Source organism: Mytilus galloprovincialis, chromosome 12 (assembly GCF_965363235.1).
Source record: "Mytilus galloprovincialis chromosome 12, xbMytGall1.hap1.1, whole genome shotgun sequence".
In the NCBI taxonomy this organism is placed as follows: Eukaryota; Metazoa; Mollusca; class Bivalvia; order Mytilida; family Mytilidae; genus Mytilus; species Mytilus galloprovincialis.
The window spans coordinates 16,296,610-16,368,698 of NC_134849.1; the positions used below are offsets into that span (position 1 = coordinate 16,296,610).

The window sequence follows — 72,089 nt, forward strand, 5'->3', positions numbered from 1 at the left end:
ACAAAACAGTACATACATTTGGGGGTCATTTTTAAGAGTATTTAAGATTGCACTTTTCATTTACAAACAGGTCTGTAATAGCTAGCTAAGAGGTTTTCAAAATAACTCTTGAAAACAAAATTCGCACTGTTATTGAAAAACGCCAATACATGTTAGAGTTTCACTAAATTTCAGATTGTACACAAAAAAAAACAGCTAAAAACAAATTAACGTATTTTAGCTTTAAAATGTTATAAATATAAAACTCCGTATTTATTCTCGGGCACCCCAATATTTTCGGTGTATACTGAACCTTGACCGTGTATGTGACGTTTTCGCTTTGTGACTTCATTTGCCTACGTCACTGTAGAATCATCTAACGTTTGAAATGGGAAGCTTAGTCAACTTGCTTGATGAAACGTTTTTTGGATACTCAGGTTCCATCATCGGCACATATGAAATATAAAAAGACATGTCATTGACACCTGCCTTTACGAGTCTTGTTTAGTGAAAAGGTCAAATCCTGATCGAAAAAGACCAGATATGCTGTTAGTTTCACACTTGTTCATTATGATCCATCGAGCCATGTGTCACCTCATGGTAATCAGAACTTTGATGGAGTGAGTAAGTTTTCTACCAAAGTTAAGGTAATGCAAACAGAGACGAGTGTATTGCTTCAAATCAAAACCAAACTATTCGTGTGGAGTTGGACTCTGTGACATAAGCCATTCCAGGACAGGCGCCATTGTTATATTAGAAGTCGAGGCCAGATTCACATTGTACACAATTTCATTTATGTCACCACAGGGATTCATAGTAGAGCAGTTGATAGCATTCCAAGAATAAATAATCGAGAGGAGATGGTCCTGCCAATTCAGCAAAAATCATGGTATGACATAATGTATACACAACTAGGGAACCAAATCCCTTACCCTTTTTAAAGTTAGAGGTCCGAGTTGCAAAATTTAGTTTGGAACTTGGCTAGTGGGGAAACTTCCTGTTATTCAAGTCTCAGATTAAAGTATTCCTTGTATATTTTATCCATATTTGTGCTTATATTTCGGCAATAATTAAAAACACAATTTGACGGAGTTGAATGCTTCTTTTTGTAAATTTGTTGGGTTGTGCACATACTAAAAGCGTTGACCGAAGTACATTTTGTATGAAGTGCGTAAGTGCTTCATTTTAATAATGTACACAAGATCAACACTCTTACAATCCTGTAAAATTACAAAGAAGTATTCATTACTTATAATTACATTTTTTTGAAACATGGCAGATCTATTAGAAAAATGGCCGTCAAAATCCAAAGTATATTAAATATATGCAATGCATTCGATTGGCGGATTTAGAGGTACTACGTATAGGCCGTGTATGAAATAAACAGTACAGATTCAAACAATGTGCTATCAAACATAATCCTTGAAAGAGGGATGAAAAATACCAAAGGGACATTCAAACTATAAATAAATCGAAAATAAACTGACAATGCCATTGCTTACAAAAAGACAAATAGACAAAACACAACAAAGAAAACTAACGACTCAGAAAGACGAACCTCACCAACAAAAATGGGGGTGATCCCAGGTGATCGCTAATTCTCAAAATGTAACGGGGCCAATTCTCAAGATCTACAGTTGTATATTAAAAAAAAATCAAAAATTGCGTCTTGACAACTATTGTGATGTAGAAAAATATGTGTTGTATTACATGGAAAAAAAAGTTTCCTGCGAATAGATTCAGGGTTTCGGTTTGTCCTAAACTTATGAAAGCTCGTCCAGGTTATCTCTTTAATACTCGTTAAAACTCTTAACATGTTATAAAGAACACAGAGACTACTAGGAAGAAGTAGAATACAGAAGAATGTTTTCTACATTTCGCCGCTCCCCCTTGCTTGCTCTTATACTTAAAAAGACCATAGGGGAAGTTAAATTCTAAATCTTTCATACCCCACTGATAATTCTGTCAATGATTTCATTGATCGAGAATTTTGTTCCCTGTGTGATAAGTGTATTGACGACATGGTCGAGATGATAAAAACATCAGGAAATGAGATTGTAATTGCAAAAGCAGACGCAGTGGCGGGTCCAGAGGGGTGGGGTCTGAGAGTTGCTACAAACCCTTTTTTTGGACGATCGATGCATTTGAAAGGGGACATATATTTGACCCCGCCCCCTTTATCTTGCGTTATTTTTTTTATATTTATACTAGTCATTGGGGGCCCTTTGATTGCTCTGTGTTGTATGTCGTACTGTTGCCTATTATGGTTTACTTTTACAAATTTTGATTTGGATGGAGAGTTTATCGTTGCCACTCATTCCATATCTTCGTATATCTATTAACCCAGCCATATTCTGTATGTGCCTGTCCCAAGTCATGATCCTGTAATTTAGTTGTTATCGTTTGTTCATGTTTCTTCTCATATTATATATTTTCTAAATTGTTTTGTTATGTATATCTACGACCTTAGTTTTGTCGTTTGAATTATTGCACACTTTTCATGCATGTCTGGCCTTCTATAGACAACTATATACAGTATTGGGGTTTCTGATTATTGAAGGCCGTACGCTTGCCTATAATTGCTTACAACCACCTTATATTTGAACTTCCGTGGAGCCTCATTAGCAATCATACCATATCTATTGTTTTATAGTATAAACCAGAATTTTAAACTCGTGTTTTCCAGAACTTACATGAAATATTTGTCACTGGGCGTTTAAAGTTAGCAATCAAACAATCAATCATTTTAAACTTGTATAAAATAAGAGGAAAACCATTTGATTTTGTTTTGTTGGGGTGTGAAGCTTTTAATTTTGTTGCCTGTTAAGAGCTGAAAAATAGGCATGATCAGCGACAGATTAAAATGGATAATAAATCCGCAAAAGTCGTCCTGTCCCCTTCCCTTCCCCGATAAAAACTGACCGCCACAAAAAAGCACAATGGTGTTAAAAGTGGTGTAAAACACCAATTAATACCATCTTTTAATTAGAATATCAAATATTCATACATAACTATCGAAAGCCACAGTGAACTAATAAATCTTTAGAATATCAATGAACCCCTCGGTTATTATTATTATTTTGCCTTTAGAAATACATAAATACAAATACATCTTCAGCTTTTGAATTTTCACGACCCTGCCGATTATTATCAATTATCAAATCTTCAGCTTTTGAAAATGAAGACGCCGCGCCGATTATTCAGTCCTATACTGTAATATCTGCGGCTGTCGTTCCGAGCTGATTTTATATATGATAGTGACGTCATAATAAACACAGGAACACATGATAAAGTGAATTTAATGCAAAAGTATTTTAGAATTTACATGAATGATTGTCGAAGATCATTTTTACGATATAGATATTTTAGGATTTTGTTTACATCGTCAATTGTCTTAACCTTGGGTAGATAATGTTATAACAAACGTACACAACATAGACCATCAATAATCTGTGATTTGTTTTCGGGTAAACCTCAATGTAAGTGACTGCTATTATCCGTGCAGTTTTCATATTTATTTAGCTTATCGTCCTACAGGTATGTCCTTTAATAATGCTGCTACACCATAAACAACGTTTATCACACAGCCCACATTCTATTATATATATGCATTCATAAATTTATAAATGTCATTTAGACTAAACGACGCCATGTCCGTTATGCGCCTCTGACGTCTAAACTACCTATCTATTGAAAAGGAAGAGGCAGAAGAGAGCAGGAAGATCATCCTAATGCAAAAAAACAGAAATGGACCTCTTCTGACTCACTACCGAAGAATGTAAAAAAACACGCCCCAGAAGAACAACTTCTTTCCAATATTACAAAGGTTTGCGTTTTGTATCGTCTAGCCAGACCTTTTTTACTGGTTTTTTTTTCTGCGGCCGATTCCCTTCGATAAGCATTTCTTGAGTTTATTAAATCTTTAATTAATACTGTATACAGGGACCTCCTTTTTTCTTATTTATTTTATGGTATGAAATCTACAAAAGCACACATTCTTCATGTGATAACAATGTTTAATGAAAGCAAGTGTTTAATTAGTTAAAAATCAAGCTTAATTCAAGTCTAATTTGATGCATAACTCACAACAAAACAATTCCTGTGTTCACCAATTCATACCCGTTCATCAATTATTAGATGACAAAAAGATATGTTAATGACTTGGGAATTAAAATTCAATGAATAAAAAATTTCAATAGAAGTGAACATAATTCAGTTATGTTGTTACACCTAGATAATGCAGCTTGGTCAATTAATTCCTAAACAAAAGATTTGTATGTTTTTTCGAGTACTAGAAAAAACAAGGCTTCACTTATTCATGTTTTGTTGTTCCTAGAATACTTTTGAGTATTTACAAATTCAACTGATGCAGTTATAACGTAAAACGTGCCCTTTTGTAAATTTCATGCCATAAATTGAAAAATAAAAACACATTTAAACTGGTCTTGTTTACACCAGAAATCAGGGAATTCATGTATCCAACATTTTCTGACTTGTGCCCAACATGTTTGAAGTGACAAAATAGATTGATTTCAAAGCACGATTCAAACCATTTTTACTCAAAGATTTTATCCCTTAAACAGGAACAGAGGTAAAAGACAAAGCCAATCAAGGTGCACTCAGTGGATCGAAAGATTCTTCAGATTTTTTATTTTCAAATATCACCCTTGCACACAACACAAATCGTGTGATGTTTGTTTTCCTTGATTCCGTATCATATAGACGCTTCAATGCAAAAATGCCTTGATTTAATACAGCATCAGAAAGGTATGACAAAAAACCAACGCACGTTTACTACAGCATTGGAAAAATATCAAATATTGTGCATCTATATTGAATTTCACAAAAAGGAATGTGCATCTATATTGAATTTCACAAAAAGGAATGTGCATCTATATTGAATTTCACAAAAAGGAATGTGCATCTATATTGAATTTCACAAAAAGGAATGTACATCTATATTGAATTTCACAAGAATAAATGTGTAAGCTGAAAGAATGCAAGACATTAAACATATATAGAGTGAATGAAAGAATGCAAGTCATTAAACTTAAATGGAATGAAAAACTAACACAACTTCCTTAATATTCTTTTATTTTTGTCTTTTAAATAAACCAAAATAGTACCAAATGCTGACTGGCTAAATATCACTAGGTTTTCAGGCTAATATTCAGAACGAGGCTTTCTAATTAGCCATTATTACCAGAAAATGATAATGAATTGATAAATAAAAATGTTTGTTAGTTAAATATAACATGGTACAAGTTGGTTAGATGTATATACTGTGGATTCATTTATTTTCATGGGTATCAATTTTCCTGGATTCAGTAAACATTGCATTTTCGTGGATATTTAATTTCGTGGTTTTGCCAAAGTCTGCATACAAACCTATAGAACAGTTGTATTTTGATGAATATTTGCATTCGTGATTCACCTTTACCAATGAAATCCACAAAAATCGATATCCCACGAAAAAAAATGATCCAAAATATGTTCTATGAATAACACAGATGTAGTTTCATTATTTCTGGAAAATCCTTGTTTTGTAATAAAATATTGGAGTCTGAAAACCTAGCTATAATGTTTAATTACAAACTTATTTAGTGATTATATGACATGAAGATAAAAATATAATAGTTACAACGGTTATTTACAATTATGAAAATCTATCTAGGTTTTCTTGAAATTAAAAAACATTTTTGAACATGATGGGTAGCTGCCATCGAATGAAAACTCTCTAAAGTTGACTATCCTAAATAAAATACATACTTCTAAGTAAGGACCTATAAACATCAATATGGTTTAACATTTTTTGGAGGAAAATTGTTGGAAAATGATTTCCCCAATTGTTTCACTGTACATTTATTTGAATTTTATTGTATCATAATGAAATATTTGTTCTTTTCATCCACAGAGAATATTCTCTTTAGTTATAAAATTAGGAGAAATGCACCTCTTTTGATGGTACAGTATGGGCACCTCTATTTGTGGAGCAGCATACTGTAAATGCAGAAATAATTGCGTTCATTTATTATTGCATTTTGTCATCTTAGACTAAAACACGATTATGTAATTTTGGACTAAAACATTATTTTAATTTTTGTGATAGTGAGAAAAATCCTGTTAAATCATATGGAAAATTTCAAAATGCAAGTTTAAACTATTGTGATTATAACCCTGTCCAATTTTTCGCAATAATAAAAACATCACAATAATTTCTGAATTTACAGTAAATACTCATAATTGTTCATGAAATATTTTTCACTGCACAAGCTTCAAGTACATTATTATTCACTTTTTTTTGGTGCAAGTGGAATTTTGTTATAAAAGAACACAGACATCTGTACTCCAACAAAATACATTCAAAATTGACATAATGGTTCAATTTTTACATATAATTTTTTACATATAAATAACATTTCCTTGCATTGGTAAAAAATCAAAAAAAATCTTAATTCATGAAATAACAATAATTGAAATTAATAATAATAACATAACTTTTAAAGAATCTTTCCTAGCATCTCAAGTAATTATAATATAGCTAAATTAAACATAAATAGAGAGTGTGCCATTAGCCACAAGTCTGATGCCCAAGACAAGTGAAATTTTATTCGAAATTAGTAAGTTTAGGCAAAACTTTGCTCATTAATATAAGAAAAATATTGGAATATTTGACTTGGAACAGTTAGCAGGAAAGATTTTGGTGCACAGACTTGAAATTCATGGCATTTTGATATTACATAAGCATCATTATACATGTTATATACGATCCAGATACAAAATGTAATGAATTAGAATTAATATAACTCTATAGTATGTTTTATAAGGCCAAATAAAATAGTATGCATGGTTCCAGTTATTTCTAAAAAAAAAAAAAAAAAAGAAGAAGATTTACTGGTAAGTTTGTTAAAATTATTTAAGGTAAGAATTTTCTTTATTTTCTTGAAGGCTTGAGATGGTGTATGGTTCATGTCATTATGAATTAACCTGCCCCACACCAACTCAATTTCTATCTACATCCCAAACTTTTGGCCTGGAAAATGGTGTGGGAGGGGCCAAAATGGTGCCGAAATTTTTTACAGGTGTGGACTTTGTCATTTTTTATACCCCGCCACACGTAGGGGCGAGGTTTAATGTGATGCCCTCCGAAAAATTTGTAGGTGTAAAGGGGAAATATTATATACCTACATGATAGTGATTAATTTTTTAGCTCATCTATGTGGGCTATTGCTATTCACTATATGTCTGTCGTCGTCGTAAACTTTTCAGAGGATGAACACGGATGTGGCCACTTTCATTTTTGACAAAAACCATCTGAAAAGTGACATTTTTCTGCATATTTGAGCTTCAATCGGATCATTTTTAATGACTAAATCAGTTAAAATCTTTCACGTAAACACATTGAATCAAATGAAATAGACATTAAAGTGTTTAAAAAGTGGTCGAAATCTTTTGTCAGATGAACCTGAAATTTGAGGCCAAAATCAGTCCTTACCGGACCTACTCCTTTCTAATTTTTTTTATACTGAGTTTTTTTTTAAATTATATGTTGGTACAGAAATTTGTGTTATAGGATCGCCAATTTCGTGTTGACAGTATACATAAATCAAAGTGGTGTACTAGGTTAAATACCTCAAGTTTGAATAATTAACATTCTCTTCCTTTAAATAGGTGAACACATCTAGCTTATGCATAACCCATCTCTAGCTAAGGGGTTAATTCAAAGTTACAGATTCAATGAAGTTGAAATATTCACTTGCAAGGGAATAAATCATCAGCGATGTTTATTAGCTTATTTTGACAAAAATAAAGCATATGAGATGCTTAAGGTGAATTAATTCATAACTTCACTTTCATAAATTAAATGATTGAACAAACAAAAAATTATAAAATATTTAAAATTTTATCTCGTAACTAATGCCTATTTGACAAAATAAAATAACTGTCAGAAGTTCAATTATCTGACCTCATGTAATACATATATTACAAAAATAATTCCATAATCTGTCAGATTCTGAAATGGACAAATCAGTATTTAACTTATAAAATATACCAAGTCAATCTTTGAGATAAAACAACAATTTTCGTGAAAATATATAAACTATTATGGCATACAATTTTATCCTAAATACTGGTTATAAAAGTTCATCCAAATTGTTCATCTTGACTCCTTTAACATTTTTGATACATTACACAATCATGGTTAACTGATGGTCTAAAATTTTATAACAATAATATTAACATCACAGAAATCAACCTCTTTAACATATTAAATGAAAATGAAAGACGATTTTCTCTTTAAAAAAAAACAAGCATTATTCAAATAACCTTGAATAGCAAAAGGCTTGAAAAAAAAAGAAATTCTGTGAAATCTTTAATATAAAAAAGATGTGGTATGATTGCCAATAATGATACAACTCTCCACAAGAGACCAAAATGACACAGAAATTAACAACTATAGGTCACTGTACGGCCTTCAACAATGAGCAAAGCCCATACCACATAATAATGACATTGTAAAACAATTCAAACGAGAAAACTAACCTACTTGTAATTTTGAAAGGACATGCCAAAATTCTGTGTTACTTGTTTTCAACTACATTCTTGCACAAATAAAAGTAATGATCTGACTCATCTATTGTCTATGACCTCTGCAATACAAAACTTTCACATGTTTATGACAGTAGAAAAACTCTTATTTTCCATCAATATATAACTTTTAATTGCTTTTCAACAAATGGTTAAATATCTAACAAAAAAAATGTCAACAAAGAAATGGAACCTACATATAGGAAGAACAAAATAATAAAACAAATACATTACACTAAACATCATATCTAGAACATTATCAACCTTCAGTAAGTTCCTGGAGGTAATTATAATGTCTATTGAACTGGTCAATTATATTTTTTGCAAACTAAGCTCACATTCCAATTATGTACTGATGGTTCTAAGCAAAGAAAAACACAATCAAGTCATCGTTTATTCTTTGAGGAATTCCAATTACAAAATTTTACTGTAAGAACCAACCACTAATTAAATGATGAATGTAAATAGTCTCTACAAACAAAACAATGAGTACTGTAACTTCAGAAGTAAATTAAGAAGAAAGATGTTATATAATATGTGATGGTCAAAAACCTAATTTACAATGTAACTGACACTTAACTGACAACATTTATATGTTGATTAAAAATATCATAGTGAAGCTGGGATTTGAGAAAAAAAAGGGTGGTGGGGGATAGCAAAGCTCCAATGTACAATGATACCAATTACATATAAAAGTCAGGAAAAAAAGAGATGGGAGGTCCATATACAATGCATGTGATCAACTACCACATTATTAGGCCATTCATTAGGAGGGGTTACTCTTTATACCCTACTATGGTATTGACAAATACTGTCTAAATGTAGGAATTAAGGTATTTGTGAAATAAATTGAAAAGTACCACCTACAAACGGGGAAAGAACCAGTCAAGATTAGCATATTTTTGTAAGGGGCATAACATCATTTAGAACAAAAATTACTGCAAATGTTTCATGACATCAATCACAGGAATGGAAATTTATGTCATGTATGACTTAGTCAGACATTTTCACCTTACAATTATTTCCATACACAAAATATAGTGGACCCCTTGCTTATGGGGACAATTTTACAAGATTAAATCTAAGTTCCATATTCTAAAAGGATTAATAATATGAATCTAACTTTAAAATCGAATATATCAGTGTTTGTTTGTTTTCAAGGGGAATCTGTTTGAACACCTCAAACCCCCTAAGTCTACGAGTGTGTTGCAGTATATTACTTTCTTTTCATCACTGTTTAAACAAGAATGTGTCCATAGTACACCGATATCATGCCCTATCATTTTCTATGTTAAGTGGACCGTGAAATTGGGGTCTAACTTCACATTAAAATTAGAAATATCAAATCATAGGGAATATTTGGTCTTAGTTTCAAATTGATTGGACTTCAACTTCATCATAAACTACCGTGACCAAAAATTTTAACCTGAAGGGGGACACATGGCTGAATGGACACACAGACCAGAAAACATAATGCCCCTCTTCTATTGTAGGTGGGGCAAAATAAAAAGTAATTAACAAATTTCCATTATGTTATACACAGTATATATAAAGGGATTGAATGGTTATTTCACAATGTGTTAACAAAGGGAAGTAATAATTGAATCACCACCAGAGGATGATGAAGTTAACTGCAATTCTTCAGTTTAGATATAAAGATATAAAAGTACATATAATTAATCTGAATCGCCACCGGAGGATGATGAAGTGCTGGACTTTGACTTCGAGTTCAAAGCTTTAAACTTGCTTTTCTTTGGTGAAGCCTGAAACAAAAAATTACATACTTATATTGTAGAAATTTAAAAATACAGTGTAACATGTGTTATCAGACACACTGGGGGTTCCAATTTTTTTTTTATTAAGCAGAGTGTCAGAATACTCTGGTTTATCCTGCAAGAATAGGCATATTTTGGAACCATGTGTTGGTTAAAGCAGAACGTTGGAATACTAAGATGTTGTATTTGGCAGGTTACACTGTTTTATCAATTAGGTATGTCAATTGAAATATATTATATATAAATGCAAATAAATATTTTCATCTGAAAGATTATTATTAGGTTTATAAATCTTTGTAATCATTGTATGTACAAATGTATTATCAATATGTAAATGATAAATGAAAGCATTCAAAGCTGGGACATACAAACTCATAAGGTGAAATAAACTGACAATATAAGAAAAAGACCAAAAGACAAACAGCAGTACACAACACACAACATACAAAACTAAAGACACGAATCCCACCAAACACTGTGGTGATCTCAGGTGCTCTAGATCTAGAAGGGTAAGCAGATCCTGCTCCACATGTGGAACTGTGCAAGAAAATATGTTTAAGGTATGATTATGTTTTTATAATAAATATGAGAATCAATAATTTTGATTGGCTGACAACAAATGTGAGGAACTCCATTATCATATTTTTTTCTGTATAGAACACAACAGCTATGAATAAAATTGAGAATGGGACAAAAATCCGACCAAATAGAAGAAGGCCACCAATGAGTCTTCAATACAGCAAGGCAATCACGCATGTGGAGGCATGCTTCAGCTGGCCCCTAAACAGAAGTGTGTACTTGTTGAGTGATAATGGATGTCAGCTATGAATGCACCAGCTACCTGAGATAAGGTAAAACCAAAGCATAGTAAAAGCACCCCCTTTTCAGGATCCACCTATGGATGTAACACACACACACATCATGTTGTAAACTATGTGTAGATTACCTTTTCTGTTTTCTCCGTTTCACTTCCAGAATCAGAATCTGAATCACTATCTACCATCCCCTTGGTAAATGGGTTGGCCCTCAAGATAACCTACAACACACGAAATTATCCTTCAGTCAAATGCTGTAAAATCAGATTTTATTGTGATGTTTTATCATTGCGACAAATGCGACCGGGTTATAATCGTAATAAATTAAACTAGCATTTAGAAATTTGTTATATGAATTTTAAAAGGATTTTCTAAATATTGCAATAATTTAAATTGTAATTTAGTCGAAAATGACTAAATTGCATGCAATAATTTCTGAATTTACGATATATATGCAAAGGCCAAAACAAAAATAGTATGATTATTATTAAATGCTGAAGAAAATAGGGTAGGTAGCTATAGGGAGGAACTTTTTTTCATGTTTTAATATATTTTTTTAAATTGAGTGTATAGGAGCAACATTGCGACTTGAACAGTGCTTAATAAAAAAAACTAGAGGCTCTAAAGAGCCTGTGTCGCTCACCTTGGTCTATGTGAATATTAAAGGAAGCAGATGGATTCATGACAAAATTGGGTTTTGGTGATGGTGATGTGTTTGTACATCTTACTTTACTGAACATTCTTGCTGCTTAAAATTATCTCTATCTATAATGAACTTGGTCCATTAGTTTCAGTGGAAAATGTTAGTAAAAATTTAAAAATTTTATGAAAATTGTTAAAAATTGACTATAAAGAACAATAACTCCTAAGGGGGTCAATAGACCATTTCGGTCATGCTGACTTATTTGTAAATCTTACTTTGCTGAACATTATTGTTGTTTACAGTTTATCTCTATCAATAATAATATTCAAGATAATGACCAAAAACAGCAAAATTTCCTTAAAACTAACAATTCAGGGTCAGCAACCCAACAACGGGTTGTCCGATTCATCTAAAAATTTCAGAGCAGATAAATGTTGACCTGATAAACAATTTTACCCCCATGTCAGATTTGCTCTAAATGCTTTGGGTTTTGAGTTATAAGCCAAAAACTGCATTTTACCCCATGTTCTATTTTTAGCCATGGCGGCCATCTTGGTTTAATGGCCGGGTCACCGGACACATTTTTCAAACTACTAACCCAAAAGATGATTGTGGCCAAGTTTGGATTAATTTGGCCCAGTAGTAGTTTCAGAGGAGAAGATTTTTGTAAAATATTACTAATAGGCGAGTGACATTTTCAGAAAAGACGCTTAGTTAGTGACTTTAATGCACCCACCTAACACACAGCTGATTTTTTTATATGTTATAGTATGATATCTGCACTTCCTTTTTTGGTCGGTCGTAAAAAATTCGTACGGTGCAATTTTTGTAAAAATTGAATTAAAATCGAGAAATAATTCCAAATTGAAAAATGACCAACAGTATTGAAGAGTGAAAAATTAACATGTAGATTTATTTTCTGTTGTCACAATGCAAAAATAATGTACGTTTAAAATGTCAATGTATAAAATAATACTTTTCAAAAATAAAAGAAGTAATTTTTGCGAAAAAAAGAAGCTTTTTGTAACAATTTTTGATTTTTTTATAAAAATGGTTCCAATTTTCATATTTTTTTTTTCATTTCTTAGATATTTTCGTCTTGAAACCCAAATATATGATGTTCGTATTATTCAAAAGTTCATTACTTGTTTAATACATATCGTTATCACTGTATTATTCTGAATTTATACATTTTTACACACTCCCCCTTTTCAATCAAATTTCCGAAATCGCTTTCTCTGTTAATTTCCCTCAAGGTAACGGACCTAAACGCTTCGGAAAAGAGTATGAATAACCATGAAGGCATTTTTTTGGTACAATATTATGCACAGTATATAAAAAAAAATTAAAAGGACCATAGAAGCTGAGATTTCAACATTTTTTCTTGGTAGAAAACCAATATCTTATTGTTCTTAGTCAATATGCACTTACAAAAAGCAGAGATTATGAATAACTATTGAAAAATACTTCTTTCTCAATTGGATCAATGCACATTTTAGTTTTGCAACTTATAAAAAGTACGCAAAAATGTGTCAAATCTGATATGTTCCCCATGAACTTGAATGTGAAATATGTCCACCTTTTAAATTTCCTACCGTTTTAACCATCGCATACGGTAGACTTATTAATGGTGCAAATTTGATCAATATTTTAGAGGAAGCATAGCGTATGTGCTAGGGCCACGCCAAGAGCCTGTATGTTGACATACTATAAATACTTTAATATATGGGGAATGCCTGTACCAAGTCAGGAATATGACAGTTCTTGTCCATTCGTTTTTGATGCGTTTTGTTATTTGATTTTGCCATGTGATTATGGACTTTCCGAATTGATTTTCCTCTGAGTTCAGTATTTTTGTGATTTTACTTTTCATTCGGTTGACAATTTTGAATTCTTCGTATAGATATTTGAAATACAATAAATGTTCTACCTCAGGGGGTATGTATTACCTAAGCCGTATTTTAAATAGGATTACGTGTTTTTAAATATTCTTCGAAGTTTTACTTGGTTCGAGCGTCACCAATGAGTCTTATGTCGGCGAAACGCGGGTCTAACGTAAACAATCGACCATATGCCTGATATCTTTCAAATGGATTTGTTATTCATTATGATTGTCGTTAGTTGCTTTTTATGATTTTTGCTTTTGTTTGTAGTTTTGAGCACGAATCAAGCTTTTAAAATTGGGTATCTAATTAAAATTGTTTAAGAACCTTTGTAGCTTATTATACAGTGTTGGCTATTGCTTCTTGTTTTAGGTCATACGATAAGCTTAAGTTGTTTACCTCAAACCATTTAGTCTCTGGTATACAGAGATCATAGTGTCTTTTTAATCATACTTATCAAAGGTACCGAGATTATAATATAATATCATCAGGCTTCTTATTTTAAGTACGGATTAACAATTTAAGAGGAGTAATGTCAGAGGATCAACGATGTCCTGACACTTCGTTGTATTCTAGACATGGAACAACTGTGTGTTGTTTACGAGTTCCATAACCAGTGGGAATTATGGTTGGCGATGCACCATGTTTATTATGCATGTATAGTTTCTTTTATTAAATATATGTACCTTTACCAGCAGTTCATGCTCTTACAGATTCTATAGCTCATCATCTATCTTTGTTCCTAAGAAAACTCTCTTTTAACGCTATCGAAATCATCAATAGATGGCGGGTTTATCACAAATTAAATAAAATTCATATTGACACGTAGATCGGTGCTGCAAGAAAACTCTAAAGTGTCCGAAACCAAAAATAAGTTTGTTTAAGTGTAAGCAAGACAATTTGAGCAAGCTACATAATATCAGACTTCCAACCAAAAAGATTGCCATCGTGTCACGCCTACCACCAAGTACATCATCATTCAAACTACATGTTCCGAAAGCTGGCAAACAAATACATGGCGTCGTAACAAACAAATACGGCAGTAGGTTTACGTAAGTATGAATACGGATGACAAAGGTGGTCTAAATACGTCATACTTTCTTCAGGATTTGATAAATTTGTTCTTGTGAAGAAAAAATATATGCATTAGTGAAATTGTACATGTACTAAAATCATTGTAAGCATCTGTTACACAAATTTTTTGTCAGTAACAGCGAAGTATCAGGAATCGTTCCAGTTAAGCAAAAGCTTCACAGGCGCAGTTTTAAAATGTAAATTTCGACTGTCTTCTATTGTTAAAAATCACAAAACAGAAAATTGCATTATTTGTTATCAATTAGATTTATTTCGTTTCTTTTAAAGAAATAGATTATTCACAGAAACTCCTCCAAAATGACAAAAAACAACTTTATATAGGTTAAGCCGAACTATATCCCGCAAATTCATATTAGTTGATATATATCTATATATATCTAAGTTTTGAATACTGGTAAGACATTAATGCTTGTTAGTCCTAATAAAAAAACACGTTATGAAATTAAAGTGTTTGTAAAGTATACAATCCCAAATGTCAAAATAAAGGTCACCGTGGGACATAACTTTAGTTAATAAATCACCGCATTCTAGTTTTGCATCTGGGGTCAGTTTCACAACAAATCTTTCGACTAAAGGTGGTCGTAAGTCATGAACAGTTCAGTTTACTTACGATCAATCTTGTCTTAAGTTTTTTTGTGAAACTGACTTCTGTATCTGAAGTTTGGTAAACCTTAGTTTTGCAGCTATATATGTCGCGGACAGGATTCCATTATGATTGGATCCATATCATAGTGTCCTGATTTTAGTTGATGGCCATCCCCTATTATATGATGTGTATGCATACTTAGTTTGGAAAACCCAGATTCAACGGTTCAAAAGATATGGACCAGACACAAACCAGACAAGGACGATTCAAACAATGTTTGAAAACTTGACGGCTCAAATGTCAATGCCAATGTCAAAATGAACTGATTTAATTTATAAAGTACCACGTGCCATCCCATAATACATCTCTAAACTAAGTGTGTTTAACATCAGTTTTAAAGTTCAAGGCAATGCATTTTATATTTGAAATCATTGGTTTTTGGGTGAACTGTATACATGTATAAGTTCCCTGATTTAATTCGACACGGGCCGCAAACTAGTGGGGACTGACGGACGGACAGACTTAAAATGTGATTCATATATCCTCTTTAACTTTGCTTGTGGTTGTATTAAACACGTAAGATAGTGATTTCCGATCTTGACATGGTTTGTAGGCTGTTAACAAACAGGAGACTATTGTCACTGTTGATGTGACAAAGACGTCTACATTTTACTCTCTTTATTGCGTTGTTTTCTCTCCCTTTTACTCGTCCAACTTACAAATATTTCATCATATTTTTTTATTTCGCATGGCACACCATCAAATATAGTAAATATTAACACATTTAATGTAAAATATTTGTTATTATACGTCGTTTTTGTAGAAAGTACCGTTTTACCTATAGCAGAGTGAAAACGTCAAAATGACGTCAATTATCGCCAAACCATGAACGATAGGCAACTAAGAATCATAGAGATGTTATCATAGTATCGTGTAAAGTAGAATTTGAATTAGCTTTATTACTAGCTGCTTCAAATAAGACAATAATACTACAAAAGTGTTATTCTTTCAATTTTTTATGAATGACCTTTGACCCCAATTTTAAAAAAAATGCACCATATTTCACTTTTACGACCGGGAAAAATGGAATCTACACATTTTTCCCTTTCGATTGATATATAATATAGCTGTGTGTTAGATAGGTGCATTAAAAATATTTTTTAGGTCTGAATGTCACTCGCCTATAAGATTTACGAAAAAAGGTTAAAAATTGACTATAAAGGGCAATAACTCCTAAAGGTGTCAACTGACCATTTCAGTCATGTTGACTTATTTGTAAATCTTACTTTGCTAAACATTAATTCTGGTTACTGTTTATTTCTATCTATAATAATATTCAAGATAATAACCAAAAACAGCAAAATTTCCTTAAAATTACTAATTCAGGGGCAGCAAACCAACAACGGGTTATCCGATTCATCTGAAAATTTCAGGGCAGATAGATCTTCACCTGTTTAACAATTCTACCACATGTCAGATTTGCTCTAAATGCTTTGGTTTTTGAGTTATAAGCCAAAAACTGCATTTTACCCCTATGTTCTATTTTTAGCCATGGCGGCCATCTTGGATGGTTGGCCGGGTCACCGGACACATTTTTTAAACTAGATACCCCAATGATGATTGTGTCCAAGTTTGGTTTAATTTGGCCCAGTAGTTTCAGAGGAGAAGATTTTTGTAAAAGTTAACGACGACGACCGGAAGCCGGACGCCAAGTGATGAGAAAAGCTCACTTGGCCTTTTAGGCCAGGTGAGCTAAAAATGGTAAAAGAATTTTAAATTTTAAATTTTAAAAGAAAAAATTTAATTACACCTTCCTTAACTTTATGATGATTCAGTATTATGTATTTAAGGAATGACTTATATTTTTTATGTCTATGAAGAAATAACATAGCTGGTTATTTTAAAGTGTGCACCACATTTTTTATGTTATTTCAAATAGACAGATAAAATATTATAGTTATTTCTTATAATTTACATCCAAAATTAAATTATTATTGTATAACAGGGTACAATTTCTCACATAGTTAAGTGAGTATGCATTATTCTTTTGATTGATTGATTGTCTGTGCCACTTTCAGCACTATAGGCTTATTTCATGTATTTGTGGCTCGGGTTTCTATCTCATTGATCAACACTATTCGATCTTTGTCCTTTTATCATTGAATTCAAAAAACATGAGTACCATTTTCATTGTGTTTTAAAACTTTTTTTGAAACATGCACATTTACAGTAAAATACATTTTCTTCATTTCATTCATGAAGATTTATCCTGCAATTAGGTGTCCTACTATACAGATACAGCCCTACAGATATCACTTTAAAGCTCCGCCCACTGCCGGACTGAGTATTGTCTGTGTGACCTCAGAATGTGTATTCCCATTGCATTCCAATGACGATGACAATTGTCGATTTCAAAACTTGAATGTGTATGATTGTGTTACAAAATCAACCATGTCAATTTCAGCATGCATGTTTAGTGAATGTCAAGTCTGAAGCGTAGGACAACTCGTACACTTCTGTTTCAAATTTGACAATGTTTTGTTATTTGTTTTTACTGTTGAAATTAGTTGTTATGCTAAAATAGATAATTATTCACCTTGAGCGATATATTATTGTTGACCATTCAAGATTCTTTTTTTGCAAACCCGGCTTCAGCGTAATGTGTGATTTTGATATTACTACGTGGGCCTCAAGGGATTACGATTGGAAAATAAATGCTTAATATGTTAGTTTTTGTGTCTTTCAAAACACTAACAATATACAGAATTAATTGCAGGATAAAGACAATAACTGTTTAGTGTCTTTAAATATCAGCTGTATTTGTACTTGGCTCGAAACAGGTGTAGTAGCTCGCTAAAAACTCGCATACTCCTTGTTTCCTAGCCTGGGACAAATACAGCTGATATTTAAAGACACTAAACAGTTATTGTCTATATCAGGGAAAGTAGCGTTAATTAAAGTCATAAGAAACCTCAAATCAAAAAAAATTAATGCATATGATTTTTATAACTCAATGGATAGTTTTCATTATAAAACTTATGTACATATACTTTTTTCTGAAGAAAATTCTTTAATTTATTCATATTTAGAAGAAGTTTACTTTATTTGAATAGCTTCCTTCCAGCAAGCTATTCCCCCGACATATTTCCGTATGCAAGGTGACCTCAGTGTGACCCATCTCGTAAAAATCCGGTGACCACAATACGCATGGATGTCCTTAAAATAAACTATTATCTGAATTTACATGTTAAACACGTGCTCAATTTCCATGCTTTTTTGTTTATTTTTCGTCAATTGTTGACAAACAGGTGACAATCGTTAAACTTCGGCTTCAAAACACGAACTTTAATTACCTGCCATATTTTCACAACAACACTGACCGATTGAGAAAAAAAATTGACAATTATACGAAATTTACACGAAAAAATGATAAATTCGAGCACAGAAGACGAAGTTTAGGATGTTTGTATGCATTAGTTCAAGAATTGGAAGAACATTATTTTTCACCGGTCACTCGTTTCTTATGACTTTAAGACTAGTAAAGTTTACAATTTTACTTGCGAGGGAAAAAAGTGGTCACAGCAAAAATTTCCACAACCCTGTTTTAATTCCCTAAAAATTTCTCTTCATCTCACCTTCTTAGATTTTTGTTGCATTGAAGATGATGGAGTCACTGTAGTATTAGGATTCTTTTTTACTCTGCTTTTAGTGTCTTTTTCTTCATCTGAGTCCGAGTCTGATGATGAGGAAGATGAAGATGAATTAGATTTTTTTTGTTCAACTTTTCCAGTTTTTTTAGCCGGTGTTGCCTTTTTAGGGCTTGCCTTCTTGGGACTTGCCTTCTTAGGACTGGACTTTTTCACCGTGGTATTAGCTGTACTTTCCATTTCAGATGAGCTGGATGAATCAGAATCTTTCTCAGTGACTGTGACTTTTTTAACACTTGATTTATTTTGTTTACTTATTGCTTTCCCTGAATCTGACTGTGAGGAACTACTAGATTCCTTGGCTTTCTTGTCCTGTTTTGTCATTTTCTTACTCAGCTTTTTCACTTCTGCTACGGGTTTGATTAATTTATTGGATGTATCTTCTGAGTCGGAATCCGATGAACTACTTGAGTCTTCTAATTTTTTCTCTATTTTTTTAGATTTTTTATCGGACTGTTTGACTGTTGCCGATGGTGACTTCTTTGTTTTGGTAGTTGCCTCTTCTGAGTCAGACTCGGATGATGAAGAATCTGTACTATCTTTTTTAACTTTTTTCACCGGTGATGGAGCAACTTTTTTCTTTTTAGATTGTGGTGTATTTTTTCCATGTTCTTCACTACTTTCTAATGGCCTTTTCAATTTTTTCTTGGGTGTGATAATCTTTAAACTTTCAATAGTGGATTTGACCTTCAATAGAAACATAATTACAATTTAATAAACTCAATATTCCAAAAGTTTTAAAATCTAATAATATCCAACAAATGACTGAAAAATATTAATTCACATAGGCATACATTAGCTGTTGTGAATGGTTCCTGTCTATATACTTTGGATTCAGTTACTTTCGTGGGTACCAATTTTCGTGGATTAAGATAAACTTTGCATTTTCGTGGATATTGTGATTTCATAGTTTTCTGAAAGTCTGCATTTAATCATACAGCAAATTTGCAATACGTTGAACATTTAAATTTGTGGTTTCCCTGTTCACACAAAATCCAGGAAAATTGGTATCCAAGGAATAATAATGAATCCACAGTATATATTATTTGGTTTGTCATAAGTCCGACTAAATGTTTTGTTCCAATAATTTCACATAGTCATACCAGGGCTTTATGTAGTTCCATATAAAGTAAAAGTTCTGCTCATTATAGAAGGCCTTGAATTTCTGCTCTTCAACTTTGTATTTTATTTGTACTTTTCAATCTTTTTGTGTCACTGATGAGTTTTATTCCAGAACAAGAATGTGTCCAAAGTATATGGATGCCCCACTTGCATTTTTGTTTGTCATTTGAAGACATAACCAAATATTCTTATAAATTATTTGATTCAAGACAGTTTTCAGAATATATATAGTAGCTTATACCTTTTCTTTTAACTTGCTTGCTGGCTGCAGTTTATCTGATAGTTTTGAGCTATGAATTGGTGTACTGGTACTAAGAAATTCATACTTGTCTGAGAGCTCCTCATCATCGTCCTCATCTTCACCTGGGTCGGATTTTACATCTCTGAGCTTATTCTAAAAATAAATCAACAAAAACATATAAAACCTTGCCTACTGAATCATAAGATAGATGTTAAGGGATTGAAGTTAAGATTTTGGTAATGGTATATAAGTTAGAGTGAAAAAGTTAAATCTAATGTTTAAAGTACTTTCTTTACAAATTCAGATTTTTTTTTAAATCAAAAAGCAGCTTTTTCAAATATTTTACATAAGAATTACAAGAAATTTGATCAAAGCTTATGTATAAATGTGTTTGTCAGAAAATAACGGAAAAAATATTATAATGTACATGTGTGTTCAGTAATTAACAGGGCATCACATCTTGCAAATATTAATGTTAGGAATTTCTTGTTGTTGCATGGTTTTAAATGCTGTGGATTCATTTATTATTATTATTATAAGTAAATTGTGAGGAAATTTGCTTTTTGTTGAACACTTAATTTTGTGGTTCTCCTATACCCAGGAATTCGACAAACATAGGAATCTGGTTAGCAATAATGAATCCTCATTTATTAACCCTCTCAATGCTACACAAAAAAATAGAAAAATGGCTGCTGCTGCTGCATTTTTTTGTGTTCATTCATTAGAACAGTACATTCCTTTTCAGACTGTTGTATCTTTTTTATTATAAGAGATACAGAGTAAGTTATTGCATGAAAAATGCTCAAGATGTTAGATAGTTATTTCAGTAAAATTTTTATCAGGTTACCTGCATTTTCAGGTAATTAACAGGTAAAAGGTGTAATTTATTACATTTGTGTTGAATTTTGAATAAAAACTACTTTAAGTCTTCATCTATTTTGTTGTTTTATCTGCCATATAATAAAAAAGACACCAAATGCTCGATTCCGTAGCGTATGATGTAATCGTGGCACAAATCAGTGGCGCCATCCTCAAAATTTTCAGTCAACCTCCGTTTTCCCCCTTTTTCTACATCTCGTAATGATCTATCAAATCATATTTCCCACACGAATTGAATGTTATAAACACATTCAGATAACAAGAAACCGTTTAACTAATCCTCGTCGTCAGTTTCACCATAGAAATGCTGAAAAATTTCCATATTTACAGCTTCTTTTCCGATTTCCGCCATTTGCATTTGTCAAAATATTTGTTTTTATTTTCCTTCTACTGCATGATTTTACAATAAAAATTGCCGGGATTTTAAGCGCAAATGAGACCTTGCATATCCTGGATTCATACAAGGAAAAATTAGAGAGGACCCAAATGAAAACCAAACGGTTTAAGAGTCCTTATGAAAAATCTGTTGTCATCGCGGCATATGCCGTGTATAGCGTTGAAAGGGTTAAGTTTTGCATTCTGCAGATTTCTATAAAAAAATATATCGTCTCTGTTCCATCAACCTATGTGTACTATATTTTGGATCTTTTATTTAACAATTTACCTTTGATTTTACTGGACCACTGCTTGCTCCGGATACATTCCTAAACATAGAAAAAAATTATCATAAATAACAACCAAAAACAAGAATGTGTCCTCAGTACACGAATGCCCCTCTCGCACTATCATTTTTCATGTTCAGTGGACCGTGAAATTGGGGTAAAAACTCTAATTTGGCATTAAAATTAGAAAGATCATATCATAGGGAACACGTGTACAAAGTTTGAAGTCGATTGGACTTCAACTTCATCAAAAACTACCTTGACCAAAAACTTAAACCTGGAGCGGGACAGACGGACGGACGAACGGACGCACAGACCAGAAAACATAATGCCCCTCTACTATCGTAGGTGGGGCATAAAAAAAGATTTTTTATACTCCTTATTGCTATTTGTCTGCCAATACTGGACTTCACAAAAAAGGTTCACGTAAAATTTTGATGTCATAATACAAAATATCTGACTTCACAATGGAAAAGTGATTGTTGTATGACGTCAATAGTTCAAGTGGGGCAGATTCTCTGGTCACCTAGGACAGGCTTTTAAATAGCATTAGGTGTATTGTCAAACATTGAAATTTCAAGTTAAGCAATTATAACAAATATTTAAAAGCTTACGGCATGACCAAAAAGAATGTAAAACTGAATGTGGAGTTATAAATTATGTTAGGAAAGGTACATTTTTTCGAGGTACATAGCATAGATGGCAATGCCATTATTGCCCTTCATCATATTTCATAATTATATATAGGAAGGTAGTAATGCTCTTTACCGTCAGGCGTCAAATGGCAATTTTCAGCTATCGTTAGCATCAAATTGATTAAAATTTTACCGTGATTCGTCAAAATATCCTCATCGTGATTGGTCAGAGGTCTCAAATAATTATTGATACCGTTATTATTTGAAAAAAATTAATGTGATTCGTCAAAACCATTTGATTTTTTAATCGTTTAAAAGTAAGTGCATATTATATCGTCATGCACAAACAATAACTGTTAATGTCATTTGGCAAGAATTTTTACTGTATTCGTCATGAAAGTACCCCAATTACCACCCTCATATACAGCATAGTCTGGACAAGAAAAAAATAGAGGGCAATAACTCTTATAAGTTGTCATCCAACAATTTTGCCTAGGTTTGACCTATTTGTAGATCCTGGTTTGCTGACATTTTTTGATTTTCTGGTATTTATTTAGTTTTCAAGGTTATAGGCAATAATGAGGGAAAGAATGTCATTTTAAAGCAATTTCTCTGGATAAAATTTCAAGTGACAGTTAGACAGTAGGTAGATCTCACCATTTACAACGTAATTGCCATTTCTGATTTTTTCCTATCTATATTGTTTTTCATGACAATAGATAAATATGAAGTCATTCTGTTCAGTCATAATGGAGAAATGTATAACAAAACAATTTGAGCTTGTTCCTCGTATTGCAAGTATTTATAAATAGGAAGTCTATGTCTGACAAATCAGAAAAGTGCTCGCACCAATCACCAAGAGGGATAATGCCTGAATTGTGCATGTGTTGTTATTTATAGGAAAAGAATGTAAACATTGAAAGTGAAATAAAAGTAAATCATTTGATTAACATATTTGATCCACAAAAAATTGTTCTTATCATATATGGTAATAAAATGACTTGCTGAGTACAGCCTTATATCAGTGTTCTCCCCAGGCCGTTTTAGCGTCGCGGTACCGCGACGCTATATTTCTTCCCGTGACGCTATAATAATTACTGCGACGCTATAATTATTACCTCAACGCTATAATTATTTCAGTCAGGATGTTATTTTTCTCGTTCCTAAATTTTGAACTTTCATCTAATTACCACTTATGATCATAAAAAATATATCACTTTTAATTGTAATCCCTTCAAGTCGGACAATAGAGGCAATTTAGAGTGGTTAAATAGGTGTTAATTGCCCTTTGGGAGATAACTGTTTGGATACGAAGACCCCAAGCTGTCACTTTGACATGATTAATACCACGTGGTTTGCAATCGGCAAATTTCGACCAGGGGAAAACGTAATCAGAAAATCATAAAAAAATCGAAATATATGTTTGCTATAAAATGAAAATTCAAAGAAACAAACAATTTTTCTCTTTTAAAATGAGGTTGAGTCTTATCTTTTCACGACTTTTAATATATTAGTATTACTTTCTTTCTCTTCCTATTACTTTTTGTAAATCGAGAGTGAAAATTTTGATTTTGGGCTAAATAAGTTTTGTACTTTCTTTAGAAAGTGATCAAAATTGGCTTGTGTATATGTTTCATTTATTTAATGCATTAAAAACGCCATATGCATTCCCAATCTCTTGTCAAACATTGGTTATTTTCGTATTTTTCATTGCTTCCGGCGGCCATTTAATATTTAAGTGTAAATTACTGATCGGAACCGGACCAGATATGACAAAAATCAGCATTTTACAATAATATTACATATGCACAAATGGCACAGTAGACAGAAAACAATGATACATAAAGAGAAAACTAAGCATTAACAGACTACTTGTAGATAACTTTGTTAAAAACATATCATTTTGTAAAAAGAAACAACTGGGACCATGAACCAATATGTTTCAAAGACATGATAAAGAATTTTTCTATTCAATTTTTTTATTAAGAACTCATGTTTTTTCCTACATATTTAGTGCAATTGTATCTATGCTAGTTGCACTATAATAAACCATTCATTCATTTAGCTGGGTATAGGTAGGGTAACTGGAACCACACATATATTTTTATTTAGACTAAGATGAAAAAAACAATTCTGGAACTATAAATGAATATAGAAAACATAAACTGAAAATACTGTTATCATGGTTATAGTTTAATTGTATTCTCAGTTATGAATTCAACAAGATAAAAACAAAGAATAGGGTGGAATAGAATATTTTATTTACCAAATAAGGGCCTATAGCATACTAAAAATATAATACATTTTGTAATAAACAATAATGTATATAACATTAAGGAAATAAAGCGTTGCCACGACACGATAAATTACATTGAAAAAAGATACAATTTATTTTTTACGCCAAATGTGATGCTATCCAAAATTTCTGGGGAGAACACTGCTTATATGTGATATTACTGCTTGTTTAGGGTAATTACCTCCATACTCAATCCAATATGATATGGAACCATGTGGTATAATTTCAATGAGATTTAAAGTTATTCATTTAATGTCTGGCAACCAAATGTGTCTTCAACGTTGACAGTGCACACCTAAATAACCAGCAAAGCGAGTTATTTAAAAGTGTGCACAATACTTGAGGGAAATTCAAACAGACAGTACATGAATGTGTCCCCAGTACATGTATGCCCCATCCAAACTATCATTTTATATGTTCAGTGGAACGTGAAAATGGGGTAAAAACTCTAATTTGGCATTAAAATTTATCATAAGGAATATGTGTACTAAGTTTCAAGTTGTTTGACTTGAACTACATCAAAATCTTAACCAAAAACTTTAACCTGAAGCGTGCCAAACAGACGAACGAACGGACGCATAGCCCAGAAAACATAATGCCTTCAAATGGGGCATAAAAATATTACAGTCATTCCTAATAATTTAATTCTGAAATCTGTTTTTCAGGAGTAATTCATGATGGCTTGAGTCACATGACAAAATTATGTCTATGAGTTGATAGACACAAGCAGGCTTTTAGCCAATCAGAAGACGTCTTTCATCAATGCCCGTCCAAAACTAAATAACAAGTTAGTGACTAACACTTACAGATACTGTTTGATCTCAGACTGCTTTTTTATCGCCACTTTTTTCCTCTGCGCTATTTTCTGTAAAATAAATTATGTGAAATCAAAACACAAATGCATAGACAATGAAAGATTTTTAAGATATAATTTATGGAAGCCATAGATTTGTTGGAAATTAACACATGGCCTAGGCCGTGATATTCGAATTTTATCCTGAGCGTTAGCGAGGGATAAAATTAACGAATATCACGGCCCAGGCCATGTGTAAATTTACAACAAATCTATGGCTTCCATGAATTATTTCAATTCTAATACGACAAATACGATCATTAAAAAACTGAAGCGATGATGGGTATACCGTGTGTGTGGCTGTTCTATTTTACCCACTGTTCGATAAATGTAAAACAAATCTAATAAACCTGCATGAATGATTTCTTAACCAACCGCTAGAAAAAAAAATGTGATTACTTTTTTTACTTCTCAGTAAACCCAACATTTGCAATTTTAGATTTGCATTTTTTATCGTAAGCTACCGTTAAATTCACTGTTGACATGTTGTAACCAAGGAGCCGCCATGTTGACTTGCTGAAATCAGTAAATGTGCGTATATTGCAATAGAACAGAAAACAAGCAACACCTACCTCGATACTTTATTTTAATGCAATTGTATCCGAGTTTAGAAGGTAAACGCAATAGAAAAACCTTCAGCTTTGACGTTTTCATTCGTATGACGTCATGTTTTGAAATGATTTTAATGCGCAAAAATCATTTCTGGAATTTCGCGGAATTTTAATTTGTTTTGTTTTTGTCCATTTTTCCGTTCTCTTATGTGTACATTCTTTTTGTTATGCATCAGAATCAGAATAAATGTTCTGTAGGGTTTTATTCAATTGTAATTGTTAATAGCGAAATCCACAACCGTTTACACATAGGTTACGATACATGTGGATTTACGTGGGAGGCATATTTAAACAGCCATTTGTGTACATCTTGGAGTCTGCGCTAAGTATAGATATATCGAGAATTTTATCACAGTGTTGTTTACAAAGCGAAAGAAGCACGTCATATTAGAATGGCTAATATATTGTGAATCACCATGCAAATGGTCATTTTCACAGTCAGTAACAACTTTTTATTACATTAATATTTAATATGAAGATCTCTCACTTTTCTTGCAATAGCCAGAGCAGCTATGTGTCAGGGTAGCTTCTGCAGGCTAGCTATTGGTTAAAGGGTATTTGTATGTATCATATACAGTGTAACCTGCCTAATCTGGCACCTTAGTATTCCAACATTCTGCTTTAACCGATACATTTTCATGGTTCCAAAATATGCCTATCCTCACAGAAAACCTGATTATTCTGACACCCTGCAGAATTTGACATTTTTTTTCTGGTCCCCTAGTGTGTAGGATAACATAGGTTACACTCTCACCATGATCAGACAGACTGGTAAATTGTTAACTGTGAAACCACTGTGAAACCAAACAACAAAATTTTAAACATTGTTGAAACCGCTGAAATAACAAAACTAAGTTTTGCTGATAACGGACTATTTCTTTTTAAAGTGCTTAAAAATAGGAAAAAATAACCCTACTATATAAAAGAGGGACGAAAGATACCAAAGGGACAGTCAAACTCATAAATATAAAACAAACTGACAACGCCATGGCTAAAAATGAAAAGGACAAACAAACAACAGCACACACAACACAACATAGAAAACAAAAGAATAAACATGAACTCCACCAAAAAACTAGTGGTGATCTCAGGTGCTCTGGAAGGGTAAGCAGATCCTGCTCCACATGTGGCACCCGTCGTGTTGCTTATGGGATAACAAATCGGATAAATAGTCTAAATTCGGTAGGTCACATTCATGAAAGGGAAGGGGATTGTAGTTACGACGTAAGGAACATATCCGATATCATTTGTGAAACGGTTATTCCATAACGGTCAACCAACTCGTGATGGCGTCCGTAAAATTTACGAAGGGATGATTTCAACTTCACCATTTGGAACTCTTGGTTTAATAGCTTCCTTGTGAGCAGCAACCCTCTATCAAGAAAATCATGATACGAAATGCAAGCACGGGAATATCGTATCAATTGGGAGATATATACCCTGTATGCAGGTGCTGCTGGAATGTTGCTACTTAGAAATGGAAAGTTCACAATTGGAAAGCTGAAATCATCTCTTTTGTCGTAAAGTTTTGTTTTCAACCGACCCTCATTGTCAATTTCTAGATGTAAGTCAAGATATGAGGCCGACTTAACTGTATCTGTATAAATTGTCCAAAGTACTCATCTTGTCTTATCTCAGTGGCAAAAATTACTGACCCTTTTAACTTTTTACTGTTGTTTATAGTTTCTTTCTCTACTATCATAGTTTTCATAATCATTTAAACCCAACTTATTTTTACTGATACCTAATTTCTACACTTAACTCTATCTTGCCAACGTTGTAGTGATTTCTGGAAGCATTGAAGATTCAGGTTTACATATAACAATTTATTTTCTCATTTTTAAAAATTTGTCTGGTAAATTTATTCCTAATTGGTGTGTAGTTCAGAAATCAACATACCTCTTTTCTTTCATTCTCCTGTTTAATTACGTTCATTTCATATATCTCCCTTTCATCTTCTGGTAAACTCTGTAAAAATCTTTCATATTCCTCTAATTTCTGTTTTGTGATCTAAAAAGTTATTTAATAAAAGCAATGATCAATCTCTACTATTTTTTCACATTATCAGTGTTCTTCAGAGGGCTTTAAAACACTATGGTACCCTTGTGCTATATTTTCTACCATGATGCTATCTTAGATGATTTTATATTAAAATGTATAGGGACTGTTATGTTATATTTTTGGGAAATCCAGTGTTATGTTAATATCCATGGTGCTTTTTGAAAATTCTGAGGAGAACACTGCATTATTAAAATGATTAAGGAACCAATTGAAATTTAAAATAGCAAAATTAATGTATTTCAATGCACCAGTATGACAAGCCCATAAATATAAGAAAATGGAAACTTAAGTCAACTGTGGTTGTCATTGTTGATGGGGTTCATAAGGTTTCGTTTTTCTCAGTTCTTATATAAATTAGACTGTTGGTTTTCCCGTTTGAACTGTTATACACATGTCATTTTGGGGCCCTTTATAGCTTGCTGCTCAGTGTAGGGCCATGGATAACTGCTGAAGACCATACTTTGACCTATAATGGTTTACTTTTACAAATTGGTATTTGGAAGGAGAGTTGTCTCATTGGCAATCATACCACATCTTTCTATCTCTACTGTGGATTCATCTATTTTGTTGGGTACCAATTTTTGAGGATTAAGGAAAACTTTATGTTCTTGGATATTTAATTTTGAGGTTTTACTGAAATCTCCATACAAGCTTATAGAAATTTTTTAATTTGTTGAACATTTAATTACGTGGTTCATTTGTACCCAGGAAATCAGTAAAAAATTGGTATCCCACAAATAATAAGAAATCCACAGTAATTACCTTTAGAGCTTCATCAGTGTATTTTTCTTTCTCCTGCTCACTTAGATTATATCTAATTACCTTTAGAGCTTCATCAGTGTATTTTTCATTCTCCTGCTCACTTAGATTATATCTTATTACCTTTAGAGCTTCATCAGTGTATTTTTCTTTCTCCTGCTCACTTAGATTATATCTAATTACCTTTTGAGCTTCATCAGTGTATTTTTCTTTCTCCTGCTCACTTAGATTATATCTAATTACCTTTAGAGCTTCATCAGTGTATTTTTCTTTCTCCAGCTCACTTAGATTATATCTAATTACCGTTAGAGCTTCATAGAGTATTTTTCTTTCTCCTGCTCACTTAGATTATATCTAATTACCTTTAGAGCTTCATAGAGTATTTTTCTTTCTCCAGCTCACTTAGATTATATCTAATTACCTTTAGAGCTTCATAGAGTATTTTTCTTTCTCCTGCTCACTTAGATTATATCTTATTACCTTTTGAGCTTCATCAGTGTATTTTTCTTTCTCCTGCTCACTTAGATTATATCTAATTACCTTTAGAGCTTCATCAGTGTATTTTTCTTTCTCCAGCTCACTTAGATTATATCTAATTACCGTTAGAGCTTCATAGAGTATTTTTCTTTCTCCTGCTCACTTAGATTATATCTAATTACCTTTAGAGCTTCATAGAGTATTTTTCTTTCTCCAGCTCACTTAGATTATATCTAATTACCTTTAGAGCTTCATAGAGTATTTTTCTTTCTCCTGCTCACTTAGATTATATCTAATTACCTTTTGAGCTTCATCAGTGTATTTTTCTTTCTCCTGCTCACTTAGATTATATCTAATTACCTTTTGAGCTTCATCAGTGTATTTTTCTTTTTCCTGCTCACTTAGATTATATCTAATTACCTTTAGAGCTTCATAGAGTATTTTTCTTTCTCCTGCTCACTTAGATTATATCTAATTACCTTTTGAGCTTCATCAGTGTATTTTTCTTTCTCCTGCTCACTTAGATTATATCTAATTACCTTTAGAGCTTCATCAGTGTATTTTTCTTTCTCCAGCTCACTTAGATTATATCTAATTATCGTTAGAGCTTCATAGAGTATTTTTCTTTCTCCTGCTCACTTAGATTATATCTAATTACCTTTAGAGCTTCATAGAGTATTTTTCTTTCTCCAGCTCACTTAGATTATATCTAATTACCTTTAGAGCTTCATAGAGTATTTTTCTTTCTCCTGCTCACTTAGATTATATCTAATTACCTTTTGAGCTTCATCAGTGTATTTTTCTTTCTCCTGCTCACTTAGATTATATCTAATTACCTTTTGAGCTTCATCAGTGTATTTTTCTTTTTCCTGCTCACTTAGATTATATCTAATTACCTTTAGAGCTTCATAGAGTATTTTTCTTTCTCCTGCTCACTTAGATTATATCTAATTACCTTTTGAGCTTCATCAGTGTATTTTTCTTTCTCCTGCTCACTTAGATTATATCTAATTACCTTTAGAGCTTCATCAGTGTATTTTTCATTCTCCTGCTCACTTAGATTATATCTAATTACCTTTAGAGCTTCATCAGTGTATTTTTCTTTCTCCTGCTCACTTAGATTTTATCTAATTACCTTTAGAGCTTCATTAGTGTATTTCTCTTTCTCCTGCTCACTTAGATTATATCTAATTACCTTTTGAGCTTCATCAGTGTATTTTTCTTTCTCCTGCTCACTTAGATTATATCTAATTACCTTTAGAGCTTCATCAGTGTATTTTTCTTTCTCCTGCTCACTTAGATTATATCTAATTACCTTTAAAGTTTCATAGAGTATTTTTCTTTTTCTCCCTCACTAAGATTATATCTTAATTACCTTTTGAGCTTCCTCAGCGTATTTTTCTTTTTCTCCCTCACTCAGATTTTTCCAATCTTCTCCATTCTGTCTCATGGCATCGTTGCTTTGTATTTTGCCTTTCAGTTTGTGCAAGTTTTGAGATGTGAACACTTGAAAAGCTGACCTGAAAACAAAAAGAATGTGTCCATAGTACACAGATGCCTCACTTGCACTATCTTTTTCTATGTTCAGTTGACCCTAGCCTGTAATTGCGATAGAGTACAACAAGAGGCTGTCACAACGACAGCAAACCGGATTTATTAACATTTATTTGTGTCCTGCCAATATCACAAGAACCATAACAGATGAACGGTGAAAGTGAAAATCGTCAATATCAAATTTGACCTCCATTTTGTCATCAGTATCAACATATTAAAATTTGAAAAGCTTAGGTTGAATGGTTCATGAGTAAATGCAACAACATGAATGGAAACGCCATTTTTCGATCTTTCAAGCACCATAACTCCTGAACGGTAAAAGTCAAAATCGACATTATTGAACTTGACCTCCATTTTGTCATCAGTAACAACATATTAAAATTTGAAAAGCTTTGGTTTAACAGTTCATGAGTAAATGCACGGACACGACTGGAAAAGCCATTTTTCACTCTTTCAAGAAACATAACTCCTGAACGGTAAAAGTCAAAATCGTCATTATTGAACTTGACCTCCATTTTGTCATCAGTAACAACATATTAAAATTTGGGAAGCTTTGGTTGAACAGTTCATGAGTAAATGCACAGACACGACTGGAAATGCCATTTTTCAATCTTTCAAGAACCATAACTCCTGAATGGTAAAAGTCAAAATCGTCAATATTGAACTTGACCTTCATTTTGTTGTCTGCAACAACATATTAAAATTTGAAAAGCTTTGGTTGAAAGGTTCATGAGTAAATGCACGGACAACATTTGGTTGCCGCCCGCCCAGCCGCCTGCCGTACATCCCCAAACCAATAACCTACATTTTTGTCACAAAAATCCGGTTAAAAATGATTTATGATTGAAACTAATAGGGACAACATTGATGTGTTTCTCTACGAAATTTAAAAGGGAACCAGTCGATCTTTTGAGTTATAATTTTATGATGCATGGAATGAAAATTACCCCTGATGATGTTTTTTTATATTTTCTATTTATTCTATTCAGTCAGTTAAGACGTCTGAATTTGGATGTGAATTTCTGACGGCTTCCATACAGTTGTTATCTAAATAAAATTAAAGTTAAGAATCTAGTTTTGAATAGTACAAAAATCAACAACTATTCAATAAAAAAACCCACAAAAACACAGATGGAAATTAAAAAGCCAATTGTTCATGAACAATTGAAAGGTCTTTCCTTTTTTTTCTTTTATTGGTAGCCTTCTGAGTTAAAAAATATATGGTTGCTAAGGACTTTTATGTTCATAACAAGTGGTTGCTAAGGACAAAAATCATTCCTAAGGATAAAAATATTATTTCCAGTATTAAAAAATTCATATGTACTATTCAAAGTTTTTAAAGTTAAAAAAATAAGTGATTGCTTAGGACTTATATGACACTGCTAGGGACAAAAATGTCAATTCCAGTATTAAACATTTCATATTTATATTATTCATAGCCTTCTAAATCCAAAAATATATGGTTGCTAAGGTGTTTCATGTCGTTGCTAGGGACTTTGACCTCTGATCTTGACCTAACTTTGTAGATCTTCTTATGCTGAACATTTTTGCAAGTTTCTTTCTATCTCTAACCTCTTTTGGGTTATAAGCGAAAAATCATCATTTCGAACCTAAAAAACAGTTTTCGTGCACTAGGTCCATAATAGTTGGTCCAATAATTTTGAACCCAACATAACAAATGTAGATCTGGACAACACACATTTTCTCTGTTATATTTTATCTTTTACGGTTATTGAGTAAATCCGATAACAAGCTAATTTTCGTAGTCATGTAAATTGATGATCATCAAATTGGTGAAGATCCTATATGTAGCTACAACTTACGGTTGATGAGTTTTAGTGGCCAACCAACATCGGTTAATTTTTGAAGGGGCATAACCCTACCAATGAGTCGTTGAATCTTTTAAATCCATATGTAATGAAGAACCAGGGTCTGTTCCTGAACAAATTCCACCCTTTGTTTTTTTCTACCTATTATGGTTACGGAGTTAGAATGATAACAAGGTTTTCAGTGTAAGGGGAGATAACCCTTATAAGCACAGAGAAAATATAGCAAATATATAACATCTACACATGGTGAATCCATATGTTGAAAAAGCTTTACCTCGGTACAAAATACAGTTTATCAGTAAACATTCACCATCTTATATAATAAGTGGTTGGCATTTAACTGTGAAATTAACGCAATTTCTAATATGAAATATGAGAACATAGATTTTATAATAATATTGGTTCAGAATATTTACCCTTACCATGTAAGGCCTGTAATATTACGGCCGTACCCAAAACACAATTTTTTGGCTCTATACATTTTGAGGTCAAGTTATGCCATTTTTTTAAAAGTGAATGCATGTTTCCTTAATCTTACTCTTTATTGTCATATTTCTCAGTTCAAATGTTCATAGTGAGCTCAAATATGAACTTCCAAAATAGAGATCAGACAAAACTGTTTTTTTGTAGGGGTGTGTTTCCCTTCAAGGTCGGATACAGGAAGTTCTGAGGCCTTAAACTTTTATAAATAGTGTAAACCAGAGGGCATTTAAGTACTGATCATGTTTATTTTGAAATATGCAAAGACAACCACTATTTCTGGTTGGGGTTCCAGTTACAGCAGTGTTCTAGGATTCCCATTACCCGTTACCCGGGGTAAGTGGATTAGGACAACGGGTAAGTCATTTTTTAGCCTTTGTCACCCGGTGGTAAGTCAATTTTCAAGTTCGGGGAAGCAGAAAAACTCTTGAAATTTCCCGGTCCTCTTCAATTTTCCCATATCTGCTTTTTATTTTTATTAAATCACGAGAAAAAACTTTGATAAAAGATCGAAGATTTTGTCGATGTCTATCGGCGCTTTTATTCAAGCACTCGTTTACTAGGTGTAATCAAGCGCAAAAGAGACCACATTCTTCTATCATTCTAAAAGTCGGTCACGGTGTCGGTAAAATCGGAAAATCCGGATTGATAACTGGTGCTTAAATCAGGACATAAACGATTTTTTTTCTTGTCATCGGAGGAAAATAAACTTACAGTTGCATTTATTATAGCTCTTTATAAATGACATAGTAATAACTATAACATATTTGTCAAATTTAGTAAGAAATCGTTTTTTTTGCGCCGTCCGCATTGGTTGGCGGATTTAACTTTTAGATGTGGGTAAGTAATTTTTTTATTGATCTTACCCGTGGTAAGTCAAGGTGCCAAAAAATCCTAGAACACTGTACAGAAAAAAAATCAGAAATTTCAGATTTTTTGTGCAAATGACCTTCTTTAAACTGGTGTGCACAGACTGTCAGATCAGTTTCACTCCAAACTAAGAACTGCTGTGAGTAATGTGTTCAATGGGTTCCACTCTACATGTAGACTACAGTAGGATATATCTATTGGCATCCTTCAGACTTCCAGGTCAAGAAAAAGGACGAAAATATAAAATAGAATTTTTTTCTGAAGAGTCTTTATTTTATAAAAATTGTACCATTTCTGAGTTACCTTCCTTTAATACATAAAGTTGAAAAATAATCAAATCAAGCAAAAATATTCTTCTATTCTTAAATTCCAATAATTGGTTCTCTTTAATTTCAAATGAAAATACTTCAACTTTGATTTGGAGACTTAAATAATAAGTTCATCCTTGAATAGCATACAAAATATAATTGCCTGAAACATTTTTAAATTTGAATTTCCGTGTGTAATTAATTTTGTACAGCCCAAGATCTGCATGAGCTGTAAATAATTATGTTATGCCCAAGTACTGCATTTTCTGTTACTAGTGTTCGTAATTTTGCACAGCCCAAGGTCTGCATTATCTGTACAATGCTGTAGTTAATTTTGTATAGCCAAATATATGCGTTAATTATTACTAATTTAGAACAGCCCAAGGTCTGCATTAACTATTAGTAATTTTGTACAGCCCAAGGTGTGCATTAACTGTTAGTAATCTTGTACAGCCCAAGGTCTGCATTAACTGTTAGTAATTTTGTACAGCCCAAGGTCTGTTTAAACTATTACAGTAATTTTGTACAGCCCAAGGTCTGCATTAATTGTTAGTTATTTTGTACAGCCCAAGGTCTGCATTAACTGTTAGTAATTTTGTACAACCCAAGGTCTTTTTAAATTATTATAGTAGTTTTGTACAGCCCAACGTCTGCATTAACTGTTAGTAGTTTTGTACAGTACAAGGTCTGTTTAAACTATTAGTAATTTGTACAGCCCAAGGTCTGCATTAACTGTTAGTAATTTTGTACGGCCCAAGGTCTGCATTAACTGTTAGTAGTTTTGTACAGCCCAAGGTCTGCATTAACTGTTAGTAATTTTGTACAGCCCAAGGTCTGCATTAACTGTTAATTTTGTACAGCCCAAGGTCTGCATTAATTATTAGTAGTTTTGTACAGCCCAAGGTCTGCATTAACTATTAGTAGTTTTGTACATACCAAGGGGTGAGATTTTTAAATAACTATGCATAATTTTTGTAGTCACTAATATATATTATTCATTTAAATTAACACAAAGACTTACGTTTTTGTTGGCTTCTTTAAAACTGGTGCTGTTGTCTGATTAGAAAAAAATGAAAATAAACATAAGGTAATAAATACTTTGCATAGATCAAAACTGGATTCCATTCATAAAAATGTTTTTCAGTACACTAAATGATTGAGGTCTAGTACAGCACCACATTTAAATATATCAAAGAGAGCGACAGTAGTATACCGCTGTACATGTTTATTTAAAAAAAACAGAAACCTAACTAAATCGGAGGGAAACACATCAACTATAAGAGGAACATTATAAACACCAAACTGTAACATGTGTAACAAAAACAAATGCCAACAAACATAGAACTCATTGATATTTAACAACTGCCATATACCTGACTTGGTACAGTATTTTTTTTTAAATGACCTCCTGCTTATAAAATTTTTCATCCATACCTTAGCTGATGCCTTGGCTAAATCTTGTGCTACTTTTTCAGCTTTCTTTTTCCACTTGTTCTTTTTTTCTTCACTCAAGCTCTTCCATTTCTTTAGGTAGTGCTCATGAGCAGCATCACCACTTCCCTGAATACATTTAAAATACATTACAGCAGAATGCAATGGGTGTGTAGGTAAAGGTAAAATCTCCAGTTAGCCAGCTTGTTAGCTGAACCGTGAAGTCATTGTTAGGTTAGGTATATTAACCTCCTTAGTAGTTTAGTCCTAAAGACAGATATATTGGTTATCTGATGGACTAGTCTACTCTTACAGGAGGGTAGTTTACCTAACCTAATGACTTCACGATTCAGCTAGCAAGTAAGCTATAACAAATGGTATTACCTTTACCTATACACACTCAATGTATTCTGCTGTAAAAGTTTTGTATAATGCTAACATTTACACAAATTCAGAATTCATTATATCTGTCATTAATATATATCATTCAATAAGAATGAACTGGGGATTCATTGATTTTGGGGTATTAATTTTTATGGATTGAGAAAAACTTTCATTTTCTTGGATATTTCATTTCCCAGTTTTGCAAAAGCCTTCATACTAACCTATAAATTATATATATATTTGTGAACTGTTGAACATTGAAATTTGTGGTTCATCTGTGGAACATATTACACAGACATTGGCATGTAACGTGGAATAGTGAATCCACACAGTATTTGATCATTTATACAATAAACAATTGAAATAAGTCTGGACATTTTCTTATTCAAATAGACCACTCTATACTATGAACAAATACACCTGGAAGTACTTGGTGTAACTCTAGATCTACATTGTAACTTTGCCACTTATATTTCTTTGCATACTGTACATATATAAAATCATATTTTAAAGAATAACAAGTTATATCTTTTTATATTTAATTGGTCTACTAGTATTGATATGAAAATATGGTATTAGGTGTGAGCCAAGGCTCTGTGTTAAAGATTGTACTAGACCAATAAGGGTTTTCTTTTACAAATTTTGACTTGGATGGAGCGATGTCTCATTAATATTGGCACTCATACCACATCTTATTTTTTGAGACATTTCATATCTGAAGTGACAAAAATTCCTCTGAAAGTCTTACCTCTTCAACATCTTCTTTAGCAACTCTGTTTTTGATATACAACTCCTGAGCCCTTTGACTGCAATGATATAAACATGATAAAATTAAATTGATTTAAAATTACGAGAAAAAAAAACATGTTAGAATCACAACATTGTACTATTTTTTTACAGTTGATTTCCTACTGCATGTAGAGCAAGACTTTGGTTAGCTTGCTTGCTTTGTTTGTATATTGTACAATTGTAATTGGGATAACGTCCAATCAAATTTAAATATAATATTTTCAGGTTAAAATATGCCTATACATGTATATATATTGTTTGAAGATGTCAATGTTAATTACATAGGACAGACTGATTGACCTATAATGTATACCAATAATGTACATCACAATAAACTAAAATTGAGAATGGAAATGGGGAATGTGCCAAAGAGACAACAACCCGACCATAGAGCAGACAACAGTAGAAGGTCACCAACAGTCAGGGGACTTACTTAAATGAGTGATTTTCTAAATCACTGATTCAAGTAACATTATGTTCATAAAGGTTGGAAGTAAGGGTTGTCTTTCTTTGATAATCACTTATTTACGTAGTACAATTTTATCACTAGACTAAGTGATTTCATTTTATTGTAGTTTTGAATATAGAATACTAATGATCCAGGGACTAATTATGTTGCTAAAATTATCAGAACCAAAATCTGTGTTGTCTAGGAGGACCAGGTCATGTCAGATGATGACCTTGTACTGAATCTAGGATAATGACATAAAAATCACTTCTTTAAGTATCATACCTCAATTTCCTTCCCAAAAATCACTTCTTTAAGTATCATTATTTTAATAACCCCCACTAATTTCAACACCCCCGAACAGTGATTTTTTTATCACGAACAGTAGAATTTTATTACATAATCTGAAAGATGAAACCTTGAACTTTACAGGAAAAATGATCCCACTGCTGGGAAAAATCTGTAAAGAAAGTATCAGTTCATTATGTAAAGCCATTATTACAGCATTTTTTCAACTAAAATAGAACTTGCAACTAAATGATAGTATCAAAGGCATAAACCTTGCTACTTAAAAGAAGCAAAAAGTTCATTTTTTTTCAATTTTACTATAAATGAAAAGATATTATCTAAACCTATGTGTTTAAAATTTTGGTAAAACTACAAAATCACAATTTATGACAAAATTTCAAATTTGCTACTTAAATAAGTGATTTAAAAATCACAATAAGTCCCCTGACTGACCAACAGGTCTTCAATGCAACGAGAAATTCTCGCACCCGGAGGTGTCCTTCAGCTGGCCCCCAAACAAATATATACTGGTTCAGTGATAATGAACCCCATACTAAACTCCAAATTGTACACAAGAAACTAAAAGTTAAAATAATACAAGACTAACAAAGGCCAGAGGCTCCTGACTTGGGACAGGCGCAAAAATGCGGGGTTTAACATGTTTGTGAGATCTCAACCCTCCCCCTATACCTCTAGCATGTTTTACAGGGAGGAGAACACACTCATCACCACCTACTGTATACTTAAGAATAACGGATGGGGGAATATATTAAGTGTTTTTTTCTGAAAGTAACCCACATCTACCCCCTTAATTGATACATACGTCAAAGTTGATTTCTTCTGTCCTGTAGGGTTCTTTTTAGCTGGACTCTGCTATAAAGTAAAAATATGTAATCTTTAAATTTAAAGAAGTTCATTCTGTTTAGACTATCAGAATTTGGACCTTTCTTAAAACAGCTAAATTCAATATTTTTTTTAGAAATTACCTTTAAAAATTCAAACCAAAAATATTAAAAGTTTATAATTTTAATAGATATACTTCTTTAAGTGGCATGCATCAATCTTTTCTTTTTTTAACTACGCGAAAGAAATGGAGAATGTGTTCATGGAACACATACCCAGACGATGTCCCCACTAACATGACTTATATAATGATAAACTAGAGGCTCTTGAGAGGCTGTGTCACTCACCTTGGTCTCTGTGCATATTAAAAAAAAGACACAGATGGATTAATGACAAAATTGTGTTTTGGTGATTGTGATGTGTTCGTAGATCTTACTTTACTGAACATTCTTTTAGGCCAGGTGAGCTAAAAAAGGGCATAACTCTAGAAAGACAAACAATTGTCACACATATTGGAACTGGATGTTGGATTTGAACGGATTGATAATATACAAATGTAGTCTCAGATGCATGATTTTTTTATTAGTTGTTAGTGGCTTTGAACTATAGTTAACTGTGAGTACTCTCAGATCTGTTCAGTGTCTTTTTTTGTTGTTGGGATGTACAAGCACTCAGCCACGTCCACTTGTATTTTCGTTCATCTGATGAGTTAAGCCTTTTTCAACTGATTTTTATAGTTTGTTCTTATATTGTACTGTTATCATGGTTATACCAATGTCCCAGGTTAGGGGAGGGTTGGGATCTCCCTAACATGTTTAACCCCACCACATTATGTATGTATGTGCCTGTCCTAAGTCAGGATCCTGTAATTCAGTGGTTGTTGTTTAATTGTTTAGGTGTTACATATTTGTTTTTCGTTTATTTTTATATAAAAATAAATAAGGCCGTAACTTTTCTCGTTTGAATTGTTTTATATTGTCATTTCGGGGCCTTTTATAGCTGACTATGCGGTATGGGCTTTGCTCATTGTTGAAGGCTGTACGGTGACCTATAGTTGTTTATTCTGTGTAATTTTGGTCTCTTGTGGAGAGTTGTCTCATTAGCAATTGTACCAGGGCTTCCAAAACGGTCATATATTCCGGTTATTTGTATAATGTCCGGTAAACGTCTGGCTGGGCAAAGCATGAAACGGTCATATCCTTTTTAGTTTTCAAGGCTTTTTCGGTAATTTTTACATAATTCACGATCTTTTTTACCCAACCTTTTGCCTTTAACATCAACACATTTACGGTCATAAATGTGACATGATGATTAATTACTATCAAAACAACACCAACTTCAATACTTTCTAATTTTAATCAAGGCTAATTAGTGGTTGAATTGGACAGCTGAAATCTACCTGTTCAGGTGACAGATGAACTATGTTCAGTACTGGACATCGTATAAATTGATCGCTTTATTCATAATCATTTTCTTACATTTCAGCAGTTTGTACAGTACAGGTAGGGACTTATTTTTATGGATGCCTTAATCCGTCTAGATGTCAGACTGGTCGGACAGTTGTCCCAGTGTAATAAACACCTGCTGTGCAATATCCAAGTGGAAGGTCGTAAATCAATCTGTACCAGCTTGATTAGAATTAAATTTTACCTGTACAGATATATACGTATTTATGGAGGATAGATAAATGTAAAATATTGTTTTGTATTCAAAGAGAAAGAATTAAAATTAAAATTAAATATAAGAAATAAAATTCAAATTAAATATAAGAATAAAAATTAAAATTGAATATAATTTTTTTTTTTTATAATTTGAAAATGAAATCAAGACGATTTTTAACAATATATTGTGTTGCCAATTATTTCAATAGTTTTGTGCCAATAAACTATTTTGTATTTGTATTTGTAAACCGTAAATATTTCATCTAATTCAAAATAATAAGCCTAATAACAACCAAGACTGTTTTCAATAGAAGTTTAAATCAAATTGTTGAGACTTCAATCCCGTAAATTATACGAGTTTTCGTTGATGGTTATATTATTTCCCGCTTTTAACGTCCTGTTCCTTTATATGTTATTATAAGAAACTCAATTTTAAGTATAAGGCCAACATATATCGTATTTATGAAATATGTATAGGCATTGTGAATTAAGTTATTTTCCTTTTGATACAACTTTCCCCGTCGGAGCCTCTACATCTATTCACACCTGTCAATCATTTCTCGCAAGTGAAACATTTTGGTCAGACAGATCACTCGTGCTTTCTATTTTGACATATTTCCCGTTAATCTCTTTGAAAGTCAAACAATTGGTTTCCTTTAATACAATATTTATAACGCCGAGATCATATTTCGATTCCTATTTTTTTTATTTTATTTAAAATTGTTGACACTCGATATAAATATATATGCCTTTCTATTTTCATGTCTGAAATATTTTATGAAAATCGCCGGTGTTATAAATATATTTTACAAATTGTATCAAATCGATACACGAAAATCAAAGTTTAACCTTATATAGTTTATTGACTAAATGCACATTTATACCCCAATGGGGTTGAAGGCTAGTCGTACTAGTCATGATCAGCTGTCTTTACTTTTTTGTCGTACTTCTAGTCATTCTAAAGCTCGCGCAGTCAGTATGATTTTTTAAATCGTTGTTGTATTATTTCCGAAGTTTAAAGGAGGTCTCCAAATAGATTATTTAAATGGGAATCCGGGAAATGACTGATAAAAATAAAACAATAAATAGTTAAAGAAGACTAAATCGTGTTTTGATTATACATGTATGTAAATCGATTAAATGTCTATTCTGGTAAATCGATCAAGAGCCTCAAAACTAAAACACAATAAATGTCAATCATTCAACATCAAATTTAATCATGAATGAAATTTCCCACGGTCGGTCAGTAAGGTCACCTGTGTTTACTGTTACGACATTTCCCGCCATATAAAAATCTCGTGCAGTGGACAAAATCGATCTTTAATATCTTTTATTAGCATTCAATATTATTGCGAGTGGAGTCAAGTTAAAGTTCAACCACGTGCACACGCTGTTGATCACTGATATGTGTATCATGGAATTGTCTTTTCACGGCAATTTTTTCTTTTTAGATTGCTATAAAATATAACATACAAGTTTCCTTTTTTACATGGATTGTGCGTAAATTAATATTATGCAATTAAGTTCGGGATTTCGGGATTAACCCTTTCGGGATCTGGGAATTCTTTTTTCGCGATGTCGGGATTTAAATTTATTTGAATTCGGGACCTTGGGACTTAGTGTTTTTAAGCCCGGGATTTCGTGATCCGGACCCATTTTACCCCCTACCCCCAAATGCAGATCAATTATATTAATTTAGCATAATGAACAAACACGGAAATCTTAAAATAAACTTATGCCCGAGAAGAATCATGTTTTCTTCTAGTGTTATTATTTGCGTTCTATTTTAGTCATACAACACCAACTTTCGGACAATATTTGTTTACAGTAAAAAGTAAAAACTACAAAGAATCATCAAGCTACTAATAATATACAAGTGTTGCCCACTGTAATTATTTTTATCTCGGAACTGACACAACAGACTGAATATTAAATACAAATTATAGAAATATTTTGCATGTGACCGCGTCAAACTCAAACGTATGCAGCAGCACTTGAGACAGCATTCTGCTAATCAATGGATTTGCGTGGAAAATAAATCAGTAAAATAAAAATAACCGTAAGCTTCAAGAAATAGAATACATGTAAAAATATATATGTTTAAAAAATTTATGCAAACAAATAAGAAAAAGATACAAAAAAAACAAACAAAAAAAAAACGAAAAGGAACATAAAATAAAAATATTTTTTAGGAACAAAGAAAATAAATATTAGCAGTTGAAATATCAAAACCATAATTAACAAAAATAGGCTATTTTTATTAAACAAAGTTTTCTCCAGTACTTCACCTGTAAAAATATTTTATGTCAAATACGATGTAGAACTAATATAATCAATAAAGTGACTGAGAGGTTAAAATTACAGGTAATCTGATTCTGAAATCAGTGAACCGTAATTCTAGCAAAACAGATTAAGATGAAAGGACCATTCACACCTGGATCTGTTGTTTAATGAACATACTACCTACCATAAAAATGTCGGATTATTCATATCCGACTAGACGGATTAAGGCATCCATAAAAATAAGTCCCTACCCGTACTGTATCTAATTGATTTAGTCCAAAAGATTAAAAATTAATAGAAATTAGTTTATCAACATGATTTGATGAAAAATTTAAAAAGGTTTTAAATGAAAAATCGTCAGAACTACGTCGTATGAACTAAAGCACGTGTGCGCATGTGCACAGGTGGGAAATTTAATAATGCATCATACATTTCTTCAAAAATGCTAAAATTATCATTGATACCTGTATCTAACTTTCATTTCAAGTATTTTGTATTCAGTTGTGCTTTGTAAACATACAAGGATTTTACGTATACGTTTATGGTCCATGTTTTACCAATGTCAAGTCAACTTCTGGTTAGAACAATGTGAAAACGAAAGTAAAGTTTTTGACAATGTCATTTTGCACAAATAAAAAGTATAATGCAGATCTATATGAGCACGCTGATGTGTACACTACGAATGATGCACTGCCAATTTAACAGTTACATCAGAACATCAAATTCATATCATATCAAAGTAAAGTTTAAAATCGTTTTTTTTTTAAAATGTAATGTCAATCATTGGAATGGCCATCTGATTACCATAATTGCCTTTTGTGACTTTTAAAGTCTTAAGGGATTAAAATCGGGATCAGATAGGAAATGTCCGGCTAGCTCAAATATTTTTTGGAAGCCCTGAATCGTACCACATCTTCTTTTTTATAATTAATCTGCATTTTGGGGTTTTATGCATGGTGTCATGTGTGTATAAGTTTCATAACATTTGATTGACGTAATATGAAGTTAAAGAGATCAAAATCCACAAGGACTGTTTAGTATGTTCAAGGTTTTACAGTTGATGTGTTGTTATAGAATTGTGCATAAGCCGCTAAAACCAATGTACCTCTCTTTCTTTTTCTTCATAATATTTTGTGTGTTTCTTTAATTCATCCACTGAAAAATAAAGTATATGAATAAATAATATAAACCAAAGACTGTGAAAATGGGGGAAATCTCTTAATTTGGCATTAAAATTAGAAAGATCATATCATAGGGAACATGTGTACTAAGTTTCAAGTTGATTGGACTTCAACTTCATCAAAAACTACCTCGACCAAAATCTTAAATCTGAAGCAGGACAGACAAATGACAGACGCATAAACCAGAAAACATAATGCCCATAAATGGGACATACAAATGGCTATTTATAAGACATTATAAGATATGTATTAAAATTATAAAAAGAAATAAGGTTTAAGCATCCTAATAGTGTTAGATAACGTAAACAAACACAAAAAATTATGGAAGTATCTAATAATTATTTGAACTGAACATTTTAATTATGATTGCTTAACCCTTTCAATGCTACACAAAAAATTCGAAAAATGGCTGCTGCTGCTGCATTTTATTTTGTGTTCAATCATTAGAACAGTATATTCCTTTTCAGACTTCTGTATCTTTTTTATTATAAGAGATACAGAGAAAGTTATTGCATGAAAAATGCACAGGAGAGCATGAACTGTAATGTTAGGCAATTATTTCAGTAAATTTCTCATCAAGTTACCTGTGTTTTCAGGTAATTAACAGGTAATAGGTGTAATTTATCACATTTGTGTTGAATTTTGAATAAAAACTACTTTTAGTCTTCATTTATTTTGTTGTTTTTCTGACATATAATAAGCTATAACAGTCAGGGGACTTACTTAAATGAGTGATTTTTTAAATCACTGATTCAAGTAACATTATTTCCAAAAAGGTTGAAAGTAAGAGTTGTCTTTCTTTAATAATCACCTATTTAAGTAGTACAAAATTATCACTAGAAGAAGTGATTTAATTTTATCGTAGCTTTAAATATAGAATACTAATGATCCAGGGACAAATTATGTTTCTAAACTGATCAGAACCAACATCTGTGTTGTCTAGGATGACCAGGTCATTTCAGGTGATGACCTTGTACTGAATTTAGGAAAATGACAAAAAAATCACTTCTTTAAGTATCATTATTTTATTAACCCCCACTAATTTCAACACCCCCGAACAGTGAAATTTTCATCGCGAACAGTAGAATTTTATTACATAATCTGAAAGATGAAACCTTGAACTTTACAGGAAAAATACTCCCACTGCTAGGAAAAATCTGTTGAGAAAGTATCAGTTCATTATGTTAAGCCATTATTATAGCATTTGTTCAACTAAAATAGAATTTGCAGCTAAATGACAGAATCAAAGGCATAAACCTTGATACTTAAAAGAAGCAAAAAATTATTTTTTTTCAATTTTACTAATGAAAAGATATCACTTATTTCAGTAAGTCCCCTGACTGTATAATAAGCAGACACCAGTTGCTCAATTCCGTAGCGTATTGCACCATGCAAAATGTATTCTGTAATTGTGGAACAAATTAATAGCTCTGTCTTCAAAATTTTTAGTCAACCTCCGTTTCCCCCCCTTTTTCAACGTCTCGTAATGATCGATCAAATCATATTTCCTACTCGAATTAAATGTAATATATACATTGAGATAACAAGAAACCTTTAAACTAATCCTCGTTGTCAGTTTAGCCATAGAAATGCTCAAATATTTCCATATTTACAGCTTCGTTTCCGATTTCCGCCATTTGCATAAATATTTATTTTCTATTTTCCTTCTATTTTCCTTTTATTGCATAATTTTACTATGAAAATTGCCAGGATTTCAAGCTCAAATGAGACCTTGAATATTCTGGATTCATACGACGAAAAATTAGAGGACCCGAATGAAAACTGAATGGTTTAAGTCTCCTGATGAAAAATCGATTGTTATCACGGCATATGCCGCGAATAGCAGTGGCGTACGTCATCGTGACATATGCTGTGTATAGCGTTGAAGGGGTCAACATTAACAATATTAAAACAAGAATTTTCAAATAGTCGTATTGCTGTAAACATGGAAAAGAGTTGCAGTGGACTATTAGGATGACTGAATAAAAATTCATATTTTTTAGTGTTTACTAACTTACTGGCCAGCCTAGCTTATGTTAATGTTCTTATGGAAAACCACTGCAGTAACAATATTCATTGTATGACCAAGAGATGTCAGGTTGACATCATTAATTATGGTAGCCTTAATCTTGTCTTGATAAAAAATACTTACATATTTGCAGGAGAATATCTGTATTATCTACACACTTACAACTCATCTAAAACATACAGAAAAATTTATATTTTCTCATTGTAATTTTTGTTACTTTTCTAATTTCTTCAAGTATGGCTCATTGTTTACTGAATAAAAATACATATATATATACTAAAATAACGAGGTCCAATTTGTCAGCCGTCATCGGGTAACAACGACAAATCAAAGAATTCAACTCTATATACAACTTATATAGGACTATGGTGTAGATTAAAAATTACACAACTCCAGACCCTTTTGTTTTCCACATAATTAATATTGCCAATAATTAACAAGTTCAGGGTCGAATCCGATACCGATACCAATAGTATATTCACCTGTTACCTATTCATGATATTACCTTATCTGTACGTTCTGCATAGATCTGACAGGCGCACCACCAAGTGGTGTATTTAGGATTTTGCTATATATATACACGGGTCATAATCACAGGGTTGACACTACTAAATTCAATCATTGTCAAATTGTTCCCTATTGTAGTATTTTAATCAGTAAGACTTTCTTAGATAACAATACGAATGCTAAAAATCTGGACTTAAAATAAGGTGTATAGGTATACATGGTATAGTTTTCAATTTGTTAGCGGGCATGACATAAAACAGCGAATAAAAGCATTAAACTCCATTCCAGGACCTTTTGTTTTCCAAAAAATAATTATTATTTAAAATAAAATCAAACATGTTCACCGTTTGCTCAACACCTGTTGGAAATTCAGATTCATACATTTTTGTCATGTGGTAATGGACAGTCACATGACAGATTCGGAGCTGACCTATACTATAGATAAACATGCCAACTCTGCATTACCACATGTGCCAGACTAGATCTTGTTCTGTTGACAGAGCATATGTATCTGATAACAAAACAGGAAAACTGTATTTATAGACATCATATAAATGATAAAAATACAATGTCATTAAATTTGTAATAACTACTACACATTGTAATAACTACACATGTACTATATATACATTTTGTACACACTTGGTCCTTTTGTCCAACCACTTATCTTGTGGATCTATGCAAGAAATCGTACTCTGGTATTTACATTTTTTGCAATTTAGTGCAGATTGGTTTACTTCCAAATTCAAATGTGTATATGTAATTGCAAATATCAAACCTTTGACATTATTTGAAATCCGTAGCTTGGTTAAAAGTTACACACGTGCTAGTTTAAACCGCCACAAGGGAGATAACCAAAGACTTGGATGGCTACAAAAGCAAGATTTATGACCCGAGCTCGTAACGTTATCTGACGATACTCATTCCTGATATGATCTGATATGATTACATGTCTATTTCAGGATAAGTTTAAACGAATCAGATATTTGTAGTTCACTGTGTAAAAGAATAAATAAATAAATCGATAATATTATGTTGGAGTCAGCATATTTGATATATCAGAGGTTGAAACCAAATTTAGATCATACTAGACAGTAGTCTTTATTTATCAAGTTTAATAAAAAGGTGCATATGTTTAAAGATATATGTCAGCGTCTTGGTGGTGTTACTTATTTATTTATTTGATAGGCCTATAGTAGTAGCGAGCGTTGAAAACGTAGCACATAAAATTGAGAAAGGAAATGGTGAATATGTCAAAGCGACAACCACCCGACCATAGAGCAAACAACAGCCGAAGGCAACCAATGGGTCTTCAATGTAGCGAGAATTCCCGCACCCGTAGGTGTCCTTCAGCTGGCCCCTAAAATATGCATAATAGTACAGTGATAATGGACGTCATACTAAACTCCGAATTATACACAAGAAACTAAAATTTAAAATCATACAAGACTAACAAAGGCCAGAGGCTCCTGACTTGGGACAGGCGCAAAATTGCGGCGGGGTTAAACATGTTTATGAGATCTCAACCCTCCCCCTATACCTCTAGCCAATGTAGAAAAGTAAAAGAATAACAATACGCACATTAAAATTCAGTTCAAGAGAAGTCCGAGTCTGATGTCAAAAGATGTAACAAAAGAAAATAAATAAATGACAATAATACATAAATAACAACAGACTACTAGCAGTTAACTGACATGCCAGCTCCAGACCTCAATTAAACTGATTGAAAGATTATGTCTTCATCATATGAATATCAGGTACAATCCCTCCCGTTAGGGGTTTAGTATCATACTATCATAAAATACATGAGAAGAACATAACCCGTGTCATGCCAACAACTGTTTTTTTAGAAATAAATGTGTTTAGTTCCGTTGCAAAGACCCTATCAGTGAATCAATGTTAAATCCAAAATATGCAATCTTTAATGACCTGACAACAGTATCGTAACTATATCCCCTTTTAATAAGTCTATTTAAAGGTTTTGTTAGTTTCTGAGGAGAATACTGACATTTTTGTGCTTTATAAAGAATATTTCCATAAAATTTTGGATGTGAAATACCTGAACGTATAAGATGTCTGCATGTTGAGTTATATTTACGAATTATTTCCTTATACCGGTGATAAAATTTAGTAAATGTTTTGACCAGTTTGTGATATCGAAAACCCTGGTGTAATAATTTTTCAGTAATACATAAATTTCTCTCGCTAAAATCTAATACATTGTTACATACACGAGCGAATCGTACAAGTTGAGATATATAAACACCATAAGATGGTGACAAGGGAACGTCACCATCTAAAAATGGATAATTAACAATAGGAAATGAAAAATCATCTCTTTTATCATAAATTTTTGTATTAAGCTTCCCGTTTATGATATAGATATCAAGATCGAGGAAAGGGCAGTGGTCATTGTTATCATTAGCTTTATTTAAAGTAAGTTCTACAGGATAAATTTCTTTAGTATACATACTGAAGTCGTCATTATTTAGAGCCAATATATCATCCAAATATCTAAAAGTATTGTTAAATTTTTGTATCAAATGTTGTTTTGATGGGTCTTTGCTAATTTTAGTCATAAATTGTAACTCATAACAATACAAAAACAGGTCCGCAATAAGTGGTGCACAGTTAGTCCCCATTGGAATCCAATAACTTGACGATATACGGAATCTCCAAAGCGAACAAAAATGTTATCAAGTAAAAATTCAAGTGCATAAATAGTATCAAAGCATGTCCAATTGGCATAGTTCTTTTGTTTATTGCTACTAAAAAATGATCTAAAAGAGTTTGAACATATGTACTCGCATTCCGACTTTTTAAATGCCCAGTTAATTAGGGATGTGAATTTTTTCTTAATAAGAATATGAGGCAAAGTGGTATATAGGGTAGAAAAATCAAAACTTTGAACAGATTCAAAATCACCAATATATGCATGCAATTTATCAAGTACTTCCAACGAGTTTTTGACACTCCAAAAGTAATTAATTCCACTATTTTCAAAGGCCTTATTTGAACAATTTATTATCAGGTTTTTTATTGTACCAAGTGTACTAGTAAGTAAAACAGACAATTTAGTAGTTGAACAATGGCTGGAAGATGAAATAAATCTATATTTGTAAGGTTTCGTTCCCTCCAACATTTTCCGAAGAATCCAAAGGTTATATTGCAAGGAAAATATAATACTACTTTTCAAAATACCCTTAAAGTATTAAAACTAGATAAAATGTCTCGTCCTTCGTCGATCCCTGTTGGTTGACTCATGTAAAACAAAAATGTAAGATTTATTGCAGTCTGTACCGTTAGCCACTTGACACTAGTCCGAAGCCCCAGACTAGTAAGTATGCAATAGGACTAGTGAAAATTTATATATAATCATATCTATAAGGACAAATTTTGATATTTAGTTTCCAGACAAGTAGATGAAAAAGTTTTTGGAGTAGACTCTTATTGTTGATGGGGCTTTTTCAAAATGTGTCCATATTCTTGTACGGCTGACCTGTGAGGTAAAAACGGCTTCATCATCAATCTGTTCAATTGGTGTCTTACATATAGTGCAACGTCAGTTCTACCAAGGATTTGTACAGTACTATACGAATCCTTGGTTCTACTATACTTGCAGAATAAGAAAAGGGAATAGGTCAGTGGACTTTTTTTGAAAATCGTGGTCAAAGTTCTAAAATGACCCCAAACTATATATGAACAACTTCAAAAATATAAAAAAAAAAAAAATGATATTAAAATAGACATCTTTAAAACTACACACATCTTACACTTTTCTGTTTTAAGGTAGAACATATACTGTGGATTAATATTATAAAGCCTTTAAATAGTAGATGGTTTTGTTTCAGATTTATCTTTATGTTTTATATATCTTTTATTAATATAGCGTACTTGATATTTTGTTAACTACATAACGAAAAACGTTTTTGCTTACTATAATATAACTTCTGACACTCCATGTTTATCTAGGAAGTAGGTAGAGCAGTGCTGATCCAGAACCTTTTGTAACGAAGGGGGCACTGACTGACATAAAAAGAGGCGCTCCAGTCACGCTTCAGTGACTTCCCTATATAGTCAACCAAATCCCCCCTTGAATCCGTGCCTATTTAGTGGTAGCCCCTCATTATTAAGGGGCCTGATGGGTTATTTTCGATCTTCGTGATCGGGGCTTTTTCGCTATCGTGATCCATGAATCAACTCGTGAATCGTAATGAGACCCTCATCAGGTCCCTCATTATTTAACTTGTCCACTTGGTAACTGTAATATTTTATCAAGATAAAAATGGAAAATCTCGTCCATACTTATATCATTATAACATGTATAATCAATGTTCTGTGTTTTATAGAAAAAAAGCACAGTATTTGTGATTTCGAAGTATGATCAAGTATCAGTGTTATTTAATGCCTCAAAGTGTGGATACGTCCACTATATAAGTTAACAACGGCCAACTACTAGTACATGTACATAACAATTGACGTTTTAAAGTATAGGTGTTAATAAAATAAAGCTTTATCATATTTTGATGCTTTTTTGTGTCAAATTTTAACCATGCTCTCAATTTTGTAAATTTGTAGTTTTTGTCGGTTTTAAGAACAAAATGCGTATTATTTCAACTTTTTTGTTATAAATGATTGAAAAGATACGTATCTAAGAAATTTAAAAAGACAAAAATGATATAATAGATATGGGATGTACATGATTCTTCTAAAATCATATTTTGTACCCCTCATCCTCTTTCTCAAAATGTTGGCGAAAAAGACTGACTTGATTGGTCGTGAAATTTGAAAACTGGATTACCCAAAAACTGTTCATTGTAAATACACAATTTGATATTTTCCACTTGTATTACATGTTTTTGAAATAATTCCTGAACGAGATTTCAACAAGACTTAAATGTCAGAAGAATAAACCCTTAAGTATAGATTTTATTTATTAACTATAATTTTGTAAGAAAATGGTGTTTACATATTGAGATGTATTACAGATTAGGAGGCAGATCCGTACAAAACTTAATTTTATTAAAAAAAACTTGTGAGTAATCTGAACACAAATGAATTGATAATCTGTATTTAGATGTGAAGAACAATTATCATGATGGAGGGGGAAATATTAAAGTATTGTCCTACATAATGGCAATAGTAGTATACCGGTGTTCAAAAGTCACAAGAGGAAAACAAAGAAGAAACAGGAGCACCGAAGTGCAACAAAAACAAACGCCGACACAAAGAAACGAACCATCTGACAACAACTGCCATATATCTGACTTGGTACAGGACATTCCAAGAAAAAATGGTGGGTTGAACCTTGTTTCAACGCGTCATGTTAAACCACCCGAACTACTACAGCGCCTAACAATATCGCTAGAACACTAAGTGACAGAAACACAACACAATATTAACGCAAGATAAGTCACAACAGAGAAACGCGTAAACAAATTATACAACAGTCGACACAACATGCAAACCAAAGAACAACGTTAACGACAAACCATCAACGACCACAGGACATCATAAACAGCGACGCGACTACGTAACCAACATGCAATTTCGAACCCCATAGAACTATCCCACATTGGTCAATGACTTCATATGTGAGGTAGAAGGGAAGATGTTTTTGTTTCTCTTCATACAAATGATATAAATAAACCCCTCATAGATATCAGGATTAAAATTTTGTATTTTTGCCAGACGCGCGTGCGTTTCGTCTGCAAAAAAAACTTAGCAGAGATCCTGGAATAAAAAAAAGTTTAAAAAAAAAAAAAATAAAGTACGAAATTGAAGAGCATTGAGTACCAAAAATTCTTAAAAGTTTTGATAAATACACACAAGGCAATCCATTCCTGAGGTAGTATTTCAAAAATATAAAGTTTTGTAAACAGTTGATTTCCAATTAAGACCATACCAATGATGATCCATGTCAACATAGAACACATATTGTCTCTCAGACACACACTTAGTAAAAAAAAAGGCGAAGTTTTGATTAAAAACCATTGGAAAGCTCAAAGATTCATTGTGTTTCAAACTAATTATCTCATAATAAACGAGGAGTTGCTATTCTGTTTACACGATTTTTGAATAATAATAAATAAAGTTAAAAGATTGAATTGGCAATACGGGGGGAATAGATCTCAATATTGAAGACAAAATATGTACTCTGAAAAATATGTGCAGTCCTAATGTTGATTCTTCCAACTTCTATGACAAATTCACGGAAATAACAAATCTCTATCGAAGTAAGCTAATGTAGTATTGTGGTGACTGTAAATTTCATTCAGAATTTCAACCTTGATACTCATCACTATAATGATATAACCAATCCAAGATCTAGAGATTTTTTTTAAATAATAGAATATATAAAAAGTTCCGAATATGCAAAACTAATAAAACAACAAATTACTGACACATTGGAGCAATATGTAATGCCAGTGCATAAGAGGATGCTTTACATGGCATCCATAATTAAGATATCTAATTTGCAATTAATTAGACACCCTTTTCATTGAATTAGACGTAGGACTTTTTCATATCCAACATTACTTAAAAATAGAAGTGATCAAACAGCTGACTGATGAGATACAAAAACTAGAAAAAAGGTCAGTACATAAAACAACCTGGGTCAGATGGTTTAACTGCATCAATTCTTAAAGTATTTTTGATAGACATTGGAAAGTTTGGCTTGAGATCAATATATTACGCATCTCAAATAGGGGAGCGTAAATCAGGAAAAGAGTTATTACATGTATTTGGAATAAGGCAAGTCAGTAATAAAGGCAACAGTAGTATAACGCTGTTCGAAAGTCAAAAATCGATGGAGAGAAAACAAATCCGGGTTACAAACTAAAACTGAGGGAAACACCTCAACTATATAAGAGAAAAACAACGAACAACAAAAACACTAAAGTTCAACAAAAAACCAAACGACAATGTAACACACACATAAACGAACTATAAGATAACAACTGCCTATTTCCTGACTTGGTTCAGAAAGTATGAAAGCCAAGAAGGCTCACCTATATTTCAGAATTAAGAATCCGGCATTCAGAATTCGGCATTCAGAATTCGGAAATCATTTTTTTTTTTAATGTAATAAATATAGTTATAATTGTAATACTCAATATTTGGTGTTATTATGATATGAAAATTACTTTGCCTGTCTTCGTGTAAACTGCTTCACCTTATATAAATAGTGTATATTTATGGTTTTTCCATAAGCAATTGAGGAGAGTTCGCATTTTGTCTGATATTTGTGATTTTGCTTGTTTTGAATCGAACCATGCAAGTCTGTGGTTCAAACTGTCTCCCTCACCACCTTCCCAACATACACCCTGTTCTGTTTTTATTTCTTTTGTTCCAATAACACCTTCAAAACATGTTCATTAAATGATAAATACCCCCACCCCCTTTCGAATGTATCTATGTTTAAAATAGCAAGAAACCCTTTATTATGGTGGCTGGTTAAGGCCATTTCGCGTTTTCGCGTTTTCGCGTTTTCGCCCATCATATTATATAGGGCGAAAACGCGAAAACGCGAAGTCGAAAACGCGAAAACGCGAAGTCGAAAACGCGAAAACGCGAAATATTTTTTCTTTCCGATTTCGCGTTTTCGACTTCGCGTTTTCGCGTTTTCGACTTCGCGTTTTCGCGTTTCGCGTTTTCGACTTCGCGATTTCGCGTTTTCGCCTTTTCGCGTTTTCGCGATTTCGCGTTTTCGCGTTTTCGCGATTTCGCCTTTTCGCCTTTTCGCGATTTCGCCTTTTCGCGTTTTCGCGATTTCGCGATTTCGCCTTTTCGCGTTTTCGCGATTTCGCGTTTTCGCCTTTTCGCCTTAAATTATAGGTATATTGATCCAATATCCACCCGTTTATAGTATGGATCACATTTCCGACCTTACATTGATTACGTGCTACGTGTACAATGTTTCGAGTTCTTTCGGAATTATATTCCAGGTAACTCTCTTCAGAGGTCGTCCGTTTTATTTTTATTTTTTATTTTTATTATTATTATTATTTTTATTTTTTATTTTTTATTTTTATTTTTATTTTTATTTTTAAATGTTTGTTTGTTTATTATTTTGTACATTTTATTTATTATTGTACCTTTTATTTATTATTGTTCGTTTTATCAACGTATGGATAACTGGTTTTGGTTATTGTTTAAGATACGTTTCAATATGCATTTTTCATTGTCAACGCACCTTCCTTTGGTTTTAGTATAACTGTCTAATTAATTTCTATTGGGAGACATTGATTTATTTCAAGTGTTTCTTAACGATTTCCCCAATGTTCCTGTTTCTTTTGAATGCTATTGTGGGTTTTTTATCAAAGAGATTTTTGAACTGTGGGTTGTCTTGAATTAAATGCCAATGTTTTCTTATAATGGTTTGTAAATTTTCCGCATTAGCGTGGTATTGTGTTATGAAAGATATATTATAGTTATCTGTGTTTTTGTTTATTCTTGTTTCTTTGTTTGTTAATTTGTTTAATCTTTCTGTATGGGAAATATTTCTTAATATTTTATTTACAAAAGCGATTTTGTAACCTCTTTGTATTAATTTTTCTGTAAATAAGTTTATTCTTTCATTAAAATTGTCAGGATCAGAGGTATTTCTAAGAATTCGTATTCCTTCACCTTTAATAAAGGATTTAAAACAACTTTTAGCGTGGTTAGAATTTTGGTGTAGATATTGGAATTTTTCAGTTGGTTTTGTGAAACATCTAATATCTAAGATATTTTCTTTTTGAAATCTCTGTCCTTTATACGTTTCTAAGTCTAGAAATTTCAAACTTTGTCTGTCAATTTCATAAGTAAATTGCAGTAGGTTGTGGTTTGTGTTTGCTATTTCGAAAAGAAGTTTAACTTCTTCCGTAGTACCTTGAAATAAAATATATCCATCATCCTTCATACGTTTATGAAATAATATTTTGTTTTTGTGTGGAAAGATGTTTAGAATTTTATTTATATGTTGGTATATAGCTATATAAAATAAAAATAAAACGGACGACCTCTGAAGAGAGTTACCTGGAATATAATTCCGAAAGAACTCGAAACATTGTACACGTAGCACGTAATCAATGTAAGGTCGGAAATGTGATCCATACTATAAACGGGTGGATATTGGATCAATATACCTATAATTTAAGGCGAAAAGGCGAAAACGCGAAATCGCGAAAACGCGAAAAGGCGAAATCGCGAAATCGCGAAAACGCGAAAAGGCGAAAACGCGAAAAGGCGAAAACGCGAAATCGCGAAGGCGAAAACGCGAAAACGCGAAGTCGAAAACGCGAAAACGCGAAGTCGAAAACGCGAAATCGGAAAGAAAAAATATTTCGCGTTTTCGCGTTTTCGACTTCGCGTTTTCGCGTTTTCGACTTCGCGTTTTCGCGTTTTCGACTTCGCGTTTTCGCGTTTTCGACTTCGCGTTTTCGCGTTTTCGACTTCGCGATTTCGCGTTTTCGCGTTTTCGCCCTATATAATATGATGGGCGAAAACGCGAAAACGCGAAAACGCGAAATGGCCTTAACCGGCCACCATACTTTATAAATCAATCAACAAGTGTACTATAATTGGTCAATCAATTATCATTTTTTCGGACTCGTACTCTGCTTTTTTAACTTATAAAAAAAATACCCATAGTTCTGGAACGAACAATCAGAATTTTACCAAAACCTGTACAGATCGTTTTACCGTGCCGTGGTCACATTGTACTGGATAACTCGAACGGACGCCGAACGAATGAAGTTTTTCGTTAACAACAAAAATATCCGTTACAAGTCCGTTTGTGTAATGACTTAATAAAACGGACGCGTAACGAATGCTTATGGGAAAACACAGGACGAGTACCAAATAAAACCAACACACACCCATCGGAAGCGTACCGGATAAAATGGACGAACAAGATCACGGATGTATCACTGACAAGTAACGAATACAAAACGGAACCGGAACGGACAAGTACCGTAAAATCGGAAGCCTACCGCGACGTTCAACGGAAACTTCATCCGCTGGATACCCGTTCAAAGTTTTGAATATGCTCAAAATTTTCCACCGGACAAAGCGAACGTTGTCGGATAAAACGGACAGGTATAGATATATCACATCGTATACAACAATATATAGCGGGATCCCAGTCTTGTCCGTTGGACTGACTTTACAAACGGACTATTACCAGACGAATGACGGATAAAGCGAAAAAGATAACGGACGATTCACGGTGAAACAGATGTGTAGCGTTTGTAAACTGGATTAGATACACAATGAAATATAAAATAATATACCTGTTTTTTAGAATTTATGATGGATTTTAAATTAAGATGAATGAAGTCGTTGTACCAGCTTTTTGAAAGAATGAATTTAATCGGATAATACAGGTACTTCAAAAAACATTTCGTCACATGTGTATTATGTTGTTGATTTGCGCTATGCAAACTTCTGTTCATCCGTTGTATCCGGTACTAGTCTGTTGCATGTCCGTTTTATCCCGTACTAGTTCGTTGCATGTCTCTTCTATCCGGTACTTGTCCGTTACATGTCCGTTCTATCCGATACTAGTCCGTTGCATGTCTCTTATGTCCGGTACTATTCCGTTATACCTAGGTCACACATTCACGGATCAGCTCGCCGGATTCACTACGGATTAAATTCCACGGACGATCCCTGAAATGCAGTTTCCGTAGTCTGCTACGGATCCGATACGGGGGCACAACGGTATGCCTACGGGTTTTGACGTTACTACCAATGATAATGAAGGACGGGGTTCATGTTGGCGACATCTGTGATACGGGTTCTTACGGTAAGACACTGTTTAATAAGGAAATGACACTATAGGTCATCATACGGTCTTAATGTATGAGCAAAGTCAATACCGCACATAGTCAGCCATAAAAGGCCCCGAAATGGCAGATGTAAAACAATTCAAGCGAAAAAAAACTAACGGCCTTATTTGTGTGAGCGAAAAAACAAATATGTTACCCATCATCAAACAATATTCATTAAAAGTGTTGAATAGAACCAATTGTTATAACACGATCGTGTGTGTGTGTGTGCATGTGTACATCCCTTTTCATATATAAAACTGCTTAAAAGAAATTGGTACTAAATAAACTCATCATAGATACCAGGATTTAAATTTCATATTAACGCCAGACACGCATTTCGTCTACAAAAGACTCATCAGTGACGCTCGAATCATTCACTTGGAAACCCATCATAAACACCCATGACACTTACTAAAGAGGAAATCCTTGATAATCATAAGATGTTCTATGTTCCTTTGGAATTTCAACCACAGTTGAAGAACTGGATCTTTCATGATCACTGTATGTGATACCTTAATTACATATGTGTCATTACAAACAACGGTATAATTGCTCGCCCCCCCTCCCCCCCAATTGCACCAAGAAACCTCTCTCTTAATTTTTATACAACCGCAAAAATTTTAATTTTTCGTCGTATATTGCTATCACGTTGGCGTCGTCGTCGTCGTCGTCGTCGTCCGAATACTTTTAGTTTTCGCACTCTAACTTTAGTAAAAGTGAATAGAAATCTATAAAATTTTAACACAAGGTTTATGACCACAAAATGAAGGTTGGGATTGATTTTGGAAGTTTTAGTTCAAACAGTTTAGGAATTAGGGGCCAAAAAAGGGCCCAAATAAGCATTATTCTTGGTTTTCGCACAATAACTTTAGTATAAGTAAATAGAAATCAATGAAATTTAAACACAAGGTTTATGACCATAAAAGGAAGTTTGGGATTGATTTTGGGAGTTGAGGTCTGAACAGTTTAGGAATTAGGGGCCAAAAAGGGGCCCAAGTAAGCATTATTTTTGGTTTTCGCACCATAACTTTAGTATAAGTAAATAGAAATCTTTGAAATTTAAACACAAGGTTTATGACCATAAAAGGAAGGTTGGGTTTGATTTTGGGAGTTTTGGTCCCAACAGGTTTTTAGGAATAAGGGCCCAAAGGGTCCAAAATTGAACTTTGTTTAATTTCATCAAAAATTGAATAATTGGGGTTCTTTGATATGCCGGATCTAACTGTGTATGTTGATTCTTAATTTTTGGTCCCGTTTTCCAATTGGTCTACATTAAGGTCCAAAGGGTCCAAAATTAAACTTAGTTTGATTTTAACAAGAATTGAATCCTTGGGGTTCTTTGATATGCTGAATCTAAAAATGTACTTAGATTTTTGATTATTGGCCCAGTTTTCAAGTTGGTCCAAATCGGGGTCCAAAATTAAACTTTGTTTGATTTCATCAAAAATTGAATAATTGGGGTTCTTTGATATGCCAAATCTAACTGTGTATGTAGATTCTTAATTTTTAGTCCCGTTTTCAAATTGGTTTACATTAAATACCAAAGGGTCCAAAATTAAACTAAGTTTGATTTTAATAAAAATTGAATTCTTTGGCTTTTTTGATATGCTGAATTTAATCATGTACTTAGATTTTTGATTATAGGCCCAGTTTTCAAGTTGGTTCAAATCAGGATCCAAAATTATTATATTAAGTATTGTGCAATAGCAAGAAATTTTCAATTGCACAGTATTCAGCAATAGCAAAAAAATTTTAATTTGCAAGAAATCTTCAATTGCACAGTATTGTGCAATAGCAAATATTTTCAATTGCACAGTATTGCGCAATAGCAAGAAATATCTAATTGCACAATATTGTGCAATAGCAAGAAATTTTCAATTGATTGGAGTTATCTTTCTTTGTCCAGAATAGTAGTTGAATCAACTTAAATCATTGTTTTTTACAATGCACAATCTATATTCACTTTTACTACCAACTGATAAATTAAAACACTCTTTACCATTCAGTGATAACAAGCAGTTTTTGTTACATTTTAATATTTTATGATGTATTTAAATGAGTAGTTATTGTTGCAAACTCCATTAGAAATTTGAATTGAGATCAGTTTTGAAAAAAGGGAAAGGGGGATGTGAAAAAAAAATGGTGGTGGGGGGGGGGGGTTAATTTTTCTCATTTCAGATTTCATAAATAAAAAGAAAATTTCTTCAAACATTTTTTTTGAGAGGATTAATATTCAACAGCATAGTGATTGCTCAAAGACAAAAAAATTATTTTAAGTTCATTAGACCACATTTATTCTGTGTCCAAAACCTATGCTGTATCAACTATTTAATCACAATCCAAATTAAGAGCTGAATCCAGCTTGAATGTTGTGTCCATACTTGCCCCAACCGTTCAGGGTTCAACCTATGCGGTCGTATAAAGCTGCGCCCTGCGGAGCATCTGGTTGACATTTGTTTTTATAGTGATTAAGATTATTGATATTGTTTTTATAGTGATTACGATTATAACACAATGTTGACTGCTGAACCCTTATTTTTGACATTTTTAACAATTATGTCTGTGAGTTTTGTTCACACATCGTTGTCAATATATTGGAATTTAATGCGACTCTCATACGTGTGAGAGGTTTAGCTAGCTTTAAAACCAGGTTTAATCCACCTTTTCTACATTAGAATGTGCCTGCACCAAGTCAGGAATACGACAGTTGTAATCCATTCCTTTGATGTGTTTGAGCTTTTGATTTTGCCATTTGATTAAAGACTTTTCGCTTTGAATTTTTTTCGGAGTACAGTATTTTTTCTATTTTAATTTTTTTCTAGAGATTGCTTGAATCAGATGTGGATTCTTAAAAGATGGGGGAAAGATACCGGAGGGACAGTCAAACTCATAGATCGAAAATAAACTAACAACCCCATGGCTAATACCGGTAATCAAAAAAGACAAACAGACAGATAATAGTACACAAGACACAACATAGAAAACTAAAGACTAAGCAACGATATAAAATAAAAGTTCCATAAGAGTACATACAAAGGTGTCAGTATTCACCTCAGAAACTTACAAAACCTTTGAATAGACTTATTAAGAAGGGATATAATTACGATACTGTTGTCAAGTCATTAAAGATTGCATATTTTGGCGTTAATATTGAGTCACTGATAAGGTCTTTGCATCGGAACTAAACACATTTATTCTAAAAACAGTTGTTGGCATGACACGGGTTATGTTCTTCTCATATATATGTTATGATGGTATGATACTAAACCCCTAACGGGAAGGATTTTGCCTGATGTTCATATGATGAAATCATAATCTTTCAGTCAGTTTAATTGGAGTCTGGAGCTGGCATGTCAGTTAACTGCTAGTAGTCTGTTGTTATTTATGTATTATTGTCATTTTGTTTATTTTCTTTGGTTACATCTTCTGACATCAGACTCGGACTTCTCTTGAACTGAATTTTAATGTGCGTATTGTTATACGTTTACTTTTCTACATTGGTTAGAGGTATAGGGGGAGGGTTGAGATCTCACAAACATGTTTAACTCCGCCGCATTTTTGCGCCTGTCCCAAGTCAGGAGCCTCTGGCCTTTGTTAGTCTTGTATTATTTTAATTTTAGTTTCTTGTGTACAATTTGGAAATTAGTATGGCGTTCATTATCACTGGACTAGTATATATTTGTTTAGGGGCCAGCTGAAGGACGCCTCCGGGTGCGGGAATTTCTCGCTACATTGAAGACCTGTTGGTGACCCTCTGCTGTTGTTTTTTATTTGGTCGGGTTGTTGTCTCTTTGACACATTCTCCATTTCCATTCTCAATTTTATACAATATAAAACTGTTTCACCTTGCAATATTATTAAAACATTTGACTGTTCTACACTTTACTAAATATTCTCTATTCCAAATTAAGAGACAATTTGAAACAGTTGGTATTGCTTTGTTTCATAAACAAAATAATGAACCACGTAGAAACAAGTATATTGTTTTGGTGCAGAATAAATCAAGCCTCCGAAAATTGAGGACGGTCATATAACCCTATATACATATAAAATTATGAATAGATATCGAGCACTTGCAATCGTTTTGTTTTCTACGTATGTTTGATTTCATGTTATAGATTAAGCTAATCAGTATTTTATCAATCGATTTTACTTGTATAAGAATGATTTTGTTAAGGATCGAATCAGTCAACGAAATAGAACACTCAAGATGTTATGCGTCTGTCAAATTTTCTCTCTTCAAAGTGGTTTTCAAGATAAAAGACTTGTATTTTTACCTTTAAGTTATATCTATAGGATTGTCGTGCAAATTGTTTTCACAGGACGCGTGATCAGACATCTTTTTAAACTAGATACCGCAACAAAATATTGTAGCCGAGCATGGTCAATAGTTATCAAAGGTACAAGGCTTTTGATTTAATACGTCAGACGTGCATTTCTTCTTCACAAGACTCACCAGTGACGCTAAGATTAGAATAGGTATAAAGCTAAACAAGTACAAAGTTGAAGAGCATTGAGGACCATAAATTCCCGAAGATGTGCCAAATTGTCTCGGTATGTTCATAGTATAAGATTTGTAAAAGTTAACCGCAGGGCCGATGACAGATGACACTTGATGAGACGGACTCACTTGGCCTTTAGGACCAGGTTTGCGAAAACATTAAATCAATTTAGTTTACAGAAATAAGACAAAAGAAAGGAGACATTTAAAAAAAAAACAACAAAGATTTAACATTCTCAGTAGTTCTGAGAGAAATTCAGAATTGTAGCGTCCGAAAAATAATAACATCTATGGTTATGAATAATATCATTGATATTCATTTAAGGTCGATCCTCTTTGGGACAAAAAATATATATCAAGGTTCCATATCGTGTACAAAACTGGTTACATATCCCAAAACTTAACACACAAAACAATATGAGATCAGATTGAATATCCCTTAATAATACCATGCAAACTATATATCAAATATGTAAAGAAAGAAATACAAACGATCTCAAAATATATCCATCAATCTCTCATACAGAGTTATCGATCCTTGCACAAAAGAGAGAGCAATCGTTTAATCGTAAAACAGAATTAGTTTAATCGTAAACAAATTCAAAGATCCAGAAATTTACATGAAATAAAGACTTTTTTGTCAAACAAAAGATATTTAGTTTTTAAATTGCTCTTACATATGTAATATTCTTTATGATCATTTTTATTACATGACTTTTTGTATTATATATCAATCTTGAAATCGATGAAATGTGTTATTTGCACATATCATTCTCTTTATTCCGATTTTATGTTTTACTTTATTGTTATTAAAACTAATGAAGCATAAACCAGACATTTAGTGTTATTTTCATATTCAACAGATTTTAAAATCGAAAAAACACAAAGAATAAAATATATCCATCCATGACAACTAATGAACACCTACACACTAACACCTTACGAACATACTGAAAACAAATTTTGTATTGGTGTTCTTCAAATTCACAATGAGGCCTTCAACATTAAATTATGTCGAATACATATTGGTTATTTATACATGAAATGAATCAGATGGACTGGACACTTTTTAACTTATAATTTTGAATAATTAAAACATGCACCAATAAATCTTAAAAGAAGGACATAAAAAACTGTTTCTCAGATACATAGTACCTGATTTTGTATATATATCCAGGGTTCTGGTAACCTGTACGTTCTGATGAGAAATAACGGTATATTGACTTTTTTTGTATCAATTTGTTCAAAAGAAAGGATTTAGAGATTTAGTATCTGGTAAAAGTTATAATGGCGATGTGTAGTTTGACAGGATCTGCTTACCCTTCCGGAGCACCTGAGATCACCCCTAGTTTTTTGGTGGGGTTCGTGTTGTGTCATGTTTGCTGTTGTTTGTTTGTCTTTTTCATTTTTAGCCATGGCGTTGTCAGTTTGTTTTAGATTTATGAGTGTGACTGTCCCTTTGGTATCTTTCGTCCCTCTCTTGAGTTCGTTTTATCTTCCACCATTTAAAGGGGTACTAGCTGTCAAATTCATGGTCACTGATTTGACTTAAATTCTCATATTTGATTTATAACAATGTAAAACATTTATCCAAACTACCAAAAGTCTAAAATAAACAGTTTAAAGAGCATGGGGTAGATAATATGTAGGTTCGTTTCGTGTGTATTTTAGTCCAGACGCTATCTAATTAACTATCGATTTGACCTCAGATGACCATATAAGCGATGTAAACATCAATAAAGATATGATTAGATGGAACCAACACGTGCAATTGGATTTTTATAGGTCTTTTTGAGTTTATTTTATAGATTAAAAATATATGTTTCTCATTGTTTTTAACCGTATAAGAACAATTTTATATGGATCGAATCAGTAATCAAATGATTTACCGTAGTTTCACTTCCATTGTTGACAATCTTTTTTCTTTAAATAACCAGTACACGTACAATGCATGCGTTGTCAATCTCTAGCTAGGGGTTATATTGAAGTTCACATGAATACGAATTTAATGAGGTCGACTTATTCACTTGCAAGTGAATAAGTAATAATCAATGTTTCTTCGCTTAATTTGACAAAATTGAACCATTTTGGCTGCTAAAAGCGAATTATTATTTCACTATTTCACTTTCATTATTGATTGAACAAAAAATATCTTACTTTAGATTTTATATATATTTCATAGTTAGTGCCCCTTTAAGTAAATACTCAAATATGTCAGTTTGATACATTTATGGGGGCGTAGGTGGGGAAGAGGTTCCCTTCAATTCTGTATTCTTTAATTTTTAAGGTGAGTTTTCCCAATTATATGTCTAAAAAATGCGATGTCTGTGAATCTACCTTTAAACATTCCTTAGTGAGAACCTTAATTGGTAAGGTAGTACATGTAGTATGGGGTGATTAATCTGACGTACGTTATTTGTTTTGTTTTGTATCTTTGATACATATATGAAGTGGAGCTGTACTAATTTTTCCGTCATTGTATTATTGTACAATGCTAAATTTGTGTATTCTTGTCTTTAATTTTTTGCTAAAATGCTTGGTCTTTATACAATTTTGTGCTTCTTTGTTACATATTTGTATGTTTATTTTTGTGATAAAAATTATGTTGAGTGCTGTATTTTTGAATTTTTAACTATTATGTTTGGTTTTTTTGGTTCACTCATCGTTGTCAATACAATGTAATTTGAAGTTCAGTATTTTTGTGATTTTACTTTTCGTATGATAATTCTTTTCAAATAATTAATTCTGTATTTGTACATGAAAGATAAGTCGAAAATGTTTTCTTAATGAATAAACAAAGAGAAACATGTTGCTAAACAATTTCAAAAAGATTATTTGTCAAAAGGATAATTTTTTTAACAAAATAATTTTATTGCTTAGAAGAAGTATTTAAATGGATCTCTTAAGAAGTATTCTGCAAAGGATGCAAACACACAAAAAGATGTCAATATATATGCCTCTATGGTATTGCATAGCAGCGCTGTTTGCTATTCAGATTGGTGCTAAATCTACGCATGAGATACTCGGTAAGTTCTAACTTTCAAAAATAAGTTCTACCTTTGATATCATATTATCATTTATTATACTTCATGTCAAAATGCCAGATTTTGATTGGCTAATACGAGGGTATTAATTTGACTTTTACCAAAAGATGCATTGTAGCAGAGGAGAAGAATAATTGTGGTCTGAGGCCAGAAACACGAAAATGATTGAATTTAACAGAAAGGAAACATACATGTACATCGGAAAAAGGGAGAGGGCTTTTGATACCTTTTATGAAATTCTCCATACATATTATCTTTTACAAAAAATCATCCTACCACAGTTCACAAGCTGTATATGCCCGTGATTTCGTGGGTGTGTTCTAGTTTCGATAATGTTAATAAGTGTGTTAAGGGACAAGCTACATAAACGTTTTGTCACTGCTTACATGAGGAAGATTGTTCCACAATCCCCTGTAGTGCGCTGGCTTACACGTGATTTTCATATTCATTTTCTCTAGCTTTTGGATCGAAACTTGAGTAATTATTTTAAATACCTTTGTAGATAACTATATCTTTTTACGACTCGGACATTAAAATTGATAATTTTACTATCTCGATTGGATAAATCCGATAATCCACTCGTATCAATGTAAGACTCTATATATCTTTTCACGGTTTTTATTTTTTACAGGCAAACTGACAGAACAACAAGATAGAGATGAGGTATGATATATTCTTAATTAATCACGTGTCTTATTTCTCGGCATATAAATTGTCTTTTTTTCTATTGTCAAGCGATTTCTTAACTCTAATATACGATTTCACCCGAGAGACGCGACAATAAAAGCATATCACTTGATTGATAAAGATATTCATTCTGCATTTATCATTGATAATATTAAACAAAAGTCCAGGAAAGATACCAGGCTAAAACATTAGCACGTTTTGTCTTCCTAAGAATTATAAGATAATCTCAATTAAAAAAATAAAAAACGGAAGTTCAAAATTGAAGAGCAGTGCAAAACCTTTTATTTCTGATGGTTTTGCCAAATACAACTTAGAGGTATTTTTGTCCACAGAAAGAAAATAAAAACACAAAGTGAAAACAAACACGCTATAAATATCACGTACTTTGACGTAGTTTCTATATTACTGAAAACAAATATACACATCACGATTATTCACTGTATCCTGTTTAGATGATGACAGGACAAACAACGTCATAAACAATTCGCCGTTTCAGAATCTAATGCATTCTGGGTAATATTTCGAAAAGCGTACACCAAAACGTTATGATTGGTTAAACAAAAGAAATTTAACCAATGACGTGATGTTATTTTAATTTTGGTGTACTAACAAATGAAATTATCCATAGTCGTTTAGATTCTGAAACGGCCAATTATAAAACAACCATTGACGTCATGTAATTTTCATGTTTGGTACGAACGGGGAAATGAATTTTCATGTTTGGTACGAACGGGGAAATGACTCTATATTCTAAAGCGGCGAATTTATGATAAGCCTCTGATAGAATCGTAGGAAATATCACTTTTTTATACTTATAAAGATCTATAATATTGAAACACAGGTTGTAAATCGTGTAAAAAGATACAATAACGACAACACAGACTATGTATATGTCGATTTTGGACAAGAACAGAACAAAGGTAAATACATTTTTTTATTGTTCTTGTTATTAATAAAATGCAATTACATTGAACGCGTAGGATTTTTTTTAAAAGACAAAGAACCAGTCGTCTGTTTTCGGGCGTAGATTCAAAGGGGGGTTCAGGGAGTTGGAACCCCTCTTTTTTGGGACGATCAATGCATTTGAATGGGGACATTTAGTTGGAACCCCCCTCCCTGGATCCGCCCCTGATTTTTATCATTCATGTTATTCAACCTAACTAATGAAAACAAAAATACGCATGGTAACTTTTGTTTATCCCCGAATGGCAGTTAAAACTTTGCTAAAGCTTGGCGTCTGTTTGATTGTATAGTATGCAAAAATGTTTAGCAAGGATACCATTATTCTTGCACATTTAGAACCGTTGCAGCAACTGTTTGGTGGTTCTGTAGTTGACTTGTTGCAAGATTAAATGATTGTACCATTTTAATTTAATCTTATTTTCCAAAGACAGTTAAAATTAACGACTATCATCTCGATGGACTGTAAATTATTGGACATACCTATCAGAGGTAAATCAAACAACAAACAACATTTCATTTACCAATAAAGATAAGTGCACCCATCAATGTTCTCTCAATTCAAGATAGATAGAATATATAAAAAAATGGCAAAGTTATCAAAGGGAATTCAAACTCAAAATTATAAAAAATAAACTGACAACGTCACAGATAAAAAAAAGACACACAAAAGTGTTCAAAACACACCATAGAAAACTAAAAACTATGCAACACGAACCCCACCGAAACTGAGTTGATCTAAGCTGATCTGAAAGGGTAATTAAGCAGATCAAATATGACCTCCGTCGTATTTATTTCTAAGTAAAAACCTGGTGTAAAGTTGATTAGGTTTGTCACTTTTAATCTAGTAACATTGAAATCATTCAGAAATTAGTAAAAAGGTGACTGAGATGCACGAATAAGTATCGAAATTGATATTTTACAATGTGTCTGTTCTATATTGTAATATTATGTTACAAATGCAGGTTAGGATGAAGGTTGGTGACTGTTAAAACGTTTAAACCCGCTGCATTTGTTTGTACCTGTTGGCCAGTTAGTGCTTGATTGTTGATATGGTTCATAAGAGTTTTTCGTTTCTCGTTTTATAAACATAGAATAGACTTGCTATATTGTTTGTTCTTACAGATGAACCTTATGAAGTAGTTGGTGAGTTTTAACACCTCTGTAGTTTTTATAGTTTATACAAGAATGAAAAATCAACTACTAAATATTTCGCCGTTTAAAAAATATAATGAACCCCTGGAACTATTTTCAAAAGCGCTCAGTAAGAAGTTATTATTTGCTAAATACACAACGGGAATTCTACTAATAGTATGGTGTAATTTTTATTGTTAGGATATAGGAAAAAGGTAAAATCACTAAAATACTAAGCAAACATACATTATATGTATAAAGTTAACCTTTATAAATTAGATGCTGAAACATTGAAGACTGTCTACACGATGATTATTCTGTAGCTAAAGGTAACACAATAAATGATTGTAAAGCAGATTGAAATAGAATCATACTGATGTATTTTCACCTTTAACTTTATGTAAAAGTTATTACCAATGTCATTTCAACTGATCGGGCGGAGCTTACGTTTTAATTTGCATTAGGACATTCTATTTGAAGATGTGTGTGATTAGGATGATTGCCGTTATAATTATTACTGATTTCTAATCACCTATCAGTACCATCAAAAGAATTTACAAAAGAATAACTGAACACTTTATTTATGAGTTTATCCTAAACACCTATCTATAGATGGAATGGTTTATTATGAGCGAAACGGTTAAACTCCGCCCAGTCAAGTGAAATAAATTGAGTAATACATAGGCCTAAACTAAATCGGTTAAAGATTTTCTTCTTTGGATATTGAATTCTATATCAACACTGATAATATGAAAAAAAAAGTAAATTTCCAAAAAATACCCAATCCCTAATCAAATGACACAATCAAAATATCTGACAAGTCAAACGAATGGAATGAAGCGGCATATACAAGATGTCCAGAAAGTTACAAATTTCAAAACATTCAACATGATCATGTCAATTAAAAATGATACATTGAAGAAAAGCTAATTTGAATTGCTCATTTTCAGAAATAGGAGTACCTGGGCCTCCTGGGAAACAAGGTGCACAAGGTAATGTTTACTGTAGATTCATTATTTATTATTACCACGATTTTCAGTGTCTAACGAATGTACAAATTTTCTATAGGAATTTATGCAAAACCAATAATCAAACATCCATGAAAATGCAAATTTAAGTTATTTATGTGGCAAAAAAGAATGAAATTTCAAATAACTCATTCCTTAAATGATGTATTACACATAACTTATTATCTTCCTAATATTGAATGCTGCATAAAATTATTCAAATATATTTCCAAAAAGTTAACCAAGCAACCGAAATTAACATTATCATAGCTACTGTATTAATTCCATTTATGTTTGACATTTTGTAGGAATGAGAGGATATCCTGGTCAAGCTGGGACTCCTGGGTCAAAGGGATATAAAGGAGACCCGGGAAAAACAGGACGTGTTGGACCTCGAGGTTTTGCTGGGGCTCCGGGACCAAAAGGACAAATGGGAGATCCTGGAAAAAGCGGTAAAACCGGTCAAATAGGATCTGCTGGACCACCTGGACAAATTGGACTTATTGGACATAGTGGTGCCCCCGGAATGGAAGGAGCAGATGGACCACCTGGTGCTAATGGTTCAAAGGGAAAACAAGGAGAAACAGGACCTCCTGGACCCTCTGGAATCATTGGACTAACTGGGCCACTTGGGCCATCTGGTCCGACAGGACCATCTGGGTCATCAGGAGAAACGGGAACCACTGGAACAAAGGGAGCAAAGGGATATTCTGGTGATACAGGGGATCAAGGAAACACAGGACCTCGTGGGGAATCTGGACAAACAGGGCCACCTGGATCCACTGGTCCTAAAGGAGATACTGGTCCTCCAGGACCTTCGGGTACTTAGAATTTAAAATATTTGTAGTGCTGTGTCACGCTCGATTAGATAGAGTTTAAAAGGACATTTAAAGTACGAATTTAAAGAGCGCGTTTCGTCTAGTGTTTGCCTAATGTCTTTTTTATTTTTATATTGATGAATCATAAGTTTTTATGATAGAATGACAAGTGCTCTTGTTTATAAGGGCAAATATGAATAAATCGACAAAGGTCATACTTTTGTTACGTGGTACTACAGGTAAAAGAGCCCTAATAATTTTCCTAACATCAAAATAAAACATTGACCTAATGATAATGCCAGATTCTTTTATGTTTAAATTTATCGTAATAAATGCTCATATTTGTTACAACTGATTTTTGGCACAAATCAGTTTAAATGAGGACAACTTGTTCTTAAATCCCAAAATGGATATTATTTACATGAAGAAACAATATTTCAATAGATAGCATGCATTATGTCTTAACATTAGTTATTTCTAACAAGTTCCATAACGACATAATCACAACAAACATTAACTAATCAATGATTTAATAAAATTGTTATATGAAAACTTCGAATACTGTATTGAAACAAAATTATACAAACCTGCAATGAACTATAGCTTTTGTCGTTAATGAGAAAATGTATCAAAACATTCAAATTTGTGTCTCTTTATCAATATTAATTCAATCTGCAAACAAGCATTTCACTGTACAAACTCTATGATAACTGATATGAATATTACCTCCCTCAGAACCACGTGATAGTTTAGCGTATGAAAAGCAAGTGTATAGATTAATTTCTATCAGAAACCAGTTATCTCTCTAATAAGGGACTAGGGTAACTTAAACAAAAAACTTCGACCTTACATCGGTCTTTGCAATAACGTACATTTTACATTATATTGTTTGAATATTTTATCAGTTTAACTTAATGTTATCTGTTTAAATATCTTACCCATATATTTCAACTGATTAGCCCAATGTGTTCCATGCCCGGACGGATATTCTTTGTTAGATAACCAAACTGTTAGTTCTAATTGTTACTACTACAGTGAAACTATAGTAGACACGTGGGAAAGTGCACAGGTTAGTAATTAAACATTATGTAAGTATCATTTATTTTGATTGCTTGATATCTAATGTACAGTGCTTGAAATGTGTTTACATTCAACCATTCCCTGGAGCACATGTACAAGAATATACTTTTGTTTTTGTTTGCTTGTGTATTTAAAAAATATGTATAACTTATAAAAAATCAGAAGAGGTGGTATACATGCCAATGAAACTCTCACAAAAAACTTAATGGCGTAGAGGTTAGTAATTCAAACTATAGGTCACAGTACGGCCTTCACCAATGAAACTCTCACAAAAGACTTAATGGCGTAGAGGTTAGTAATTCAAACTATAGGTCACAGTACGGCCTTCACCAATCATTAAAACCATAACCGCATAATTATTTATAAATTGAAATGTTAAACAATTCAAATGAGGAAACAAACCACATGGTGTATGTAACACTGATTAACGAAACACAAATGTAATATACAGCAACACACGATAATCACTAAATTACAGGTGGCTCCTGGCTTAAGACAGGCATGTACAGAATGTAGCTGGGTTAAACATGTTAGCGGGAGACCAACCCTCCATTAACCTAGAACTAGTGGTGCAACAGTAGATCATTTGAACACTACAAAATCAGTTAAAAAGGACTTAACTATTCAGATCGATACACAACAGAATATTTTTAAAACAAGTAACAATAACACTGACCAGACTTGGAAGAATATTTATACATTCCTTCTACAAAAAACACGATGTACATATCTAAGAATACTCATAGTTTATGACCGCTAGTTTAACGCCAATAACAAGAAATACAACAACATGTGTTTAGGAATTAAGCATAAAAAACATAACCTAGCTAAACTACAGGTATCAACCGATTGTAGAACTGGGATGCTGTTTATTCCTTACGGAAAGGTTTAATCATTGTTGTCATTCATGAAATGCGACTGTTTTTGTACAACAGCATGGTATAAATGATGAACCATATCATATTGATATTAGTTATGGATTGCATAATTTGAAGTCTTTTCGGTGATGCTCGACACCAACATGTGGTTATATGAATGTTACACACGTCAATGACCTGATAAAATCACCTATTAATACTTCATTGTTTATAATATTTTCGAATCTTAAGTCGTTTAATTAATGTGTATTTGTTGTATAATATTGTGTGTTATAAATGTAAAAACTGGATATGTGTCTCAACATCACAGGCCAATTGTTCCAATACAGACGGAGCCTACCTTTGGAGGCCAAATAGCGAAGCAGAAGCTGAAGCTGTCAGAGATAAGCTTACTATTCGTACGTTATGAGTGTATATAATTCATTCGGGTTTTTCTAACACAAATGCAGCTATTCATCTACATTTCACCCAAGTTTCTGAGATTTGGCTTCTTTAGATATTATATGTCATTATTATATTCAAATTTCTTTTAGTTTAGTAGCATGCAAATAAACACGTATTATATATTCTTTGCAATGAATGCCATTTTATAACTAAAAAAATCAAGATA

The 72,089-nt window shown here is 32.6% G+C and overlaps 2 protein-coding genes across 2 annotated transcripts; one reads left to right on the plus strand and one right to left on the minus strand.

Moving 5' to 3' along the window:
* Positions 1–10,204: 10,204 nt before the first annotated feature.
* On the minus strand, positions 10,205–47,413 carry LOC143053508 (uncharacterized). The gene is made up of 15 exons (XM_076226304.1): positions 47,332–47,413; positions 46,170–46,215; positions 43,942–43,991; positions 38,873–38,922; positions 37,273–37,330; positions 36,144–36,269; positions 35,731–35,765; positions 31,044–31,188; positions 28,271–28,381; positions 25,714–25,772; positions 21,979–22,018; positions 20,436–20,588; positions 19,001–19,759; positions 11,290–11,379; positions 10,205–10,331 (listed from the first exon to the last, which is right to left on the minus strand). The coding sequence occupies exons 1-15, from the start codon at positions 47,338–47,340 to the stop codon at positions 10,245–10,247; spliced, it is 1,818 nt and encodes a 605-aa protein (XP_076082419.1). The 5' UTR covers positions 47,341–47,413; the 3' UTR covers positions 10,205–10,244.
* Positions 47,414–69,013: 21,600 nt separating this feature from the next.
* LOC143055230 (uncharacterized) lies at positions 69,014–69,532 on the plus strand. The gene has a single exon (XM_076228363.1). The coding sequence runs from the start codon at positions 69,014–69,016 to the stop codon at positions 69,530–69,532; it is 519 nt and encodes a 172-aa protein (XP_076084478.1).
* Positions 69,533–72,089: the final 2,557 nt, after the last annotated feature.

Bases quoted from the DNA above. Each gene is read 5' to 3' on its own strand.
- LOC143053508 (XM_076226304.1), bottom strand. The intron at 31,189-35,730 runs GTAAGTCTTTGT...TTTTGTTTTCAG, and splicing joins TTAAAGAAGCCAACAAAAAC to GTCAGCTTTTCAAGTGTTCA. The intron at 20,589-21,978 runs GTAAATTGTTAA...ATTTATTTTTAG, and splicing joins GTGGTCCAGTAAAATCAAAG to AATAAGCTCAGAGATGTAAA.
- LOC143055230 (XM_076228363.1), top strand. From the start codon at position 69,014: ATGAGAGGATATCCTGGTCAAGCTGGGACTCCTGGGTCAAAGGGATAT.